We start from the raw sequence: 72,089 nt of genomic DNA, 5'->3' as shown, positions 1-72,089 counted from the left end.
AATTCAATAAACTATCATCTTGTCTTTATTTTTAGTTAGCACATACCTTAAACACTTAAAGCTGTAAGCTAATGATAGTTATATATGAGCAGATGCATGCTGGTGCAATAAGCTGTACGTTGTACATCCAATGGATGCATGATGTGATTAGTCGACTAATCACAAAAATAATCGGTGACTAGTCGACTATCAAAATAATCGTTAGTGGCAGCCCTACAGGCAATTGCAAATGACAAATAAAGGCTTCATCAATCAATTAATCAAGCTTATCTCTACACCGTGACAATGGTATTAATATACTGCATGTGGGAAATAAGTGCAGCAGTTGTTTGAAATATACAAACATACATGGAATTACAAAAAAAAAAGTTGGTGTAATTCTAATGAGCTTCCGAGTCAATATTTGGTATAACCACCTTTTAGACAAGCTCTCTTTTAATTTCAAGTACTCTTCTGGAATATTTCTCCAAGCTTCTTGATCTGCCAGTGCATGAAATTAATTTTGTAGTTTTTCTTTACCAAATTCTATAAAATAATGACCATGAAGATCACAGAAATACCTTATTTATCTGTGTACAGTATCATTGGGTGAATTATTATTTCCTGTCTTTTCACTAGCAAGAAAATATGCCACTACTACTATTCACCACTTCATGTTAATCTGATAATTACTTAGTCTTTTTGCAGTCCCTAAGCATCATCATTTAAAAAAATTAATTAATTAAATAAAAATAACAAGCACATGCAGGACTTTAACCGAATACTTTACAATCAGCCAAGCAAAAAGGTGTAATTATGAAAATGATCATTATTACTTATGAATAAAGTGATTGTTATTCTGTTTCATGGATACTGAAGAACTAATTATAACTTCATGAGTCATTAAAAGAGCTTCTCCAAGTCAACTCCAGTAACTCATCGTTGTTTATTATATAGTCCTTGATTCAGACGAATAAGATTAATAGATTTATTCCTGACCATCATAGTTACTCACTGTGTAACATATTGTAAAGTGGTATCTGAAACTTGTTTCTTATTAGAACAAAAGTACAAAACCACAGATACACACAGACACACTTCTATTTAACTCCAGGGGGTAAAATCGGCCTATAAGACAGCTGAGGTAAGGTGCCACTAGGGGGGTGAGGAATATAAATGGGACTCCCAGCTCCCCATTAGTCTGTCTGAGAGGATGATGTAGGGGGTGGACACATAGGGTGGGGTCAGGCTCAGGTGCTGAGCAGACAGGAGAAAAAACATCCCCTCATCCTCCTCCCGTTTCCTCTTATCTAAGTTGTTGTACCTTTTAGGCAAACTGCCTCCATCCATCTTAAGTCTGCTAAAGCTCTAAGCTACCTGGAGGCTAACTCGCTAATTCTATTACAGGCATCCCAGAAGAGGGTGGAGTATATATCATTGGTCATACAGGCTAATATGGTGTTGTAAAAATCAGCTGACTTTCCACTGTATATTATCATTTGTGTTTCTGACTTACTTTCCTTTGTGAAATGTCTGCTTCATGAGGGACCTTAATGAATCAAGTGAACCAGGACATAAGGGATATTTTTAGTCACTGGAAAAAATAGATTTGCAGTCTGCACCTCTTATAAACTCTTCAATTATTGTCAAGAGGAAGTGTTTGGGGAACACACACAGATGTGTGCATTCACTTGCCATCTTGTTGTTTGTATGTGTGTGAAGTAGAGCCAGAAGCGGCTGGGTTTTCTTGCTTATCCCCGTGGCAGCAGGTGTGTAAATAACACCCTAATATAAAATGAGGTTGAATCAAAGTGCTGAGGGACCAGAACGCCGCTCATCCACACACACACACCCTCCCCTCTCCTCCTCAGACTCCTGACACTGATCCCAGCTCATCTGCTCATCATCAGTGTCCCCCGGCTGCACTGCACTACCTCCCTTCCTCTCTAGTCTACTGGGGCACTTGTTATAATTCTGGGTCTGTAGGCCGCGAGTGTTGTGGCATAATTTTGCCAAGTGTTCTGCTTCTGGGCCGACAGCTGAACCCAAATCCACTGCTTCACTAAGCCGAATTATAGGCCAGTTTGCCTCGTTTCCCTCACTGTTGTTACCTGGTATTGAAATGTGCACGGGAACTGGTGGGGACGGTGGGATAAAATGGCCTCGAGCTAAAAGTAATCTGAATTAGAAAATCGCATCAATAAGAGCAAGGAGGGACGCACTGTGTACAAAGTGATTAGCAATTAAGGTAAATGAAAATGTAGGCAAAGCATCAGGGAATGTCTGTCTTTTCTGCAAATGTTAAAATATTATAGAAACTAATTAGCTCAGTATCAGCATCTCACATTAAGTGAACATATATATATATATATATATATATATATATATATATATATATATATATATATATATATATATATATATATATATATATATATACACACACACAATCTGATGAAGATGGTTCATCAGACCAGGCTACCTTCTGCCATTGCTTTGTGGTCCAGTTCTGATGCCGTGCCCATTGGTGGTGCTTTCGGTGGTAGATAAGGGTCAGCATGGGCACCCTGACTGGTCTGTAGCTATGCAGATTCATATGATGCAAATTGCAAAGTACTGTGTGTATTCTGACACTTTCCTATCAGAACCAGCATTAACTTTGTCATAAGTTTGAGCTACAGTAGCTTGTCTGTTGGTTGGTCACTCCGCATGTGCATCAATGAGCCTTAGACTCCCATGACCCTGCCACTGGTTCATCACTGTTCCTTCTTTGGACCACTTTTGATACATGCTGACCACTGCAGTTTTGGAGATGCTCTTACCCAGTCGTCTAGCTATCACAGTTTGGTCCATGTCTAACTCGCTCAAATCCTTACCGTTGTCCTTCGTTCCTGCCTCTAACATCAACTTTGAGAATAAACTGTTCACTTGCTCCTTAACAGGTTCCACAATAAAGATAATCAGTGATACATACTTCACCTGTCAGTTGTCATAATGTTTTGCCTCATCACTGTGTTATGTATGTAATAATCCTATAAGTGGTGTTTCATAATAAACCAAAATTTCTATATGGCTGAAATTTTAAGTGCTGTTAATCCTATGAGTTTAAAAGCTCCCTTGTTTAAGGCAGTTTTTTCTACTCTTGGTACTATATGATGTCAACAAGGGGGTCATCTTAGACAGCACAGACAACCCACTTGCTTTTTAAAGCTTTTTATTCCTACAAGGCACAGCCAATCAGAATAAAGAAAGGCAGGCTCCAAAAGAAAGAAGCTTTGAATAATGCAAAGCTACCACTTGTTAGGTTCTTGCTTGTCAAAGTCTTTTTGCTCTCTCATTTCAAAATATTATGTAAGCTTTAAAGTCATTTTGCTTTATTATGTGCTAATGTGTTTGGGTACATACATAGTGCAAAACATCTGGAAAGAGTACCTTGGTCTTCTTATTGGCAGCCACCCCTCTCACACTGCCTCCTTAATGTTGATTTATTCAGTGTTTTCCGTGTCCAGTATTTAACCTGTCAGGTTAAATATTGGACACCTAATGTATATCTTAGAGATGCCTGATGTTTCCTCAAAGATGCAATTCTTGACACCCTGGGAAAACAGGTTCAAATATGTATAAATTTAGCACATTTTATTCATGGCCATCTGTCTTGTATTCTCTCTTTTAAGTCTGTTCATCAGAACTGGTGGAGCAGCTAACTTACACTAGCGTTTTTCTGCTCTCCTGTTGCTGGGTAGGGTACAGTGGCTTTATCAAAGTCTTTTCAAAGGAAATGCCTGCTCTAGATAAGAGAATTAACCAAAGCCACAGACTATGAGTCAAGGTCACAGTGAATAGTCGGTGCCATCTTTTCAGGCTTGAGGAGAGGCTGAAACTTGATCAGCACATAGGCAAGTGCAAGGTATCATATGTATGTGAGCAAAAGACCAAGGTGCATCGTACATGTCCTACTCAAGTCTCAAAATGTATCTAAAGTGCTTTAAAATTGTACATTTTTTGATTAAAAATAAAGAAACAACTGTCATTGCTCAACTTTATTATACTGCTGTGACTCAAATTGTAAATGGCCCTCCTAGCCTGACTCACTAGAACAGCTTGTTAATCACTCCAGATCAGGAATTGCAATCAAGCCAGACACATACCCAAACATACCTGCCTTTCAGACCTATTAACTACTTGATTGCTATAAGAGTGAATTTGAACAATGGTATCATAAGCAGACAAGGAAAAATGAAATGACTCAGTAGCCCAACACCTACTGGCCATCTCCCCTACTGCTCACTAGTTTACTTCCACTGGTTTAAAGTTCAAGACATGGTACTTTAGGTTAATCAAAACAACGTTCAGAGCCATAAAACCAAAATGACTTTAATTAAATATTACAATAATATAGAAAATAATATTACAAAAATATTACAAAGAGGGAGATGAAAGGATAGTTTTTTGTCAATTTGTCACCATAAATTAACATTTATATGAAGGCTATCCCTTGGCACATCACTGGCAACTAAATGCTCGTGATGTTTTTAGGATTAATGAAGTTTGCTAGTTGACATCTGATAGTCAGCTACCTCATGGCCGACTAATGTAAACACATTAGCACCAAGAAGATGAAGGAGGAAGATTAGAAATATACTGATGTACCCCAATTGCTAGCATATTAGAGTACAAAGAAACAGACAAAACTTGAGAAATCTTCATCCAAGGTCAGTGATTACATGTTATTAAATGGGTAATGTAAAAAATATGAATTGTGCTAAAAAAAAAAACCCACACACAACAATTAAGAGACTAAATAATTTTGCTACGCTCATGTCTGTTGAAAAAACAAGAGATAAAGCTTTGCAGACCATAAAAAAGACAACTTCTTTTACGTACATGCATTGTCATCACTTAACAAGCAACTATTCAATTTTATTTGTAAAGCATCAAATCACAACAGCAGTCTTTATAGGTACTTTATACTGTAAAGTAAAGCCCCAACAATGCAGAGAAAACCCAACAATCAAACGACCCCCTATGACCAAGCACTTGGTGACAGTGGCAAGGAAAAACTCCAGGAAGAAAACAGGAAGAAACCTCCAGCAGAACCACTCAGGGTTGGACAGCCATCTGCCATGACTGGCTGGTGGTGAGGGGAGTGTAGAGTGGTGCAAAAGGCAAAACGTTCAGCAAAAAGGGAATCAAACTGGGACTTCACTGCTGACTGTGTATGTAAGTAATGCTTATCTTATTGCATAATCTGAGTGTTACTTACAAAGTGTCTGAATGAAAGAAAATTGATTGGTGCACCTTTAAATCTGCCACTAATCAAAAATCAGTCTTTCCAGGATTTGTCATCCCACACCTGCTCAGCAGATGCTTTCAGAGTTTCCACTGTTGGCACACTTGGCTCTCATTAACAATTAATAATAAATAATAAATAATAAAACAGCAATTTCGATTCATGCTGTTCTATAAACTGGCTTTCTGCCCTCTGTTGTTTTTAGGGCTTTCCTGCTTAAGTCTTTTGGATTTCTCTGACTGTTTGGCCTTTCCCTCCATTGGCAAATGTAAATCTGTTCATTTACCTTTGACTTCAGTAGCAATTCTAAACTTCTAAACATAAACTCCTCTGCTTTGGTGTCATTTTTAATTCACATTTAAACCATATCATATTTAGAGTCAAAGCAATTTTTAATACTGTTTTTGCTCATTATTAAAATATATTGAGAATTTTCTCCTGGGTTAATAAGTCAGGGACAAAATAATGAAATTAGGGTTCCAATCTCCAAAATCAACCATAAACCAGTGCTCCTCCCTTCCTCTTGCTGAACAATCACTGCAAGTGAACCGGACACTCAGTTACTCAGCTGATTTACATTATAATATTAGTGGAGCTTTTGGTTTGATTACTTTGGTTAGTGTGACTTTGAGGCCACGTGGAGATGAATGTTTCTGTAGCTCATGGTTTTAGTGGTTGTTTAGACCACAAGATTTATTCAAATAGACTTGGAGGCTCCGCTCAGCCTGATGGTATCAATCAGTGGAATAGGCTCCCTCATTTGGGAATGAGCTGATGTTCCCTCTCTGGGCTGGTAGAATCGGCGATTTTAATTGAAAACTCCTTCAACGCTGTGTGAGGGAAAGTTGAAAAGCGATTAATATTACAGCAAAGTGAACGGGAGGTCTGATGTTGTTTTGAGCAGGTTTCAGGTGATTTTAATGTGCGTGGAACTGCGCGCTACTGCATGAGTCAGCAGTGGCTGCTTTTTCTAATGAAATGAGAATTTTGTGACGCTCACTGAGTCTCAAAAGTCCATCTTCTTACATAAGAGATCAGAATTAACGGTAATTACTGAGCCAGTATATTAAGTTAAAGCATTTGCACCAGCATGAAAATGTACCGAGTGTGCTTCTGGTTTTATAATCACTCACCGGAGTAGTGATTATTTAAAAGTAGCGCCAATTAGAGAAAATGTTAAGTGGACTAAAGGAGGAACATCTGTTTGTGCCTAAGTGTTGATGTGTGTGTCTGTGTGGACCTTTTCTCGTTAATGGACCCCCTCCTCTTTCTCTTCTCTCTCTCCTCTCTCTCTCTCTCTTTCCTCCATACATCGGAGGCTGTGAGCTGCAGCGGCAGCAGAACGCGGTGCGGATCCCGGTGTGTGCCGATGTCCGGAGGAGGAGTTGGGGGGGGGAGTCGGATAATCTAGCCAAATCCTTCAGAGGAGTGGATCTCTTCCCTTCACACACACACATGCAGTAGCGTGTTTTTTTTTTTTACACTCCCAGCAGGGATTTTAATTGACTCACCACAGGTAAGATCTTTTCTTGCACAAGTTTCCATCAGTCTGCGGATATCCACACCTCTAATGAGCGTTCTGAAACTGCTCCTCCCTCAAAGACGGCAGGCTGGGACCAGGGGGCTGGGTGGTTCTTATGATTCCAAATCTGATCATTTTGTGTGTTTTCTGAATTACGGAGAGCGAGGATAGGGCGGGAAAGTGCCACAGATTGACTTGGGAATCACGTCCAAGTAAGACACCCTTTCAGTGAGAAGTCTGCGCTTTCGCCATGCACGTGTGCTCCTAGTTCGCGGTGTGTCTGTGCGAACGTGGCCAGAAGTTTTGGTGGGCAAAAGTAAAAAGAGAGAAATTGATGCGCGAGATGCTGCGCGTGGAAGAGACTTTAATTGGCTGCTGACTGAGTGCGTTATTTTCCGGTCGAACGACGTGCGCTGGTCCGACAGGTCCGCGTGCCTCGCTGGCTCTAAATGCTGCCCGTGTATCCGGCTGAAATTAACAACGTGCACAAAATTACTAAGGAATAAACTTGGGAATAAATGACATGTGTATGCGTTCTCCTCGCGCACTCACAGCAGTTCATTCTGTGTCTTTACGCACTTTTTACTCACTTTTCGCAACGCCAGAAAGTTTTATTTGAATTAGCGCCTCTGTGCCAACAGCCACCCCGCAGACAGAGGTCTATACATGAGAGAAACTGCTCTGCTCTGGTCAGAATTTTCCATCTAAAATCATAAAAAAACATTTAAAAAAATAGTTTTTCTATAATGAAAATCTGGCACCATGAAGCACGATTTAATTTATTTGTTTATTTATTGTAGTTTAATTCTTTAAAAATATTGGTTCTTGGTTCTTTTCAGCGAAATCCACCAAAACTGCCTAACTAATAAAATAAAGCAGATCAAATAAATGTTTGCCTAGATCAAATTAAAACTGTAATAATCCTGATGTTTGAACTGTAGTTTGGCACAGTGCTGGAAAAGGAGAGCCTGGGGACTCATTAAAGATAATAGAGTTACAGTATGTGAGCACTTCATTCCTGCCAATGTGTATGTGAGAGAGAGAGAGAGAGAGCAGGGGGTGGGGTGGGGGCTACTTAATTTTTCTTCAGGATGACTCAAACTCATCTGTTTTAATAATAAAATAAGAATAAGGAGCCCAGTGTGTTCCTTAAAAAAAAAAGTTCTCCAGTAAGTCTGATGTGGGACATTTACTCCGTATACACAACACACATAGTTTTTAAAAGCAGCACAAAGGAGGCTTTGCTTGGGTACATGTCTAAGTCCCGTTACACTGCAGGACCCTTGAGCTGTGTGTCCAAATCTGTAGCCCATACAAACGCACCGCAGCACTATACCCTTGCCTCTGGCGACCGGCGATAAGGCTGGCTTCCACGCTGAACCTTCAGAGCACCGTGAAGCTTTTGGGGCAGGCTCTGTGACCACTTTGATTAAGGGATAATAAGTCCATTTATAGAATGCTTTCAGGTGACGTAACTTTCCCGAGCAGAGATAAAAGTGGCGGGGAGGGGAGAGGGTGCCGCTAAGCTGTTATTTCTGGGCAACACTAAATATCCTCACAAACTACAGTGAAGGTGCGGCAGGAAGTTTGTTCTGTGTCAATTTGTATTAATATGAAGGCAAGGTGGGTAAAAAGCAGCATCCGGAGTATGGTTTAGTTTTGTGGAAGACAAGTATCTCAAAAGTTTTCAGCTAGGAAATGAATATGAGGGTGTAGCTCTTTATGTATTTGTCGGTGGGGTCACTATTTTGCTGCCATTTGTTAATGGGTGAATGCATAACACTGGCAGAGCCGGTATTTATGGTTTTAATCTTGATGGTCTTCCTAGCAATCGTTTAAGCAACTTCGCAGCTCTGATGCCAGCCGATGTTTGCCCCAGGTGACATTCCATCTCGCTAGCAGCAAATCTGTCTGCCTCCTTGGACCACGGGGAACACTTTAGATCTGTTGATGTGTTAGTACAGCTCATGCTGATACACAATGAGCATTTGATATGCTCGTTTTAGGAAATGAGGAGTAAATAAATCTACACCAGTAAAATTGCCTGTCCACATTACTGAAATCAGTTAACTCACACCAGTAACTCCACATTCCAAGCCCAGTAGTACTTTGATCCATCTACAGTGGTGTGAACCTGACCCTGATATGATTGGAAGCCTCTGCTTATTGATTATGCATTGAGCTCCTCTCAAGGATTTATTATTAGCGGTGAGAAAAGCAATGGGAAGGTCCATGCAACCTTCTGAGTCTGCAGTTTGCTTAAAGGACAACTTCATAACTTTAAAATTGGCTCCGTGGTCCTGACAGTTCACCCATGAGGGCATTCACGGAACCGCAGTTTTATATGTAAACACTAGCACCTATACAAAAGCAGTTTTTTGTGCACACATCACTGAAGCATCTTTCTTACCAGCAAAACCTGGAATCAGAAACGGATCCACCTAAGCGCCGGGATATACTCAGTCAGAGTTAGTTTGTACAGCATGTTGCCTGGACACAGTGGAAATCAAATGTGTTCACAGCTGGCTCAAATCACCCTCAAAAAGAAGGAATAGACACTTAAAACAGACCTATTATGCTCGATTTAAACACCATGGTTTTATTCCTGGACTGTTAGAATTGCAAGATTCTGTCCTTTCTTATAAAAGACGTGCTTTTTTTTTTTTTTTTTGGCCTTTTTTGGCCCCTCAGTTCCCAGTCAGTTACAGTAGGTCGCTGCCCCACCCTTAGCCTCAAAAAGGGATTTCTTCATCCCCACCACTGCAAAGTGCATGCTTCTAGAGGACAACAAGATAGTTGATGTGCTCTCTTTAATGTATCGTCTTTACTTTATATTATGAAGTGCCTTGGGACGAATGCTGTTACCTAAATGGAACTAGATTGAATTAAAGTTCAGATTAATCTTCAGCAATTTCATACTGGGCCTTGGTACATCCCCACAGTTCATCTACTCTCTGAAACACGCCATTTCTCAGACTGCTGGTTTACTTGTGGTTCCTAAGATATTTAAAAGTAGAATGGGAGGCTGTGATTTGCTGTGATTTGGCTCTTTACAAAAACTGAATTGAATTGAATTTTATCCCCTCTATCTTGAAGCTAAGAGTTGGAAGGAAGGTGGGTGTGACTTCTGTGCTCGTAGTTAGAGCTGTGTGCCTTAGATGGCCATATTAAGAAAAACCTCTCTCTGTGATGTCATAAAGGTCCAAGTGAAGAAAAAACTGTCTGAAATGAGTGTTTTATAGAAAGTTGTAGAAATAGCTGTTTGGCAAATTTTGAAAACTAGAACTATAGTAGTTCTGACAGAATAAGCGTGTGTTAGCTTAATGTCCCCTTAAGTAAGATCCCAGTACTAGAAATGGTACCAGATCACTCTTAGAGAACCACAGCTATCAGAAAACAAAAGGCTATATTTTCCTTATAAGATTTAAGGGAAATATTTGACCAGTGACATGGTGCTATGCATCTGCATGGGTGTGCTTTTGTTACATGGATGGAAAGTGTGTGAGTGAGGAAAAAGAAAGGGTGTGTGTGTGTGTGTGTGTGTGTGTGTGTGTCTGCTGCTGTGTTAGTATACCTCTCAGATATTAGGCCCTGTCATGTTCGATAAATAGCCATTTATCACACATGCCTTTCTCTGCGATGGTACCCGCAAGATCCAATCCATTAGCCATAAGCTGGATGTCCACTCAGTGTGTGATGGTGTGTGTGCACATGTGAGTGTGTGTGTCATAATTTATTATAACGCGTAAGGAATTGTGACACAAAGAAGATGTGTATGTGTGTTCGTGTCTGTAGCTGAAAGAGAGAAGGGGAGAACTTGCAGGAGGAGATTGTGTGGTGTATAATTTTAACAATAATTTGATTTTATTTACATTATAATAAATTATGTGCATGAAGTGCAAGAGGGTAATAGTGATCAGTTACAGTTTTATAGATCCAGCATGTTTATGACAAATCACAAATCTGCTTTGTGTGTGACAAAGCAGAAGGTTGATGGATGATAAGTTACATTGATAGTGACACTGCACAGAGACACACAATACTTGGCTTTCACTTTCACCCTGTTTTTTCTCCTCTTTCAGCTCACTCTAGTTTGTTCACATCTCTGTGCACTGCACTAACCACCTGCCAGCTTTGCGCTGCACTAGAAAGATGTAAAGGCTGAGAGGTTGATGATATCCCCTCCAGCCCCCAGACAAGCTTTAGGGGTCATCTTTACCTTAGTAATATTTTCTGGAAATATTAGATTCAATTTCACTGTTATGCAGATGACACACAGCTCTATTTCTCTTCCCACTTCTGCTCACCCATCCACATCCATTTCTGAACATTTAAATGCAAGTAAAGTTTGGTTTACACACAATTTTCTTAAACTTAATGGTAATAAAACTGAACACCAATTTTGCACCGTCTAAGTCTTATAACTTTTTTAAATGTCTATTGATACCTCTGTTGTCATACCTTCCCCTCGGGTTAAGAGTTTGGGTATCATCCTTGACAGTAGTCTTTCCATCACGGCCCATAAACAATATCACCTGGTCTGCCTACCTTCATCTTCACAATAATAACCCCTTTGTTCCTCACTTATTCTCCACAGCCATACCTGTCAATGCTCTTGTCACATCTCATCCTGGTTACTGTAATTCTCTTCTCCACAGTCTTTCTCATGAATCTCTCCATAAACTGCAGTTGGTTCAGAATTCAGCTGCCCACATTATATCCCGAACCAGAGTCACTGAACACATAACGTCTGTTCTTAAACAGCTCCATTGGCTTCCAGTTCACCTACACATTAACTTCAAGATCCTCCTTCTCACTTTCAAAGCCCTTCATAACCTTACTCCTCTATACTTATCTGATCTTGCTAATACTTGCTCTCTAGCACACTCTGGTCCTCTTCAGCTTCTCTTTTGTCTGTTCCTTCTGCTGCATCTGACTGCCATGAGACTTAGAGCCTTTAGTTGCTCTGCCCCAAGATTTGAAACACACTTCTTCCAGATCTCCAAACCATAAACTGCCTCTATTTTTAAATCTCATCTCAGAACCTGTTCAGACTTGCATAGCCTTCATTGTAGCATGGCCTTTGTTACTGTGATCAGTTTTTTTTTTTTTAATAATTTTGCTTTGTGATTTTATTTATTTGGTTATTATAATTGTATATATGGCTTTAAATGCTGTATGTATACAAGTTTACCTTGAGATGTTTGAAAGGCACGTACACATGAAATGAATCCTAATTATTAAATTGTTAGAAAACCAAAACATTTATGATTTTAAAAAATGTAAAAAAAACATTTATTTACCATCATGCACGTCAGACCAGCCACCAACCTTACATACAAGCTTTCAGAGTCAGGCTGTGCTGCAGGTAAAGCAGTTATAAAATAGGAAGTGTTCACAGCCACACTCAAAGGCAAAAGAAAAACGCTGTCAATCATAACGAGAGATATCATTGGGCGAATGACGCGCAACAACTCTGCTTCATTTTTCACAGCTTTTCAGCATCAATGTGAAGTGGATGTACACTTGTGCAAAAATTGTTAGACAGAAAAATGCTGGACAGGAGGATATTCACCTATTGAACATTTCTGATAAAGTACAATGTCCAATGTCGACTTTAGACCATCCCAGTAAACATTTTTCAAAACAATGTGTAAAACCAATCACAGGCTTTTGTCGTCACCAGTCAGTAGACAGAGGAGTGTAGCCAGATATTTTCCTCATGAGTTGGTACAGAAAAACAATGCTAAAAGAGAGTACTGGACAAAAGTTCCAAAATATGACTCCAAATAAATTAACCCTTAACTCTGGACACTGTGGACACTATGACCACATGTAAGGCTTTGTTTAGTCTTTGCTTTCCATTTTGCTATTTGGTGCTTGCTCCGATATCTTGCTGCTTCCTGCTACTGTCCCAAAGCATGAATCATACCTTTATTTAGAGTTATCCTGAATGCAGGCATAATCAGAAGTTAAGAGTAGATACCCTTCCAATAAAGATGGCTGTATTTGTTCAAACATGCAATTACTGAGACCGAAAGTCCACATCTCTGCAGTGATAGACAATAATGTTATCCCTGCACCGCGCATGCACACTTTCTACAGTATTGGGTTTTTTTTAGGCTGCCCTTTTCCCACTAAAACTCAACATTTGAACCAACTCATCATCCATCTGCCACAGAATGGGGAAAGCTATACACCTGTTTACCTATAAAGTCTTCTTTAGTTTATTTAAAAAATTTTGTCCTTCTTCCTTTTCTTGCTTTTTCTTTTCTTCTTGTCTACATACAGCATTCTTATAAGGAGAGCTGTTTAAAGTAATCAGTGCTGAAGTTTGCTATCCTCAGTGGAGATAACAGGGATCAATATTTACAGATAGCGTTCACAGCTTTCAGCAGGTCCATTGTGCCTAGCCACTAAAAAACAACCTCTGTCTCACTCTCACTCTCTCTCACACACACACACAGACTTGGGCACGCTTACAAGCTCCGATTGGGACACCATCCAAAAAACAATCAGTCAGTGTATCTTTCTAAAGACCGGTGATATAACTTAAAGGCTACATGTAGAACATAGCCAAAAGTGAAAAAGAATACATTTTAATGTGTTACAGAAATGCATGTTAAGAGCTTTATGAGTGTTTGTGTTAAAATTCAAATGCAGCTGCTCATCGTGTGAGAACTTGGTGTTCTTTTAAGTTCTCTGCAAAGGGTCTACCTTTTTTTCATAAACAGGAAGGCAGATTCAACACAAACATATATGATATCTGAAGTGACATTAAGAAAGAAAAAGACCTTAAAAGAAAATACCCTTCACTTTTACTTAGAATGACAAGAAACACTGGTCCACTCTTTGCTGGCGTATTAGCTCGGTCCACAGCAAGTCAGCTTGGCATGTGTGTGTGTCATCAGGTGATCAACTGTCCTTCTGCAGTAATAAATGTTTTGTGTCAAACTGGACTGACTCACCTATCTTTGTCCATCTGATGCTTAAATCTTTGTTCCAAGTCTTCTCCATTGATGTGTCACAAGTCGGTGGGGGGACATAGTTTCCCTGTGCGTTTACCATCACCAATCAATTCAACAACTTCAGCTGAAAAACCGACAGAGACAAAGTGGGGGAAAGTGTTGCGAAGCAGATGCTGTTTCTGTCATTCTCTGCTTTTGTACTTATAGATTCAATTTTCCGTTTTTCTGTCACCTTGTGTTTTACATTAACAAACAGGGAGTTGGCAGGCGTGTAAGTAAAAAAGTGACATGGAAACTGCATTTCTGCAGCTATATTAAGGAGGAAGGCATTTCCAATTCAGTTTTACTTCTTCAAAATGATCAGAAACATTGGTCTGCTCTTGGCAGGTGTATTATGATGGTCCACTCATATACGTTCGGCAAAACAGAGGTAATACATTTTATCTACCCATCTGCAATATAGTAAAATTTTACATCAATTCGGACTGAGATGGGCTACGTTATGGTGATTGCCACACCTATCTTTGCCCAGCTGATGCTCAAGTCTTTGCTCTCACTCGCCATTGATCTGTCCAAAGCCATAATTCAGTTTGGGAGGGGGGGCATCGTCTCCTTGTGGGTTGACTATCACCAATCAATCCAACAGCTTTACCTGACAAACAGACGGGGGGAAATGTGGCAAAACAGATGCTGTTTTGTCATCCTGTGCGGCTGTTATCATGGATTCAATTTCCCATCTTTCTGTCGACTTACAGCCCTGCTCTGTCTCATTTCTTTTTTATTTTTTTATCGACAGGTGACCTGTAACTGGTTGGAGAGAGAGAGAGAGAGAGCGGGGAGAGGAAAACAAATGGAAAGGGAGCAGAGGGGAGGAGAATGAGCGAGAGAGAGCGGGACCCGAGAGATTCCTTGTTAACAATGGAAGTCTCTTGCTCTGCTGGCTTTTGATTTAAAAAGAATAAAGGGGACTTTTCCTAAAGAAGGCCAACAGGATTATTTTGACATCAGTTGAGTGTTTTGCCCCATACAAGGTATTTATGCTTCTGCCTCGGTAGGAGCGGTCATAAAAGTACTCTGAACACAAAAATAACTCCAATTCCATCCCTTCCTCTTTCTCTTTGTTGACTAGAAACTCTACTTTAAGATGGAGAAGACGTACTCACTAACAGCCCACTATGATGAGTTCCAGGAAATTAAATATGGCGGTCGCTACAGCAGTGATATCCTCAGTAATGGTATGACTCTTCATTTGGGGGGCAGCTTGGACCGTCACATGGGACGAAGTCGGGGAGGGACCTGGTCAGGTGGTCGAAACAAAGATCCAGGGAGCACCGGCAACAGTGGGGGCCTCCCTCGATGGAGCCGGAGGGAAATCTGCCTCCTCTCTGCACTGGTCTTTGCTGCAGGCATGTGTGTCATCCTGGGAAGCATGCTGGCACTCAAGTACATTTCACTGGACGTCCACCAGGACATGCAGTGCCGTCAGGACTGCCAGCGGAAACGCTCCCTCCTGCGGGCTGCTCGTTTTGTTCAGGCCAATATCGACCCAACCATCCAGCCATGCCAGGATTTCTATTCCTTCGCCTGTGGTGGTTGGCTGAGGCGCCATGGCATCCCAGAGGACAAGCTCAGCTACGGCATCATTACTGCCATAGGAGAACATAATGAGGAGAAACTACAGCGCCTTCTGCTGGAGCCAATTCGGAGGCGTGGGCCCAACTCAGCAGAGCGTAAAGTCAAGGAGTTCTATCGATCTTGCATCAACATCCAGGAGATTGACAAGCTGGGGTCTGACCCCATGATGGAGGTAATAGACAGCTGTGGAGGGTGGGACCTGGTGGGGGCTCCCCCTGGTGCTGCAGGGTGGGAAAGGGAGGGTGCACCACAGAGACCGGACTTTAATGAGCTGCTCTATAGGACGCAGGGAGAGTACAGCACTGCTGTCTTCTTCTCCCTCACCGTCAATGTGGATGACAAAAACTCCTCAAGGAATGCTATCAGGGTGAGAACTTATGAGAAAACTCAGTCCATTTGAAAATGCTTGTTGTGTGAGTTTTTAATGGTATTAAAAAAATGTGGGGTTTTTTCCAAATACAGTGCAACAATGGCACAAAAGGTCCAATGGAAGTCTAAATTAGAGCTGAACTTGCCTCTTTACAGACATATTATTATCATTAGTGCTGTCGAAACTGGCCAAAGTCATATTAAATTATTTATTTATTAAAAAAAAACTCTCATGGAATAAAACAATTTAATATTACATTATGTACACATGAGGGCAAACTAATAGAGCCAGGGATTAAACTACTCTCTTTCTCACCAATGGTGTGTTTTAAGGTAGCTGGATCTCGGCCCACAGCAAACAGCTGTTTCTACTTTGGCGCCCAGTATGGGGTCGATAGAACAGAAATCCAGTTTTACCTGTCAGACAGAGAGCCTCCAGCAGTGCTGCTTTTTTCTTTTCTTTTCTTTGGTTAATAATATTTTTTTTAGTATAATTTATAATTTTCACTTTCAAATGTCTAATTCTTTATTCTATTTGAAGTTTTTGGAAGCCCCTATTTTGACCCAGGATTCATGCATAGGTCACATGTTTAGATTTTAGTCAGAAGACTATAAGTGTGTGGAGAGTTTTGTTTAGTTTTTTTAAAACCAAAACTTCTGGATAGGATTTTCACAAAACCCAGTAATATTAGATGTCAAACATCTGCAGTTTAATAAAAGATGAATTACTCTGTGTGAATTATTCATTAAATGTTATAAATGATTAATGTTTAGCATACAGTGTGGAGAATAGTTTGTAAATGTTACCATTTTTTCAGAGTATCAAATATTAATCAACCCTTTGAATATGTACCAGTGGGGTGCTTAGTAAAACATATGACTACATGGCAGATAAAAACTCTCCTGAGCTTTTGACTGTATGTGTGCATATGTTGGTGCAGATTGATCAGGAAGGGCTCACACTGCCTGAAAGAAGTCTCTATCTGGGCCAGGATGAAGATAGTACAAAGGTGAGCTTTCTCCCTCTATTACCACCCACCAGTATCCCTCCACTTTTCCTCCTCCATTCCTTCTCCCTTCCTCTCATTACTTCCCTGATTCTTCTTCCTTTCACTGGCCTAAATTTCATCATCATTTCATCCCACCTCCTGTTTGACCCCAACCATTGCCTGCCTTCTCGCTTCTCTCTTCTCTCCTTCCTACATCATCTTTTTCTTTTGCTTTCTTTTCCACTTCTCTTTGCCACCCTCCCTTCCTCTTTCCCCTCTTTCCCCCATCTTCTCTCCCTCAGTCCTTTCCTCCTTCTCTCCTCCTCCCATCTGCCCTATTGACTCTTCATTCGCTCTTCTTCATCCATCCACCTGTTTTCCTCTGTCACCCACTGTGGTGTTGTTGTGCTGTCCACTTTGCCACATGTCACCGCCGTCTCCGGACATTATTGACGATGTCTCAGCAGCACCTCCTGTCTATTAGCGCTGATATCACTCTGCTTCTCAGATCCTGACGGCATACAAGGGTCTGATGGAGCGCTTGCTGAGTATGCTGGGAGCTCACAACGCCACACAGAAGTCCACGGAGATTATACAGCTGGAGACCCGTCTGGCCAATGTAAGCTGATTGTGTGTGTGTGTGTGTGTATGTGTGTGTGTGTGCGTGTGTGTGTGCGTGTGTGCGTGTATGTGTTTCTTTTTTCACATGAGTGTGTGCGCAGTGCTGAGTAAAATTTCCTCTCTTTCCAGATCACTGTGTCAGAATATGACGACCAAAGAAAGGACATCAGCACCATGTATAACCGCATCACCCTTAGGCAGCTGCAGCGTATTGCTCCCAGCGTGAGTAGTGCACGTGCATGTACAACCAGAACACATACATATACATATATATATGTATATATATATATATATATATATATATATATATATATATATATATATATATATATATATATGTGTGTAGATATATGTAGATAGATAGATAGAGAGAGATATCTATCTATCTCTCTCTCTCTATATATGTATATATGTGTATATATGTATATATATGTATATATATATGTGTATATATGTATATATATATGTATATATATATATGTATATATATGTATATATATATATGTATATATATGTATATATATGTATATGTATATATATGTATATATATATATATGTATATATATATATATATATATGTATGTGTATATTCTGGGTCGAAGCAGACGTGATGGATTAAGATTTGAACTCCAACTGTGTCACGGGCTGCGACGGCAGACCGTGGAGTTGTAGTGAAAGTAGGGCCCAAACGCGAGACTTTTAGTGAAGGGCAGTGGATTTATTGACAGGGGGTGGAAAACACACAACTATATACAAAATCCAGGCATTGTGGTCCCGTGGCGATTCTCCCTGAATCCCACACAGTGCAGACGTCCGTGAAAGGTGAAAAGTGGCGACTCCAAAAAACTCCTATTCCCACACCGTGACTTCAGAACACACTCCGCTCCAGATTCCTGGTAACACAAACACATTAAGGTTAGCAGGACATCTATTATCTCGAAGGTTTATACAAAAGTCCACGGCTGAACTGACGAGTTCTGACTCAAGGATCCAGCGTCGGCCTCCGCTCCCTTGACGAGCGTAATCTGCTGCAGCTGGCAGAGGAGGGCGAGCGGCAGGTGTAGCTGTCTCTAGAGCAGAAACACTTCCGGGTTCGCAGTCTCCTCAGCGAACCAAAACATCCAGAAGCTCACACGGAGAAACCAGGAGAAAAAAGGAGAGAAAACCAAAACACCACACAGAAAATATAAACATAAACATACACTAAAATACATGAGCCCTGGGTCCCTAGACCCAGGCCATGACAAACTGAGCATTTTAAGTAGTGTGGCGAGTGTGTGACTGTGCAGCCAGAGTGTGTGTGTGTGCTTGGGGAGGGTCGGTGCAGTGAAGCACTACATACACACAGATGTACACATACACACTTAGACACACACGTACATAGACACACCGAGGCCTAAGTGATTCACAAAAGCTGTCCCCCCTGCAGGGGTAGACGAGCAGATTGAGGGACACAACGAAAGAAGAAGGTAGAAAGAAAAGGAGAAAACCGGGTGGTGTTTTGGGGTTGAAGTGAGGGAGGGAGGTGAGAGGAAAGGGAAAGACACTGGAGACAGCGGGAAAGATGGAGAAAGAGAAGGAGGAAGCTCTTCTGTGAAGCAGCGTGTACAGTGACAGAGAATCCTCACTATGTTTCATGGCTGAGGGATGGCTGAAGGGGGAAGCTGGAGAGATGGAAACTGGACATATACTGAGAGGGAGATGAGCAGTTTGAGTTTTAGTTTCTCAGCCAAAAAAAAGAAAGAAAGAAACTCCACACACAGTTTGAACTTGAATGTGGATAAAAGGGGTGTGAGAGATGCTGAGGAGAAAAAAGAGGGACACATAGGAAGAAGCATATTAGAGGCTTGAGATTCGATCAGAGGCTGCTGCTAAATCACTTCAGTGTTTTGTAAGAAAAAATATTTGCTTTTGACTGGATCTGGAGTCCAGTCTTATGTTTCTTCAGTTTTGCTGCAGACATGCAATGCAACATTACACATTATTCAACAGCTGACAATAGTGATGGCAAGAAAAAAGTGAATGATGGGCGATGGGGATACTGCATTTTATCTTCACAATCTTAAATCCCTGGACCGCCAGAGTGCCCCATGTTTTATGTATGTTTTACATCTGTTGCCACAGTAACCTTTTTGGTTAGTGACCTCATCTGTGATGTTGCAATAGTGAATGGAGTCTAGAATTCCATCCGTCCATTCATTTCACCACTCCAAGAAAGGGTCGCAAAGACAGCCAGGCCTCCCTCTGCCTTACTGCCACCTCTAGCTCCTCTGGGATACCACGGCATTCCTGAGCCAGGCAAGAGAAATAATCTCTCCAGGTGTCTAACTGGGGTCTGCTCCCAGCTGGACATGCCTGAAACACCTTAATTTTCAGAGGTGTCCTAGTCAGATTCCTCACCTCAAGTGGCTCTGTGTGATGCAGAGCAGCAGCAGCTCTTCCTTGAGCCCCTTCCAAGTCACTGAGCTCATCACACCACCTCTAAGGGTTTGCATATATCTGCACTGTTTTTCTTTTAGTCACTACTCGCAGCTTCCAGCCATAGGTGAAGGTAGGTATGTATACCGAGCATTGGACCAGGACTAGGTTTTACTTAGAGAACTGTGTTCAGTGTTGGTGTTTGGTTATGTGCTAGGTATGGGCTTCCCAAACTTACATCCTATTAGTATGAACTAAATAAGGTTTTTTTTTTCATATATTTTATTGCCAAAAGTATTCACTCACCCATCCAAATCATTGAATGTGTTCCAATCACTTCCATGGCCACAGGTGTATAAAGTCAAGCACCTAAGCATGCAGACTGCTTCTGCAAACATTTGTGAAAGACTGGGTCAGTCTCAGGAGATCAGTGAATTCCAGCGTGGTACTCTGATAGGATGCCACCTGTGCAACAAATCTAGTTGTGAAAATCCCTACCACTGTTATTGGTATAAATAGAAGCAACTGGGAATGACAGCAACTCAAAGTGGTAGGCCATGTAAAATTATAGAGTCAATGACTAGAGACCTCCAAACTTAATGTGGCCTTCAGATTCTCTCAAGAACAGTGCATAGAGAACTTCATGGAATGTGGTTCCATAACTATGGATTAAGAAAAGGATGTCACTCAAGTTTATATGTGTATGAATGCAGACAATCGAATACTTTTCATAGGTATAGTTTAGCAGTTAGCCGTTATAAAGTAGTCAAGTGGCCTCTTTTCAATTTGTTTGGTTTGGACATGGTCAGTAATTCCCCAAAACAACACTTAAATTTATTAACAATGTTTCACCATGTTTGAAACATTAGTCAGTGTTTAAAGCACTTGGTTGGAGCAATACTTTATTGCTGTACTTTTACTGTACATTCATGATGGATGCTTGATCGCATTTGACAGTTATACTTCATTTGAAAGAAACTGTTTACAGATAGAGAAGCATTTTCATCTTAGCTTCACTACCTGCACCAGAAGGCCCAGATTCCCTTTGAAATTCCACCTTGTTTGCTTGGTACTGCTCAGTCTGGAGCTTGCTGAACTGGGCGTCAGTTTGGTCAGCTTGGAAATGTTCAGTAACCACCAAAATACATTTCATTGCAATGTTGACCCTGTGCTAACTTGCATATGACAAATAAAACTGAAAACTGAAAACAGTCACCAAGCAACTTCTTTTCTTCTTTTTGCCTAAACCTAAATATTTACCATTAACCATTTACCTACAGCATATATCCAGTTACCAGTATAGGTTCTAAGAATAGGAACAAATTATTTAGATGGTTGTTTAGGTTGACTGGACTGAGTGGCTGACACAGGCCTACTTTGATTTGGAATAGCAATAGTCCCGTAGATCATACTATGTATTTATGCATAGTATGATCCATTTATCCAATTTTTTGTCTCTTAAAAGGTTAAACTGTATGATTACATACAATCTAAACCACCCTCTTGTTATTGCAGCTTCATTGGAAACGTTTGCTGGACAGAATTTTCCATGACAACTTTTCAGAAGATGAAGAGATCGTGGTGCTCGCCACCGATTACATGCAGAAAGTCTCTGAAATCATCAAGACCACTTCGAAGAGGTAAAGAAATCAGAGGCATTGGTGCAGGGTGAAGGTTGAGCGTGTGGAGCAGGTAGAGAAAGATGAAGGTGCTGAAATGTATGGAAAATCAATGAGATTAGACGCATGCATTTTAGAAGTGGTACTTTGAGAGTATGAGTAAGCGTTTTAGTTTGAGGTAGTTCTAAGTGTGTGTGTATATGTGTGTGTGTGTGTGTGTGTGTGTGTGTGTGTGTGTGTGTGTGTGTGTGTGTGTGTGTGTGCGTGTGTGTATCTGTATGTGGGTTGCCTTTATTTGAGTGTTGTCACTATAGTTTGGGCTACAATGCAGTGTCACAAGGTGTATGGATTGGTTTTTGAGTGCTGCTGTGCATGTATTTGTGTACACATTAATGTGTGTGTGTGTGTGTGTGTGTGTGTGTGTGTGTGTGTGTGTGTGTGTGTGGAGAGTCACTGTTGAGTGAACTTCCAGTTCTACTGCAGCTGATTATTATTGATCTACCCCCACACCTTTCTACCTCCTGCAGTCTCAGACAGACGCAGACGCACATGGATGGACACAAACACACATAAGCACACACACACACACATATATATATATATATACAGAAACACACACTCTTTCCTTTCCCTTCTTCTTCCTGACAGACTCCAGGGGAGGCCTTAGAGGGCTGCTGTACGTCAGGATGTGTGTTACAGCCACTGACAGCTCGCCAATAGTCTCTGTGCTCTACACAAATACACAACAGCTCCCAGCCCTCTTGCACAGCTGAATGGCTGGATGACTGGCGGGTGGATTACTTGCTTGTCATTTATGTCTGATACAGGATGCATGTCTGTCTGTCCAGCAACATAAATGTCTGAGTAAGTGGCAACGTAACTTACTCAGACATTTTGGTAATTTAATGACTCACCACTTCATGAAGTTGCGAGGACATTCAGTGCTGCTCCTTTATTACCACTGTTCACTGTTTCAGATTTCCAAACTTTGTGACATTGTATTGTGAAACCTTTGATTGATTTTGTGCAAGTCATGGGCTTCACGCTGGTGTAATATTGATCAGTCTCACACAAGATTTGTAATCAATTGAAAAGTCAGACTGTAACATGTCTACTTTATTAGAGGTCATGGAGTGACATTGAAATAGTAACAAAAGTCAGCATTTCCACAGGGGTTGTGTTGGTCACAATGTCATATTGTCATATTGTCATACTATTCATGAAGCTCACAGATCATAATGTGCAATATTGACACTATGGTGGAAATGACTGATTGCTTTTGTTTTCTCAATTACGTCCCACTCAGTGTAGGTTTATTACCCAATTAATAGATTTTCTTTGCTTGTTAATCGGAATGAGAACAATACAATTCAGCATGAGTGTTTTTCAAAGTGAAGACCAAATTTCCTACAAGCCACACTTTGAATATCTGAGTAATTCCTCTGAATAACAGAGAGCTTGATCTAGTTGACTGTCCAGCTTTACGTAGATCTGAATTTCTCTGTCACACAAAGCTTTTTAGTTCTAGTCTGTATTAAGGCTCATTTGCTAATGATTGTGTGATTTGTCATTAAAAAAAAGAAATGCTGAAATAACTGACTGTGGTACAGTTTCAACCCACCCAGCTTTGTTACCTTCAACAGAAAACTTTTGCCCCCTGGAAGAATTTATAACAGATCTTAGGATATATTACATAAAAAATTCAACACAAAGTGCAACTCTACAAACAAGTAATTAGCTATCTGACATCCTGCAGCTTGGTATAATTATTAAAGTTTGCAATTACAAATCAGAATTGGTATGTATAAGGGGAATTAACCAATGCAAATTTGTCAGAATGTTATATGATGTTATAATGCCTAAAAGAACTGCTAGTGTTAGTATAGTTACTGAATAATAGTTATTCTTCAGTGACTTCAGCTCTTTAAGTGTTTTTAAACAGCAATATATACCAATCACTCATTTTACTGTAATCTGAAAAAATCACATTTTAATATTCAGACTGTACAGAACATTCTGGACACACCCGGCTGAAGGTACAGATGAAGCGCAGATGTTTGACAGATGGCAACTGCCTACATTAAACAGACTGAAAGGAAAGCCTGAGTTTCACTGTGAGCTTTGTATCACTCAGCACTGGTGATTTTTCAGTGGGCTAAAGCAGTCAGTTAGACGAGTGATGAAACATTTCTCCCACTGAAAACGTGACATCCAGATGAACAGAATCAACTTCCTGGGATTTCCTTACTTGGATGATTGAGCACGTATCAAGACATTTTGCTTCACTTTGGCAAGGACTGCCTAAAGCTGGTACATGAGTATGAGCATACGGCATGTAAGACGGCAGACTATAGCTACCACCTGAGATCCAGTCTCAGATGCAGACAGTGTGGGATTGCTCCTAAAAGTCTACACTGAGATCATCTGTCAAGGGCCACCAAGCTAACAAAGTCCTCCAGAAGGCACAGAGTCAGCTGCTAAATGAGCAGGTGAGACTAACTAATTTCTCCATTGATCAGGTGATGTGTTCAATTGAAAGAGGAACAGATCCATCAAAGACTTATATTACTCTTCAACAGGTGCTCAAATTTACCAGGAAGGGTCATTTAGCACAGAAGGAAAAGTGTAAGACCGGGCAGGATCTAGCTGTTGGGCACCAGAAACATCAGCATAGAGTAGAGAGTTTCCTTAACAACAAGCCACAGGGGTAGTGGACAAGTGGGTGAAGAATTTGTCTGACAGCAACTCACTCAGGTAGAGAAAGACATTATTCCTAAGGGGTCGAACTTTGCTCTCATGTAGAGGCAAATATGCTAGTAGAACTGATCACAGCCACAGAATCAAATATAACTGTAAAGTGTAGAAGTAAATTTAAATCTACTTTGATATACAAAGAGGTGTTTACAAAGGTTATAAAGCTAGTTATGTAGCTATTTGGTGGTTACGTGTTTTGATATTTACATGTTTACATGTTTGAATGTTTAGACATGCATGTTCAAACCAGTAATAAGTATGTGTTATATCTACCTGGTTGTTTTCCCTGTTTTGATCTGAGTATAAGATTTCCTGGCTTCTGAGAGGCCAGTGAAGTATTCATGAGGGCGGCACACAGGAAGTGTGGGTTGTTGTTGCAGGGTGCTAAAAGTAAAGAGGCTGCTAAAAAGTTATCCGTCTCCGTCTTGCTGTTCCTAATTATTCAGAGAGATTCCCAACCATCTAGTGAACCCTCACGTTACATCTGGTGGCAGCGGTGGGATTTATTTTCTTGATGGATCTGTGTATTTGGTGAGTTTTACTCCCAAGCTGCGGATAAGATCGTTTTTTTTCCCCGCTGGGATTTATCCCTCTCTGTGAACAGCTGATGAACTGAAAATAATAATAGTAATAATTTTTGGAGATAGGAAGGATTGTTGCAGCTTTTCTCTCTGTTTTTGTGATTTTTTTTTTTTGAGCTGGATATTTGTTGGGAACATGTCGGCTGACGAGAGTGAATCTGTGCATGAGCTGCGCTCTTCTCCTGTGCCACATTCGAGGTCAGTGGATGCAATGCGGACTGTTGCTGCTCCCGCCCACCATACCGTTTCCAGTGCCCTGACAATAGATCTTCCACCTGTTTTTAAAGGAGATGGGACTGAATCTTTTACTAGTTGGTCTCGTCGCTTTGAAGTGGCAGTGCAAGCTATGACTCCACCTGAGGTAGATTTGCCAACTGTGATGTCCTCTGTTCTGCCTACTCGTCTAGCAGATGCTGCATTTTTGTACTGGGACAGTTTGCCTTCATCAGCCCAGAAAGACTATGATCTAGTGAAGGATAAGCTGAAAGAGGTTTTCGGTCCAAAATATTCTCTGCCATTCTTCCAGACACATGTGAATGCTCGCCCCCGGAAACCAGGTGAAAGTTTAGATGTGTACAGCGCGGATATTACCCGTCTTGTGCTTGAAGCTTTCCCTAACTATGACTACAATGCCTTGGAAGGTGAAAAATTTCGCCGTTTTGTTGCTGGGTTGGACCCCACCTTGCAATCTAAGATTCATGAGATGGGTGCAGAGGATCTCGACGGAGCCCTGCGCATTGCCAGCCGTTGTGAGAGAGCACGGGCAGCATTGCAACTTACAGCTGCAGGATCCTCTCATATTCCGTCTTCAGAACAGGTTGCTATGATACGTCCTCAGCCTACTGATGCTAAACTTCTTCAAGCGGTTGAGGAGCTCACGCTTACTGTAACCAGCCTGAAACATGAAGTACAGCAGTTACGGGAGAAACAGAGTTACCTTGCCCAACATTTGGACTCCAGTCGTGATAGATCCTCCTCTTCCAATGTTCAGTACAGCACCCGCAGTGCGTCCCCGTCGCCTTATCATGCCAGACAACATTCCAGAGACTATTGCTCGCCTGAGAGGCGTTATCATCGTGATCCAGAGTCTCACCGTGAACGTCCTTCTTCCCCTGTTCCCCAGAGGTTCAATGAGTGGGACAAATGTGAGAAACACGATCAACGCACATACCCTTCCCAACAGCCCCCCCAGTATTCCAGGTACAATTACCCTGACAATAACAGATACCGACGCAGTCCCAGTCCTGCTCCACGTAGAGTTAGAGATGCTGCGTCCTACAGTAGGACCGGTGTTCGTTTCCAGTCCCCGGAAAGGCCTGCACATTTCACCTCCGGCCCACAGGGAAACTTTCATTAGCTGCTGTTGAGGGGCAAACATCAGCTACAGTATCAGGGCCCCAAAACCACATCCCCCAGTTCCCCTCAGAATCTGATGGATCAGTCTCCTCTAACGTCTTGGCTATTGTCGAGGGCATTGAAGTGTGTGCTCTAATTGACTCTGGTTCCTTTGTCTCCCTTGTGAGTGAAGATTTTCGAAACGCTCATCCAGCTTTGAAAAAACGGCCTATGGTAGCATCCTCTGTGCCAGCTCGTTCGGTCAATGGAGAACGTCTGGAAATCTTAGGCAAGTTAACCGTTGGTATTAGGCTTGGGACTCAGGTATGGCAGCAGGACTTTGAAGTCCTCAGAGGTGCTTACCAGCCAGTCATTCTAGGTTGGGATTTTCTGCAGAGGCACCATGCTCTTCTCGACCTCAAAAACAAAGTGCTGCAACTGTGGGACATGAAAATTCCCCTGTTGCCCAAAGGACATGAGGTGGCTGCCTGCTGTAATGTTTCCGTGTTAGCGCCAACCAAAATTCCAGCTATGAGCGAAACTCTGATCACAGCCTGTGTGTCAGCAGCCACACCGGCTTCTCCTGTTCCAACAGACTACTATGGTGTCTTGATCCCTAATCCAACATGTGACATTGTTGTGGCTCACACTCTCAGTGAAGTTCAGAATGGTACTACAGTGGTTCGAATGCTTAATCCCTCCAGTGATGAAATCGAACTGTACCCTGGACAGCATCTTGGTGAGTTTCATTCAGGCTCATCTGTTGATATCATTCCACTGGAGCAGACATGTTGTGCTACTTCACCTGTGTATGATTCGACTCTGCCGGTAGAAATAGATGAAACAAACTTATCACACTCCCAGGTTCAGTCCCTGAAATCACTTCTCCAGAAGTATTCAGGAATCTTCAGTAAGCACTCAGAGGACAGAGGTCACACAGGCATAATTAAACATCATATTCACACAGGTGATGCTACACCGATTAAACAAAGAGCCTATAGAGTGACACCTGAACAGAGAGCTGAAATACAGACTCAAGTTGACAACCTTTTAAAGGCAGGTGTCATCGAAGAAAGCTACAGCCCATGGGCCGCCCCAGTTGTTCTGGTGCGAAAGAAAAATGGTACGTGGCGTTTCTGTCTCGACTATAGGAAACTCAATGCAGTGACAATCAAAGACTCTCATCCTCTTCCAAGGGTTGATGATGCACTGGATGCGCTGTCAGGTTCTGCCTGGTTCTCCACAATGGACCTTCAACATGGCTATTGGCAGGTTGAACTGGAAGAGAAGGATCGTGAGAAAACTGCTTTCACAACCGGCAGTGGACTTTACCACTTCACTGTTATGCCCATGGGACTCACAAACGCTCCAGCCACATGTCAGCGGTTAATGGAGATGGTACTTCGTGGCCTTCCCTGGAAAACCTGCTTAGTGTATTTGGATGATGTCCTCATTTACAGCCGCTCTTTCGCAGAACATCTCCAGCATCTGGAAGAAATTTTCGGCAGATTCCAGGCAAGTGGCTTGAAGCTAAACCCCTCAAAATGCTGTTTTGCCAAAGATCAGGTACAATTTCTGGGCCACATTGTATCAAAACATGGCATCCAGCCTGACCCCAGAAATGTGAACAGTGTGCAAGCCTGGCCTATTCCACAAACAGCGACAGAAGTAAGGTCATTCCTTGGACTTTGTTCATATTATCGCAAGTTTATTCAAAACTTTGCGCACCACAGTGTCCCCCTACATGCTCTCACTGAGAAGCATGCAACTTTTCAATGGACTTCTCAGTGCCAGGATGCATTCATGTATCTGAAACATGCCCTCTCAAACCCTCCAGTGGTTTCATTCCCTGACTTCACATTGCCATTTTCTCTGTATACTGATGCTTCTAGCACAGCTATTGGCAGTGTACTAGCTCAAAAACAGGGACAGCAAGAGAAAGTCATTGCCTATGCTAGCCATGCGCTTACAAAGGCAGAAAGAAAGTGGTCGACTTATGATCGAGAACTCTGGGCCATTGTTTGGGCAGTTAGACATTTTCGGCACTACCTCTACAAGCAGCCATTTGTTATTGTCACGGATCACAAGCCCCTCCTGGGTCTTCGGAAAATACCCATTGACAGTGATAGAACTGGTCGCCGTGCTCGCTGGGCTCTTGAACTTGATCCTTTTGAGTGGACTGTGATTCATAAAGATGGCCACCGCCACCTCAATGCGGACGCACTGTCACGTCGCCCTGTCACTGGTGAAACCGTAGAGCAGGACACAGTCTGCACTGCTTCTGCTACCTTGAAACCTGAAGAGAGGTGCGTGGGTCCTGCAGGCCCGCCCAACCATAGTCCCTGCAGTACTGACCAAAAACACATTCCATGCAATGACCTTCCTGATCCACGACTGCAGTGTGCAGCGCTATCTGTTTCATCCACATTTGTGCTTGAGCTGCCTGAAGATGATCTCAAAAGTGAACAACAAAAAGATCCTGTACTGTCAGAAGTCATTGGCTGGAAAGCTAAGGGTCAGAAACCACCCTACTGGCGTATGAAAAAATGCCCACCTCAGGAAAAAGTGCTATGGCATGAGTACTCTAGACTTACCTTTCACAATGGCTTACTCTGTCGTAAAGCTTTCAACCCGTCCCAAAAGTCAGTGTTGCATCAGTTGGTTGTTCCTGAATCTTTAAAAGACACTGTCCTACAGCTGCTGCATGGCAACCCAGTGTCCGGTCACCTATCAGCAGATAAGGTCCTGAAACGTGCTCAGCAGCTATATTACTGGCCATTCATGTCACGTGACATCAGAATATGGTGCACACAATGCACTCCATGTGATGCCAGACGGAATCCCACACCTCATCACAGAGCTCCAATGAAAACAATTGTTGCTGCGGAGCCATTTCAAAAGGTGGCAGCTGACATACTTGAACTCCCCATTACGAGTCGTGGCAACAGGTACGTGCTCGTTGTTCAAGACTATTTCTCGAAATATGTCAATCTCTATGCTATCGCAGACCAACGTGCCACAACAGTTGCAAAATGCCTGTTTGACAACTTCATCTGTCAGCACGGCATCCCTGAAATGCTACACACGGACCAAGGACGTCAGTTTGAATCTGACCTGGTGAAACATCTGTGTCAGCTGCTAGGCATCCAGAAGACACGGACCAGCCCATATCACCCTCAATGCGACGGGATGGTCGAGAGGTTCAATCGAACACTTATTGACCAGTTAGCTAAGTTACTCCTTCAGCAGCCTGGCGAATGGGATGACTGCCTCAATCAAGTTGCTTTGGCTTACAACACCAGTCCTCACTCTACCACGGGGTTTACGCCATTTTTTCTCACACATGGACATGAGGCACGGATGCCTGCTAATATGCTGTTGCCTACCAACATGTCAGCATCATCTACTTCTGTTTCTCCTGCTGACTACGTCACCCAGTTGACTCAGAGACTTCAGTCTGCCTTCAGCACTGCTGCATGGAACAGAGATTGTGCCCACAACCAGCAGAAACAATTGTACGATAGGGGCATCAAACACACTCCTTATGTTCCGGGTGACTTGGTGTGGTTAAATGACCCCACTACAGCAAAGCAGAAACTTGCTCCACATTGGAAGGGCCCCTTTGAGATATTGGAGTGCCTTGGAACAGATGGAGAAAACCCTGGTGTCACGTACAGGATTCGCTACCTCCTGGACCAATCAGACAAGACTCAAATTGTTCACTACAATCGTCTCAGGCCGTACAAAGCACCTGTTCCTAAAGGTGGAACCAACTCACCTGCTGGTGACATACCTGTACAGCCCCAGATTCCACAGTTGACTGCATTATCAGGTGCGTTGCCCTTCACAGCTTCAAAATCTGCAGCTGAAGGGAGCTGGAATGTTCAGGGCCGCAGCCCTGCAACCTCATCAGACCCTCAGGTTTGTCAGCCACCACCTCTAAACCAGTCGCGACCCCATTCCCACTCTCCTTTGTCCCCTTCTCCTCGGTCTGAGACTGTAACGACTTCTCCCTCTGGCCATGTGGTGATACACCAATCAGACATTGTCCCTTCAACTCCTCATCGAGTATCTGGTGTTTCACAGCGATGTGGGAGACGTCAAGTTGTGCCTCCCAGATACCTCAAGGACTATGTTTTGAACTGAACTTGTTTTTGGTTTTGCTGTTGTGTTATTGTTGTCCCCTTTGCTTGCAGCATGTTGGGGTTTTTTTTTCTCTTCCTTTTCTGTAGGGAAACGGGGACGTTTCTTATGTGAGGGGGGGAGGAAAATGTAAAGTGTAGAAGTAAATTTAAATCTACTTTGATATACAAAGAGGTGTTTACAAAGGTTATAAAGCTAGTTATGTAGCTATTTGGTGGTTACGTGTTTTGATATTTACATGTTTACATGTTTGAATGTTTAGACATGCATGTTCAAACCAGTAATAAGTATGTGTTATATCTACCTGGTTGTTTTCCCTGTTTTGATCTGAGTATAAGATTTCCTGGCTTCTGAGAGGCCAGTGAAGTATTCATGAGGGCGGCACACAGGAAGTGTGGGTTGTTGTTGCAGGGTGCTAAAAGTAAAGAGGCTGCTAAAAAGTTATCCGTCTCCGTCTTGCTGTTCCTAATTATTCAGAGAGATTCCCAACCATCTAGTGAACCCTCACGTTACATAACAAATAACAACACTGTAGATGCAGATACGAATGTTAAAGTAGAGCGATGGCGACAACTGCAACTGTGGATGAAAGCTTTAGCCTGTCCCAGTTATACAAAGCCTCCAGTGTCCAATATCAGCATCAAGAAGGCACTCACATCACACCAAAACATGGGTGCGCCATGGGTTCCCCAGTATCACACATTGTGGTTAACAGTATATGGAGACAGTGGGGAAAAGGCTCTGTTACCCCACCGAGTGATCGGTTCAGGTATGTTGATGGCACCTGGGTAACAATCAAATCTATGGATTGGGTGTACCACAATTCAAGGTTCACATTAACTTATGAGCAAACACATCAAGTTCACCACAGAAGATATGAAAAATGACAGGCTAGCATTCTTGGACTGTGAAATTTCCATCGGTAATGGGGGACAAACTCAACCTGTAAGATAATGCATTGCATAAACATCAGTATTTACCGTTTAACTCTCACCATCCACTGGAACACAACTGTGTGTCATCAGGACACAAACACCATCCCCACAGACACAGCAGCCATATTAAAAAAGGCCCTGAATTCATGTAGCTAATCCAGCTAAACATTTATCAAAGCTGCGAAGGCACCTAAAGTATGCTCCAGGCAACCCAGAAGAGAATAAGGACAATTGCTGTCTAGGCAAAAACCACTGGTGATCCCTTATGTGTCAGGTGTACAGCTGAGACACTTTTTTTTTTTAAACACTGCATCTCGGTGGCTTTCAAACCCCAAAACACACTGCGCCAAAATTTGGTCCACCTCAAGGATCGAGTCCCCTGGGACAAACAGAGTTGCCTGGAGGATGGCTGTGAATTATACATCAGGGAACCCATACAACCTCTGGGAGCTACAGAAGAGCTACCACAGTGGGCTGGGACTCTGTGGTCTATTTAAACCTCCAGGCCAGTGGCCACTTGTTTAATAATGAGCATGTGCACATCCTGGAGGGGAAGGAACACTGGTTTAAATGAGGAGTCAAGGAGGCCATTTATGTGAAAATAGAATGACCATTCCTGAATCGAAGAAGATCTTACACCATGTTACATTGCTGTGATTGCAGCCATTCCCTAACTCTGTGAGAACAATACTTATGCCCATGGATGGTCGTGACAATTTACATATTAATGATCATGAAGCTGAGCTCACAGCTAATCGTATCCATTATGCAACTGCACCATTTATGAGGCTGGGGAAACCTGCAGCCAGCTGAGGCTGAGTGATGAAATGTTTAACATACCGAAAGCACTACGTCCTGATGAACAGAATCAACTTTCTGGGGTCAGTGTGCTAATGTTTTCCTGTTTTTCACAGCAAAATACAACCATCATTTAAACAAAAATGCAAGTTTGTTTTATTTTGGGGACTTCTTCAATGTAACAGCTACAGAAGAAATCTTCTGATAAGTGATTATCACAGAAGAATTTTACTCAATTCCTAAAGAGTATTTTGGGATCTCCCACTGCATCCAGACATTAGTGTTCTGACATGCACCTAGGTCGGGTGATTTCTAGACAAGTACAAACACCATGATGTATTTTTTGCTAGACTGTGCTGCAAAAGCGTAGTGTAGCTTGAGGTAAGACACAGAGTAGAAAAGATGAATGATTGCTGGGCATTTTTTAAATGCTTTTACTTAAGTTATTGCTGGCTTTTAATTCCCTTTTCATCCATTTTAAAGGATTTAAATAAAGGTGATTGTTCACTTTTGTGTTATCCCTGCTTACTTTCATTAGCTTCTACGAATGACAGGATGTGTTGCTGTGATTTAGTCCAAGTGCCATCAGTGAAAGCATCTCCTCCATATCACATTTTGTCAATTCATCTGTTTTTGCTCCACTTTTTAAACAGGTTCTTTCCTATTATTTCACAAAGTCTTCTCTTTGTGAAATAATCACAAGACTGTAAGCTTTATATCTTTAAGGGATTCCTAACCCTTACCATTACCATTGCCACCATCACATCCATTAGCACCACCAATTCATGTCTCTTCGGGTTGCAGACTCCAGGTTTGATGCTCTGTCTCTTCCCTTGTTGTTTACCAATCTTCTCTTGTAGTGGTACGTCCATCTATCCCCCCGATGGCTTTAGTAACAGATTCTGCACAATGTTTCAATCATCCTCTCCTTCTGTCTTTTGTTCTCTCCACCAGTGACTATCTGACAGCCTGTGTTTTCTCTCTTTTATCACTCATGCACGCAGTCAGCTATAACAATCGGCAGATATAGGCTTTAGTGTGGAGCTGCACACCTTATACTCAATACATGCAGTATTTATCCCGGTAAACCTGCCTGCAGTTCATCCTCTGCTTGTTAAACTGACTGGTGTTTGGGAACACTGTGTGTAAAGGGACCCATTATGCTCATTTCTTACTGTAGCTTTTTTATTCTCGAACCACATTTGAGAAGCATGGTTCACAGTTCAAAAAAATACTATTTTACGTTACACTGGCTTGTATGTGGCCCGTCAGTATACCCGCTGTCTGACAAGAAGTTTTAGCTCCTCTTTTCTTTAAACTCAGCCTAATACCTAAACCTACTCAGTAACACTGATTTTAAAATGGGGGCATCGTGGTGATATAGTGGTAGCACTACTGCCTCAGTGCTAACCACTCTGGCACCTTCTCACAGCAAAAAGGTCCTGGGATCGAAACTACCTACTGGCTGATTGCTTTCTGTGTGGAGTTTGTATGTTCTCCCTGTATGGTAGATGGGATAGGCTCCAGCCATCCAACAACCCTGAACTGGATAAGAAGAAAAAGATAGAATCTGAAATGTTAACTTTTCAGTTCCATTTGTACGCGTGAAAAGAAATTTTGATATGCTGTTCTCACTTTGCCACAAAGGAGAAACAACCTTCGGATTCAAAGCAGTCTGAACTGCTTCCATTTAAAACCAAAGATTAAAACCTCTCACACATGTGGCCTAGCCCTAGATGACACGCTCACTCCAGTCCTCCACCTCACCACAAGTGCCATTTATTAGACTGCATTGAAGTCAAACTAATATTTCTAAACTGTACTAGTGAATTTTGCCCATTTTGCACACTGATGACCTTTAAAACACTGCAGTCTGTTTCTGATAGGGAAATAGATGTTAGATAAGCATAAAACCTATGAAATAAATATGTATCAATGGGAATTATTCAACTAACTTGGGTTTGTTTTTGTTTTTTAGACATTTGACTTACGAAGGTTTTCGGTTTTAAATAAAAAGCAATAGTAAGATTTCCTAAATCAATCAAACTTTATTGTAACTAGGCAGTTTAGCATTGCTCTTTCACTGAGTTTTATGCTTGATTGCAGCCAATATTTAGATTTCATTTGAAAGGTAAAAGCTTCAGTCTCAGATGAAGCAACGTTTTTATCTGTCCAGTAAGTTTAGTGTACCCTATTTAAAAAAACAAATCCTTTTTTTAAATTAATTTCATTAATTTCATTTAATACAATAGCATGGAGCTGCAGATGGACTCAAATATCATAGAGCCATCCTGACGAATTGTCAAAGTTATTGTCACAGATTTTAGAACACCTATTTGAGCATTTATTGACGGGTTTTAACTAAAAGTGTAAAGAGAAGTGTGACGCAATATCCCATATATATATTTCCTTAAACGTAAACGTTTTTCTGTATTTGCGTCATGATACTGGCTTACAAAAGATTTTACTCTTTCCATTCGTAATAGTTATTTCATATATTCTTTTCTTTTCTTGGCAGATATAGCCTTCCTTGCACCAACAGTGGTAAAAATTTGAACTCTTCCGTTTCCCCCTCTCCCTCATTGTGTCAGATATTCTTCTTGTTTCTTCTCCCTCAACAAACTTGTTTCTTTCTCCCAACTCTCGTCATCTTTCTCCATCTCCTCCTCTCTCACTGTATCTGTCTATCCCACAGCTCAGTTTCAATCCATCAACACCTCTCGCTCTCTTTTCTCTCCATCTGCACGTCATCCATGGTCCTCGAATGATCCTACCTGTACCACCAAGTCTCTCACTATCTTTCTTTCTTTCTTGTCATCTTCCTCCCACCTTCAGTCCATCTCAGGTTCTGTCTCACAGGAAATTCATTATTAGGTTTTAAACAAAGGTGGATGGTGAGCTATTCGATTTCTTGAGGGATGTTGCTCATTAGCATAACTTATGAAGACTTGCTTCCACATCAAGAGATCTTTCCAGTTTTGCACACATGCTTCAAAATAAAAATTACCGATAACATGAAGGTGAAGCTAAACTTCCAATAATTCAATTCAATTCAATTGAATTTTATTTATATAACGCCAAATCACAACAAAAGTCGCCTCAAGGCGCTTTATATTGTACAGTAGATACAGAGAAAAACCCAACAATCAGATGACCCCCTATGAGCAAGCACTTTGGCGACAGTGAGAAGGAAAAACTCCCTTTTAACAGGAAGAAACCGCCGGCAGAACCAGGCTCAGGGAGGGGCGGGGCCATCTGCTGCAACCGGTTGGGGTGATACCAGTGATGTCACAATAACCAAAGGTGCCTATTAACCAATTAATATAGGAGTCATCGTCCTTGCTAGCAGAGCTATGTAGGTTTACCTTAAATACGCATATTAGCATGTTTTGCAAAATACTATCATAAGAAAACAGCGCTGCTTGACATTGCAAACTGAATACTTCTAAATGATGGAATTTTAACATAAACTATCATACGGCTAGTTTACAGTGTTCTAGAGGAACTTTGTAATGTAATGTTATTAGCTGACCACTGCTAAGTGCTAAGTAACAGGCTAATAAAATGTCCTAATTTTATTCACCTTTCCCGCACAGTCTGTACCAGACAACATGTAATATTTTTGAGATACTTACATTAAATTTCCCATAAATTGATCCAAAAGGTACCAACTGTACTAAGGCTGTCGAGAGGCCCACTTCACTCTCCAGGAATTAACAGAAGCAAGGCCTCAGCTGTCTGGGTCAGCATGTTCCCAGTCAGAGTGACCCTAAATTAAAGCCTTAATAAAGTTGGATCAGCTGCATCATACAGAAGGGCCAGTCTATTCATTAGTGATGGGTCGGTCGCGAACGAAATGGCTCTTAGAGCCGGATCTTTGACGTGAACTAGGCGAGCCGGCTCCTTATCGCGAGCCGGGGGGTTTTTTTTTTTTTTTTTTTCTTTCTCTCACCCTCTCTCTCTCGCACTTTTTTTCCGCTTCACTCAGCATGCGAGCCTTGTGCTTTACGCTGGGAAGAGGGGGGAGGGGCGGTAGTTACACTCAGTAGCACAGGAACAGAGCAGGAGGGAGAAAGAGAGCCAGGGACAACAGCGTAGAAAGGTATAGTTATCATCCACAACTATTTTCAGTTGCAGATGATAAAGGATGTTCAGTTCATGCTAGAAATGTGTTTTGGAGTTTGTATGTGCTTTTTGGTGTTTGTACGTGTTTTGTCTCTAGGGGCCACCGCATATATTTATATTAGAGATGGCACGATACCACTTTTTTATGTCCGATACCGATACCGATATCACAAATTTGGATATCTGCCGATACCGATATGAATCCGATATAGTGTGTTTTTTAATCAATAAAACGTTTTTTTTAATATGCATTTTGTATAAGTTTATACTCAAGTTTAAATAAATAACAACACTAAAGCTATTCTGTTATACCTGTATGTAAAAAATACACTGCACCCAAAATATTTCATAGTTCAGCAACACTGATCAATCTAATAAACTTAAACCTACTCCATCCTCCCTATTCTGGTATTTTAAAGAGTACTTAGCAGAAATATTAAGCAACCTAACTAATAGGGTTGCAAACTCCCAGCAAAAAAAAATAAGGAACCACCCTCCACCTCCTGATGCTTAATCGATGTAATCAAATTTAATTTGATGCAGGGGGAAAATGCACAGAAATAAATTATTTTTCAAGAATAATTAAATAGATTCAACATCTTTCTTCAACAGAATTGCAGACTGCACAGATGGTACCTTCCCAAAGGAAAAAGTACTATAGCTTACTAGGGTATATTAGACTTAATAGTTACTATGTACAGTAATGGACTTCTATATATCTTACATCAGATTAAAACTTTGGGTGTAAGAGTCAGATAATTATTTATTAAAAGCTCGACATTTTAAATGAGAATAAGAAAGAAAAGTATGTCTTTGTGCCCCCTTTTCCCTGTTCATGCCCTATCGGCCCCCCTGGCTAAACTTTGCTAGATCCGCCCCTGCACAGTTACCAGCCGTCAGCTACGTAGAAAAAGATCCTGGTTTAGAAAGTAATAATAAATAAATTCTAACAACAGCTTATCAAGCTTCAACGTGCTGCTGTTGTTCAGCTGCTGGTTTCCTCTTTCTGGTGAGAAGTGGGCCAAAAACAAAGAAGAGAGACGGACTCGCGACAGAAAAGCCGATCAGCTGATCATTAAGCAGTTTCATGATTGAAGTAGCAGCAAGAAGAGGCAGTCGCTCCATATATCGGTTGTTAAGCTTAACGTGGGAATGCTTTACAAACATTCAGAGATGAACTTACACAGTTGCTTTACTTCTCTCTGGGATAACTTCCTCGGAGATGAAATGCTGGTGAGGCTACAAATACACACAGCCGCTCTATCACGTGATGCATACTGCTGCAATGTGCTACGTTTATGAGCCGAGTTACGCCGTCTAGCAAGTTTTGTGAGGTGCTTTTTTGATATTTAATGGATCGGAATACATTTTTTATTTCTCGCCGATATCCGATCCAGTAATTTGGGTCAGTGTCAGACCGATACCGATACGTAATATCGGATCGGTCCATCTCTAATTTATATATAAACATATATAAATAAAACCACTTTTTTCTTTACATTAGTAATTCCTTTTGTGCATGATTTTATATTATTGTTAATAATAAATTAATTAAAGCAACAAAACAACCTGAAGAGCCGGTTCGTAGCCGAAAGAGCTGGCTCTTTTTAGTGAGCCGAACCGAAAGAGCCAGTTCTCTAAAAAGAGCCGGAAATCCCATCACTACTATTCATAGAGACCAAATAAACATGCTTTTTATTGCTGTTAATTCTGTGATTTTAACATGTCAGTGGTTGGGGATTGACTTGCTTTTGGAGCCAGCCTTAAGTGGCTGCTCCAGACAGAAACTGCAGTTTTTGGCACCTCTTTGTTGGCTGCATTCTCAGGCAAGAGGGGTGCCTTTTATGTACAACACACATTTTCCACCTGCTTTCTGTGTGAAGTGCTTGATGCAAAAAAAAAGAAGAAAAAAGTATAGACTAGTTCTGGATGTGTATTCTTTCTATCAGCATGTATTGACGCTATCCTACAAAATTAAGGTTAAGGTTTGCATGAACAGGGTGATTCCCATTGCAGAATTAGTGTTTCAGTCCATCTCAGAATTCAAATAAGTACCATAATGCATAATGTGGGAAAAGAAAACAGAAATATAACCTTTTTCATCGCAGTTGTAGTAAGAAACTTCTCCCTCCAAACATGTGTTTCCTGTCAACTACCACAGAGTGAAATAGGTTAGCTCCACACAGCAGGAGTAAGAGGTCATGGCGGAGGTGCTGGGCAGTTGTTATCATCCTGTAGAGCAGATGGAGGGCAGGTTTGGTTTCTCGCAAGGCCACTAATGGATCACTTAAAAAAACAGAAACTATTTTGTTCTCTACTGGATTCTATCACTTACTAACACACAGACACACACACAAAGGAAGAGCACAGGCTGACATTCATACAAATACAAAAAAAACCCAAGCAGGATAGTTTGGATTCTTGTTAAAGTCAAGGAACTGAAAAAAATACATTGAGAGGTGAAAAGGTCACAGGCGAAGAAGGAGATGGCACAGACAGGTGCTTGAGCCGCCTGTAGGATGACAGGATGGCTGGTTAAAAATTAATGAGTCACCCTTTCTTCGTTTTAACACCCTGCTTTCTTTTTGTTCCTCGCTCTCTTCCTTCCATTTTATTCCTACTTTCTGTTTCCACCACTGCTTCTTTCCTTCATCAATTATTTTTTATCTCTGACTTTGATTCCTTTTCTTTTGCTTCATTTACTTCCAGACAGTTTCCTTTTTTATACTGTCTCCAAAGTTGTTGTTTTTTTAAGTTGCATCTGCCTGTCACTCTTTACCTTCCTTCCCAGGTGTTTCCATCTTGCATACTTCCTTTATTGCTCTTTTTCCCTTCCTCCTCTTTCACCTTAGTGGTTTCAGGTTGCTACTGACAGCTCTCACTCTCTCTTTTTTTTGTCCACTGCCAGTTTTGCAAGCCCTCCATCTTTACAGGCAGCTACAGCCAAGGTCCTTCTCTTTATTCTTCTTCTCTTTCATGTTCTCACATTCAAGTCTTTCTCATCATACAAATCTACTGACAAGAGCAATCACACTTGCATGTCTCCTCATCCTTCATCCACCCTTCTCTTCTTCTTCATACTCCCTCCATTGCATGTGTGTATGTGGTCCCCACGCACAGTGGCAACTGCAGCCAATCCCATTAGCCAGATGAGCAGGCCTCCAATGAAGGGGAAAGCATAATGACAACACCAGCGTCTCTCTCTCTCACACACACACACACACACTCCTCCCTTGCGGCTCCCTCTGTCTGCTCCGTCTGTTCATCTGTCACTCTTGAGGGCGTGTGTGTGGGAATCCGGTTTTGTTTGGGATGTGCAATTCGAAGGCGAGCGGGAGAATCTGTCATTTTTTTGTGCGTTTCAGCACACAGAAGTGGGGCAGCAGCAGTGGAGGGTTTACTTCCTGCTGGGTGGGATGCCATTAAAAATGTACAGTACGCTCAGTGTAGCCGTAAAGCATTTTGCGAATAAGTGGTTTACCAAACAGTAGATTTTATGGCGCTATAGCTTTCAGCAGGCATGATTTGAGTCCTAGCTTAGCTGAAATTTATGTGCAGTTAGGCTACACTCAGGTAATTTGGGTAAGTCCCCACTAAAAGGTATAAATATATGTGATTTGTTGTCTCTGTTGTGCTTTGGTTTTGCAACCTAAAGCCTTGTGCCCGAATCCCATTATTCCACTTTAATTTTATGATTTAACAAAATAATCAAACGCAAGACGTTTCTCCTGTCAGGCCAAAATTATAGTTTACCTCTAGTGAAGCCTGGAAGAGAGGTGGCCCTCCCTCCTCCATTACCGTCAGGGTCATTACCTGCAGTAATGCGCTGATGCAGTGCAAGGGGACAGTGTCTTTTCATCTCCCTAACTAGCCCCATTAAAATCCATTCAGCTAATGAGCCTTCACTCAGTCCTCTGGTGATTAAGACTTGATCTGTGCAGCGCTCTCACTGACACTGCTTTCATTTAACTCTGTGCAGTAATGGAATCGCAGCAAAGTACACACACATGTGCCTGTCAGTATGGATGAGGGTGCCGAAAACACTCTTATCAAGTGTTACATTTTACGTGTTTGAAAGAGTTTATTAATCATGTGATGCAATGTTTATAAAGTCTGAAGTTTTTATCTCGGGGGGGAAAGTTTGCTGATTTATGCTAAACATTTAATTCAACTTTAACCTTTAAAGTTTCTAAATGTGTTATTTTATGTCCCTGTCTTAATGTGAGAAAGACAGACATGATGTCCATTTTTTATACACAGCCTATGGCTACAATACTAAAATGTTGCTTAGCGCAGTAATATCAGTATTAGTATTTAGTATTTATTTATTTATTGTCATTGTCAAGAACAATGAAATTGCGTTTGGGGCTTCCATACAACCCAAAAAAAAAAAAAAAAAAAAGAAGAAAATAATAAATACCCCTTAAAACCCAAGTGTACATATTTAACCCAGTGTGACTCCAATGCAATAAGACAATCCTTAGCAATAATGTTCGTAGAAATTCAGACAAAGACCTGAGAAACATGACAAAATACAACAATGCAACCCATTCAATATTATTGTACTGTGAGATATGATATCAGATATGATAGTTATCTATTTAAGAAAGGGGGGGGGGGGCGGCAGGAGGGGGAAGAGAATAAAGATATGATGCACCAATGCAGACCAGTTCATTGCTATTAAGAAGTTGGATATGGTTATTGTCCGTGAGAGGGGGGCAGAGAGTTCAGGAGCCTCACAGCCTGTGGATACAGGCTGTTGGCCAGTCTGGATGTTCTAATAATCTAATACTGATATTACTCATATAACCAATCTATGATTAGATTGGTTATAGAACCAACTGCTGTTACTTATGATAAAATAAAGTAATTTTTCTGATTAAAAAAAGTACTTTTACTTCAGTGCATTAAAGCAGACTTTCATTTTTAGGCACAGAGTAGGTGGTGTGGATAACAAACAACCTGCTAAGCTAACTAAGACGTTAAAATAAATGGTACTGACAGCATCTAATAGTTTCACACAACATGTAGTGAAGTAGAGGTAAAATTGGCACAACAGAAACACAAGTATAAGAAGTACAAGAACATTAAAACTTTATTTTAATAAAGTACTTGAATAAAGTACCAAGGTACATTACATGTCCTCACCTGATGGTCATGTAAGAGACAATGTAATTAACAGTACTCTAAACCAGTGGTGCCGGGTGGTGCATGTGTTATCCCATTCCTGCAACCTGAACATTCCCCTGGAAAGCAAACAGATACAACTGATATCTACACTAGCACATTAATTAAACTGTACCCTAAAAGTGTCTGTTCTTGTAAATATATGTTTTAGATTCTTTGAGAATTTAAAAAGTTTTTGTGTGATGGATGTGCCTCCCTTTGTTGTTTTTGTTTTGTTACCTACAAAACCTTTTCCAGAAGCCTCCTAAAACAAAATTATGAGCCTGTAAATGAGCAAACTTTAGATGCGAGTTTGGGTTTCAGTAACCGCACTTACTCTTAGAGATTACAGTCATTACTGTTCCTCAAAGATGCCTCGAGTAAAACAGCTCACGCATCGCTCCCACACAAACAGCAGAGACGCTGTACTTTTACTATTATCATATAGATGACTTCCACACATGTGGCTGCCCTGCTGGGCACCCTGTGCCAAACGCACACATACACACACACATACACACACATACACAGATACTCAAATGCATTTAAAAAAATAAACTCACACCTGTCCATGTTCAGTAATGTGGAACAAATATTTGACAACAAAATCAGCTAATGAAACAAAGAAGCCCCACTTGTAACTCGTGCTGATTAGATGATACCACCTAAGTCTCTCCTTTTTTGTTTTTTTTACCCTCCCTCCCTCCACTTCCTGCCTTCCTCTTCCTTTTCCCGTCAATTAAATTCACTTCAGAAGTGCTTTGCTGGCAAGACCTCAGGGTGCTGTTGCCAAGGCGCTTTTGATTTAATATCTGTCACGCAAAGGGAATTTTTTTTTTATGTATAAAAATGAGGAAAACAACAACAATATGCCTCGAGGTTTGCATGGAGCTTCACAGTAGGAGGAGGGGGCATTTGTCCCCGCAGGGCAGAGTAGATGCTTGCTCCCAGTGGGGGCACGAGGACACACCAGCACTTCATCGAAGAAGACACAGCTTGAATACATAAATGAATGATCCATTTTCTTTCCTCCCGCTCGACATTTTCGTCACCCCTCTGCTGTGAGTCAGTCTGGATTGGAGGGAGTTGTTCTTTAACTGTTGGGCCCTCTTGACTCCTCACTATTCACTGCTCACTATTCTCTTCGATCACTGTCTCCCTCTTGTTTTCTCTCTGACTTTTCTGACTCTTAAATGGCTTTGAGGGCAGATGGAAAAACAGCAGTTTGGGCCAGATGGGACTAGATTACTGTTAGATATAGTGGATGTCACTTTACAAAGAGAACACAGGCGTAACTGTGCTAGAAAGCAATGCTATTTAGGTTTTGAAAGTAACACAGCCTTGTTCTTAGAAGTAAAAATCAATATTCAAAAGGAATATGAATACACTCTGGTATAGTTCAGGATTTTCACTGCTACCCGTTAACTAGCAGTTTTTAGTTAAAATTAGCTAATGTTAGGTAATTTGCTTAAAACTGACACAAGGGAGTATTTGACTTTTCTCTTTTTATGCTTTTGTTTTAGTATTTACCAGTATCCTATAAAATACAGTTCAGCTTGTTTGTGTTTGTCATTAAAAGTGTGTCATAGCAACAGGACTGAATTTGGTGGTAGTTATGTGACTGTAATGCTCTTTGGTATTTAAATGTTGTTTTAATAATGTCTCATTAGATCAGAATCAGAATCGTGTTTATTGGCCAAGTATATGTGCAGACACATACAGGGAATTTGGTTCCGGTAGATGGCGGCTCTCAAGCACAGCAATATAAACCACACACACACACACACACACACACACACACACACACACACACACACACACACACACACACACACACACACACACACACACGTGTCTATATACACACATTACACATGCATACACAAAGCTGTGTAAACCAACTATAAATAACTAATCTAAACTTGTATACATAAAATACAGAAATGAATGAGGTAGAATGAATACTACAGAATGTACATAAGGTGCAGCTGCAGTCTGGCAGTGGGAGCAGTGTGACAGGTCAACTGTTAAGAAGGGAGATGGCAAGGGGAAAGAAACTGTTCCTGTGTCGGGTGGTCCTGGTCTGCAGGCTTCTGTACCGTCTGCCAGAGGGCAGCAGATCAAAAAGTCTGTGTCCAGGGTGTGAGGGGTCTGTGATGATTTTCCCTGCCCGTTTCCTGGTTCTTGAGAGGTACAGATCCTGGATGGAGGGCAGGGGGGCGCCGATGATCCTTTCTGCTGCCCGTACAAGTCCGCTGCAGTCTGCTCCTGTCCTGTTTAGTGGCTGCTCCATACCAGACTGTGATGGAGGAGCACAGGACAGACTCAATGACTGCAGTGTAGAACTGGATCAGCAGCTCCTGTAGAAGACTGTACTTCCCCAGTTGTCTCAGGAAGTACATCCTCTGCTGGGTCTTTTTGAGGATGGAGTTGATGTTGGTCTCCCACTTCAGGTCCTGGGAGATGGTTATACCCATGAACTTGAAGGTCTTCACAGTTGACACAGGGCTGTCTGATATGGTGAGGGGGAGCAGAGTTGAGGGATGTCTCCTGAAGTCCACTGTCATCTCTACAGTTTTAAGAGTGTTCAGCTCCAGATTGTGCTGACTGCACCAGAGTACCAGCCGCTCAACTTCCTGCCGGTATGCAGACTCATCACCATCCTGAATGAGGCCAATGACAGTGGTGTCATCTGCAAACTTTAGGAGTTTAACAGCCGAGTTCTTGGAGGTGCAGTCGTTAGTGTAGAGGGAGAACAGTAGTGGTGAGAGGACACATCCTTGAGGGGCACCAATACTGAGGGACCGAGTTTCAGAGGTGATCTCCCCCAGCCTCACTTGCTGCTCTCTGTCTGTCAGGAAGCTGGTAATCCACTGACAGGTAGCTGGTGACACGCTGAGCTGGGAGAGTTTGGAGGAGAGAAGTTCAGGCACAATGGTGTTAAAAGCCGAACTAAAGTCCACAAACAGGACCCTGGCATACGTTCCCGGGCGGTCAAGGTGTTGCAGGATGTAATGCAGCCGATGGATGGACACCATACTAGTGATTCGCACTTCCTGCTTGTAATGTCAGCTCCACAAACCATCAGTCTGTTATACTGACACTAAAAACATGGTACAACTTTGCTAGATGTCATGACGGTATGATTCTGTCATTTTTGAGATTTAAAATCTCATCCTTGGCAACAACTTCTAATTACCAGGGGCCACTTGAAGTATTTTATCCTTTTCCTGTAATGTTAAACACAATCACATGACGCTGGAGTCTTATTTATAGAAGTCTGCACTGTTTTCCTTGAGGTCATTTTATATCTAATCTAAGTAAGGTTCTCTGCTAGAAACGTATGTCTCAAAAACATTTTTGCAAAGTATATTTTTTCCTTAAACTACATAATGTAACTAGCTACTTCTTGTGCCCTCTGTCTTAGGGTTCTTCATAACTACATGCTGTGGCGTATTGTGGCAGCACTGAGTGAACATCTGTCCACGGCCTTCCGCAGCACCATCCATGAGTTTTCCCGAGAGATTGACGGCACTGAGCAGCAGCTGGAACTAGGCAGGCTCTGCCTCACCCAGACAAACAAACACTTCGGCATGGCCCTGGGAGCCCTGTTCGTCCAGCAACACTTCTCCTCAGAGAGCCGGGCTAAGGTCTGGAATCTGGGTGGACTGGTGGTAGGGGGCGCTGTAGTGGTAAAGATGGTAAAGTAGTAAAGAGGCTGTTTTCAAAGGAAATCAGCCTCAGACTTGAATCCACTTTTTTAACATTAGAAACTCGACAGATATTACATCAGTTTGAATGTATTAGCAGTTTAGGCTCTTAACAGAGACCCAGCCTTGCTGAACTACGTTTATAAGTTTATTAATTCATACACCCAAAACTGTAATGTTTTAACCAAACTTGGGGTCATTATTTTTCAAGAAAAGAAGTCATAAAATAATCTGGGTGACTCACAAGTGATTGTGAAAAATTACAAAGTTTAATTTTTGCATTCTACTAGAGCCACTGTGCATGATCTTATACAGGGTCAAGGTGCAGCACCTCAGTTCATACACTGTCTGAAATAAACTTCCCAACCCCGTGAACCACGGTCACCCCACTGTGTAGCTATGAGTTTCACCATTGCACCATTTACTCCATGATGCATTATTAGCACAAAACATGAAACCCCTGTTTCTGTTCCTACATGCAATTCCAGTGTTTCCAAATCGCTGTGCTGTGGCACAGAGGTGTGCTGTGGAAGAATGTCTGGTTTCACCTGATTGGTACTCTAAGCAACCGGCAGTGAGTAACGGACAGAACAATTACATTCTCTTCCACTAGAGGGCAGTACAACTTCTTGCTCCAATTAAATGTATTGCTAACTGCTGGTGAAACAGAAGATGAAGAAGAAATTATATAGTCATGCGCGAGTGAGACAACGCAGTGCAAAATAGCAATAGATTAAAAAAAGAATTTTAAAGTAGTCATTCTAACCTGGGTGCTGGAGAAAATTTCGAGCCAGATTGTTGTTTGATGGTGTGCCATGTGATTTGACATTGTTTTATGGTGTGGGATCTGAAAATCCTGGATTCTAGTCTCTACTTCTCATGCGCTATTTTGCTTTCTGCCTAGGTCAGTCATTACTAAACCCCTCACCTCTGCCCTCTGGTCCCGTTCGCTTTCAGCTTAATCTTTCCCCATACATAGTCTCATCTCAGTCCCATGTCTACTCTGGGACATGGGGATATGGTTCCCAATGGGATTTCTAACCTCTGTAACCCTATGCTCTATCTTTAAGCTCTCCATCATCTCCCTTTCATCATCTTCTTATACTCTCACTGTCCACTGTACATGCTTCATCCCTCATCAGCTATCTGTCTTGCAACCTTTTAAAACTCTACCAAAGCTCTATAACACATAAAGAAAGTTGGCCCAACTGGATAAGTTATGGGTGCTGAATACTTTCTTTACACTTTGCAATTAATTGAAATTTAAATTCCATTCAAGATTCTAATAAGATACTAAGTGTAAATCTCAAAAATGCTTCAAGCTAGTGGAGCCTTTCTGATTAATAAAAGACCAGAGAGGAAGGATTTATATGATCAAGCATACAGTAGGGAAAGTTCTCATCAGATGAAGTGGTGCTAATCCCATGAGCATCTCTAAGTCATTTAAAAAAATCACTCAAAACATCATCTTCCTCTTTCTTGCAGATGTGGAGGGAAGCCTTGAGCGAGGTTATTGCCTTTTGGGGTTTTTTAACCTCACTCTTTTCCACACCGGTCATATCTCACGCTGCTCACAGACGTCGCTGTGTATGATCATGCCACGTCCACACAGGTTGGAGCCCTCATTATCAACACAAGAGCATTACCGGATGCAAAGCCGGTGGCGATGTGCGATGCCTTGACTGACTCACCAATCCTGCTTATCTCAGCACCAACAAGAATTAATGAGTCTCGGGAGCTGACGCTGAAAGACAGGGTAGCGGTCATGTCCGGTTAGGGGCTCTGTTGGCTCTCAGGTGACTGTTTCCTCGCGGCTGCGTGCAGCGGGGCTAGGGGAGGGTCTGTGCTGACGGACGTGGGTTACTGACCTGGTAGCCTGGCTGCCCCTGGGTGGGTCCGGGATGGGCGTGAGGTTCTGGGGGCGCTCCGTCTCTGGGCTGGGACCCGGACCGGGCCTCGGGGGCTTGGGTCCTGGTTGGTGTGTTGCCGGGGTTGTGGGCGGGTGGGTGCATGGGGGCCCAGCCCTGGAGCAGGGTGCCGCCGGTGCGTCGAGCCACCTGGGGGGCTCTTCAACTGGTGGGGGAGATTGTCACATCTTGCAGGAGCTTTCCTCTCCTCAGGAGCTCCCTCTGCAGGAGGGGGAGATACAGGAGAGGTGGAGGAAGATCTCAGCCTGGGTGTTTATTGTCTTATGTAGTCTGGAAGATGAGTGGATGGTGGGGTGGGTGCAGTTTTCTCTGTGGTGGGGTTGGGTGGACTGTCCCGGGCTCTGTGGGGCCGGGCGGCGCTGCTGCACTGGGCCCGGTCTGGATGGGCCTGGGCCCCCTTTCCCTGGCGGGTCGCGGAGTATGGGGGTGCCTACTGGGGTCAGCGGGGGAGCTGGCCCCAGGGAGGGGTCACTTGCCCCTCCCTTCCTTCCCTCCCCATCTCCAGCTGCCTCCCTCTTCCCGCTCCACCACAACCACCCACACATGCAGGGCCTTGGAGTAGGGGTATGTCACCAGGGTGCAGAGGAGGCTACCCCCCCCCCCCCCCCCCCTGTCCCCTTCTGGCTGCCTCTGCCTCAATTTTATCCCACAACTTAGACATTCACATTACTCACACTCTCATTACACATACATATAGGATCTTGGGGGTGGGCACGATACACGGAGTCCAAAGTACCATCAGGGTGTACACCCCACCCCTGGCATCGTTGCCCACCTCTCAATTTTAAATACACGTAGACATTGAGGGCTAGCAGGAGGGACTATGCGCTTACCTGCTGCTCTCTGGCAGGTAGCTCCAAGCCCTCCTGGGTTTTAAATGCACCTTAGAACACACATGCATCAACATTACAATGAGCGGGTGGAGGGAGGTTTGGAGTCTTCTCTCACCCCCATTCTCTGCGACCTGCTGGAGCAGGGGGGCTAGGACTAGGAGGAGGAGTTGGCCGTCCGACTGCGGTCTGGAGTGTGGAGCCTTCCTGCTGCTGCGGAGTCGGGGCGGTCTGCCTCCCCCCACCGCAGGGAAAAGGGAAACACCACCTGGGTCTGGGTGCAGTTCCCCCCTCCAGGGGCGGGGGCACCTAGACCCGGTTTGTAGAGTACGCTTGGGGAGTGTGATCGTGTGTACAACGTCTCTTTATGTCTGTCTCCACGTTGGTTGAGTGTGGAGTAAGTGCATATGAGAGCATGAGGGTGGGAATGGATGTTTGTATCTGTGTGTGCCTGTATGTCTGTGTCTATATGTCAGGTTGGGTGTCAGGCGCCACCTCTCTGGGGACATCTCAGGCCCTCCAAGGTTTGGAGGCCTATCTCCCCCCACCACCACTTCCCCTGCCAGTGGTGGACTCCCTCAGACATCGGTGCGTTGGTGGTTCTTTGTGTCTGGGGATGGGCGTCCAGGTACACACCGGCTCACTCCTTGGCGGCCGCTTATCGGGGCCTGGAGCCTGGGGCTCGCTCGGGCCACTTCGGAGGTGGGGTGCCCCCGGCCTCTCGGCCTGGGGCTCGGTCACTCAGGCGCAGCTGGCTGCCGGCGGAGCTCACGGGCGCGTCACTGCAGCTCCCCCTGGCTTCTGATCCGCGGCTGCTGAGTGAGCCCTCATCTGGGACTCTCCTCAGCTCTTTCCGGGACAGTGGCGCAGCTGCCCCTCTGTTGGTCTTCCTTGGTCTCTTGTGTTCTGGGGGCCTCTGGATGTCTGGAGTTTTGATCTCCTCCACACCTGCTTCACGCCCTGGAGGACGGGGCTGTGGCCCCCCCACACCCTCTAGCAGATTATTACATGAAGGAACCTTTTAAAAAACAAAAAACAAGCGCGTCCATGCTCACAGGTGTACACACGGGTGATCACACCCACAAACTACACCCTTTTTGGCTCCTACCTCAAAGCACACTGTGTTCTGTTGATCTTATGTGCTGCACAATAATGTTTAACATTTAGTATTTACTGTCATATTCCCATATATCATTGTGATGTTGTTTATTCTATTACTCTTGTTCTCTTCTGCTTGCTTTCTTTTTTCTTTCTCAGCAGGTGATCCAGGTGATTGATATATGCATTTTTTTTTTCTCTGCCCGTTCTGTTGGTTTTTGTCTTTTGCCCTTCTCCCCCGTCCCTCTTCTCAGCTGTTTCTCTTTCCCTCTTTCTTTCTCCCCTTCTTTCCCCCAGTCAAGTCTGTCCCGTATTCAGTAATTGAAAATAAAATAAACAACAAAAAAAAAAAAAGACGGAAGACAGAGGGGGAAAGACGAGCCTCCTTGTTATCCTGAATCACCAATGTGGAGCGAACTGAAGGACACAATATGTCCCGGTGTCGTCTAGGAATAGCATTTCTGCTTAGAGCAGTTCCAGAAAGCACAAGTTGTAATCCGGAGAAGTTTTGGACAGTCGATGCCAAAAACGTCAAGATTAGTGTTATATTAGTGGCACTAAGTAGGTACTTGATCTTCAATTACAGGTTAAGATGAAAATGTTTTAGAAGGTTTCTTCTGCGGTATGAAATTTAAAAATAAAAACAAAAGTCTGCAAGTTTTATCACCCTGCGTGCAGAGCTGGGGCTTAAAAGTGTCCAATTTCAGTTGCTTGAGCTGGAAAACGGAGAAAGCGATGTAAGCGCTTGAGTGCTGGTTTGAACACTTTTCAGCAACACAGTTTAGGTAATTACATATCAGACAATAAAGTTTGCTTTCCACTCTTGTGACATTAAAAACTGCACTAATGGAGCTACAAAAACTTGCAGCCTAACGTAATCAAAATCTAATTAGTTATAGACACACCAGCACAAACAACACTACATCTGCAGTTTGTAGCTTGACCTTCCATTTATTTAATTATTTGGATTTGTTGCGTTCTAAATACAAGCCCTTGAAAACAGTTTATCTAACAGAGGTTTAGACACTGGTAGAAGATGGAGGAGGAGGTATGGAAAGAAACACCTGAGGCATGAGAATCTGCATCAGAAATTGCGTCTCTTTTTGGAGTCACAACCCAGTCAACATGGTTGAATCAGCACTGGTATACTATGAATCTGTCAATTATGGCATTTCCATACATCTATATGGTAGTTCAGGCAGTAGGGAGTAAAGACGTTACTGTCACCTCACAGCAAGCAAGTGTAGGTTCAAATCTCGGGTTGGCGTCCCCACTGTAGAGGTTTTTACAGTGTTCTCTTACCTTATAGCAGCTGGGGTAGGCTGGTCTAACCCCGAATTGGATAAGAAAGAAAATGGAAGGATGAATGGACACATTTAAATTTCATCTCATTTGTCACATGGTAAACTTCCTTGTCTGGGCTGGTCACAGCTGTTGTTTCTCTGCCTGCTAATATCAGCACTATAAACCTGCAGTTCAAGTCCCTTTGGCTTGATCAGTTTGCCCAGTGGGATAAAAAAAACAGCCATTAAATCGAAAGGTCACCAGTCACCAAAAGTACTCCAACCTTTTAGAGTTGTTTTAGATTCTTTCTTAATTTAGGACCTTGTAGATCATGTTTATTAGCAGCCTCGCCATGACCAAACAAGTTTTTCACGGCTCGTTTTAGTATTATTTAATTTTTTCATTTGTGTGAAAGACCAAGACATTTTGTAATCAGTTTAGTAGTGGACAGTCCCCTCACAGTTCAGTTGTTTACCTTGCTTCTCCAAGTAGTTTGTCAAACTGTAGTCAGTAACTACAATCCAGCGTGCTACAGATGGAGCACAGGATGACAGGCTCACTGCAGATGCAGCTATTACTTATTTGCCACAAAGTATTTGACAGTGGAAATATATTTAAAGGGAGTGGAGCTAAAACAGTTTATTTCAGATAGGATGACTAAAGGAGCTGCACCAACACCCAGTTGTAAATAAGGATTATTTTTAAATGTGAATCATGCAAAGCTACTCTAGAATAGAGTACAAGAACACTTATGTGGGGCTTAAAATGAACACGTAATGAATTGCGGGATGATCTCTCTACAGGTACAGGAGCTGGTAGAGGACATAAAGCACTCTCTGGACCTCCGGCTGCAGGAACTTGACTGGATGGATGAAGCCACCAAGGATGCTGCTAGAGCAAAGGTTTGGAGCACTAACTGAGCCTCTGCATCACAAACACGACTTCTGCTAGATCCAATTAGTTTTTGAAAAGGATTCAATTATTTCTTTGCGATTCTTTTCTTTCCGGGACTTTGACTGATTGCTTGTTAGATAGAAGTGTGTGATAGAATACATCTAGGGCTTGACATTGAGAAGTGAGGATTGCCTAATCCGGATCTCTCTGTAGTGCTGATTTAGGGTCTGCACTGGAAGATATCCCTTCTAATACTTTTACAATCTGAAGTTATAATCCTTTTAGAGGGCCATGCTGAATATAAAGAGCTTCCCTGTAATCCTATTACATTGGGTTTGCTTGATTAGCAGATGCTTTTGTGTGTGTGTGTGTGTGTGTGTGTGTGTGTGTGTGCGTGCGTGCGTGCGTGCGTGCGTGCGTGTAGATGTGTGTGTGTGTGCTTGCGTGCTCTGTCAGGGCCTGTGTCCTAAACTAAGTGTGTATGGGTGCTTATTAGTTGCTGTGGGGTGTTTGGTTGTTTGCTCCCCACTTTTTCTTCCCTTCAGCTGTCATTTTCTTTCTCTTCTCACCCAGCTGAAGCACATGATAGTGATGACAGGATACCCAGACTTCCTGCTCGAACCTGAGCTCATTGATCAAGAATATGAAGTGAGTCATCATCATCATCTTTTTCACTCTGCAGCATGCGGTCATCCTTACCACACTTATGCTAATCCAGTTGCCCAGCAGCCTGCTCTACCTCACTCTGTCTTTGTCTTTACAGTTGTTTTTCTATGACACATTATTATGGTATAATTTAGCATAGTAAAGTGCATGTTTATCTTTTTATTTAACATGCAAAATTTCGGTTATTTACTAAATAACAACATAATTTTTAGTTTCAAACAAGTTTTTGACAGGATTCTAAAATATTAACCCTTCTTTTTTTATAACATGCGGTCTGATAAATTTGTTAAGCACTTTGTTAAGCATTATTTTTTATACCAGACTGTAATTATGGATTGTATTGTTGTTTATTTAGATACTTTAACACGGGAGTCTATGGGGACTCGCTCCGTTGAAGTGTCTTTTTAGAGAAACTGCAGTTTTTGGCTTCAGTGTTGGCTTCATTTTTCAGCCCCAGAGTTTTTGAGTTCCTCATCACTTCACATGTGTGAAAGACTTTGTCCACACTATTGTGTGTTCACTTAAAGTAACATCGCTAATGCAAAAATAAAAATAAAAATTAAGCTTTTGAAGAATTCCTTCCTTAAGTAATGTGTTACAATTTAGGATGTCATCAGCAGATAGTGAGCTTAGCATAGGCAACAGCAAGGGGAATAGGAAAGAGCTAGCCTGCTTAATCCAAAGGTAACCAAACTGATTGTCTCCTTTAACGCTCATTAGTATGGTTTATCTTTGTTTTTGTATAGACTAAAACACCAAAATATATGTCAACAATTTCATCCATTATTGAAGTAAGTGAAAGTTCTGTTCCTCAGTCTGCTACCATCATTTTCAACAGATGTGCATTTTTGTCACAAACTCACAGAAGCTCATCTAGCCCTGTGAGACTCAACAAGCAAAAAAAGCAAGCATGAGCAATGGTGTGTTTATTGCCAGTGTAAAGGATGGAGATGTTACAAAGCAAGATACATTACATTTTTTTGCCAAGCGAACAGAATCGGTCTGTGTACAATAAACTACTGCAAGTGCATTTTAATGTCAGGACTGAGGCGCCACTGCAGGAGGAGCAGTACTGCCATGTACTGGAACAAAAATAAGATCCTCCTAGTCAACGCAGACTACCACTATTTATTCATTTTATTTGCCACTATTCGTACAACTTAATTACCCCACAGCATGGCAGACTTTCACAAACAATATAGAAATATTTTACAAATGAAGTTCGGCACAAAGACTGGACTCAGGAAGGAAGAGCACATCTGAAGCTTTAATTAGCAAGTTGCAGTTGAAATGTTTAATCTTTAGAAAACAGCCATTTCCTGGCATCTGGGACATAAAATGGGACTGTGTAATTTTTACGTTTTTGTTGTTGTTTTTTGCCAAATTCAATAATGTAAAACATTTTTATTGACTGAGGTGTTATAGTGTTCGTAGAAAAGCTTGACCTGTTGCATAAAGCTATAGACAGGTGACAAAGGACACGAAGGAAACTGGCCCACAAAATGCTGCCATGTTGGTTCTTTAGAGCTAGAATTGACCATATTTGTGTGCGTATGTGTATGCAAGCTACAACCATAAACTGAATCACAAAAACAAATAAACAAATAGAATTTTATTCACCACAGTGAGAGAACTAATTAATCCCATTAAAATGTTACTAAAGTCTTCAACAGCTTAAAGTGGAGAGGTTTGGGTTTGCAACTGAATAGTTAAATTTGCATGGGACACTTCCTACATAATAATAATAATAACAATAATAATAAAAATAAATAAATAAATAATACATCTTATTCATAGGCACATTTCGGGACACTCAACGACACTTTATAAGTAATGAAATACCAAAAACCAAAATGACAGCTAGAAAACACCTTAGAAATAAAAGTTGATACATCTCAGAATTGAATAGTCAATAATTCATTAAAAAATAGAATACGCAAACTTAAAATGATGTGTTTTAGGAGTGGCTTTAAAGTTAAGGAGAGAATCAATATTGCAAATGTGAGTTCCAAAGACGAGAGGCCACTCGGCTGAAATCTGTTTGGCCCATGGAAGTCAGAAGGAGTCAGGTGGCATAATGAGAGGTTATATAACAGAGGGGGAGGATATCAGAAACATAAAGGAGTGGTGATGATTAGGTCAGATCAGCGAGATACAGAAGTGCAAGATTATGGAAAAACGTGAAGGTAAGGCATGGAATCGCAGCATTAATTTCGGTATTTTATAGGTGAAGCTGTTGGAGGACAGAGGTAATAATGGTCTGTGGAATTGGTTCTGGTAATGACAAAAGCAGCTGAACCAATGTTCATCCTGTTAAAGTATATGTAGAAGTTTGTGTGGCAAACTAGAGAGGATACAATTACAGTAATCAATACAAGATGTAACCAGCACATATACGAAAATAGCAGTACTGTTAGCTATAAGGGATGATACTTGATTAATATTATGCATGTGCTATTGAAAACAACACCTAAACTCTTAACCGATTGAAGAATTTGAACATTTTATTGTCAGTGCTCAACCGGTCCTTCTCTGGATGCACAGCATCTGGACATTTATATGATTTTCAGATCTGTCTCATACTTTTTTGAGCTTGTTATCAGCTGCTAACTCACAAATTTTCCCCTTCTAACGGTACGTTTTGATTGCCACTGGTGAACAGCTGCACAGTCATGACTGTGTTTGATAGACCCTGTATTTCATCATAGAAATACAAGTGATCAGTGGCCATTTTCTCTAAAGAGACGAGATTTCAGCTTTCTTCTTCAGCTATTTGTCTAAAAAGGGCTTAATAGACTAGTGGTTTACACATTCACCTAACACTGCCTGATTCAACCGTGGGAAGAGACACAAATTCTTTAGGGTTTGCATCAGAAAGGGCACCTGGCATTATAGTCAAACCTGTAGCACTGCCCACTGTGGAAACCCAAAAGTAGCTTTTGTGTCTTATGTCACAAATGGTAAAAGATGGAAGAATCTGATGGGCATGTTTCCAAAAATGTGATTTTATTATTGATTCATAATGTAATGAAAGTGTTCTCATTCTGACTCATTTCATATGTTTGCTGTGCAGTTCGACGTGGACGAGAAGGCCTACTTCAAGAACATCCTCAACAGCATCAAGTTCAACATCAAGCTGTCTGTCAGGAAAATTCACGAAAAAGTGGACAAAACAGCGTGAGTGTCACAATTTCACTAGCACAGACACTGAGCTGCACCGGTTCACTGACAAGCACTGCGAGCAATTAAACAAGGCTCTCAGTGGATGCTGCAGTTCACCGACTGAGAGTGTGTTTCCGACATGGCAGACATCCTGTACATGTGTCCCCATGAATCCCTTTCTAGTTGGACACATTTGTTGACGTGCCTGTAAATTAAAGCAACAGATACCAGTCGACGCACACAGCTGCAGAAAATCCATTTGATTTACTTATCTGCAGCAGCCAGGCAGGAGAAAAGTGCTGTGGGACATGCAACTCATTTTTCTAAAATACAGCCCCGTATGCCTGAATTGAATGCCTCTCTGCTATGACAACACATTACAGTCACATTAGTATTCCAAGGTGCTCAAAACAACTGTATCATTAGCCAACACTCAACGCCCTGAAGAGTTAAATCACACACTCCCTCCTCGCCTTATCATCCAAAAAGTGAACCTTTCATCACTCACTCGGTCTTGTCGCGGTGAAATAAAAAAGGAAGAAAGAAAGAAATACTACTTATTTTCATTGTGTTTGTCTCCCCTCAATCTCTGTGCAGTCCACACGCAGCCATCATTCTCTCACTCCTAGAACAAGGGCATCTCACACTTTCAGCGTTAGTCATTTGTGGGATTTCGTGACAATCGATTGGACTGGCTTTAAGTGGATTACCATAAAGGAACTGTCCGTGTTTTCATATGCAGAAAGGAGCTTTAGCCGTGGGACCCCACACACTGAATACTTCTCACCAGGGGGTTTAGAGAGAGACACACACACACAGAGGTGTTTTTGGATTCTGTTCCAGATCTGGGTGTGTTTTCAGTGGTGATTTCAGTGTGTGTGTGTGTGTGTGTGTGTGTGTGTGTGTGTGTGTGTGTGTGAGAGAGAGAGAGAGAGGAATCCCTTCTGTAAAACCCTGTTTGTTTGACTGTTTTTTTTCTCCTCAGGTGGCTTCTCCCCCCACAGGCGCTTAATGCCTACTACCTCCCTAACAAGAACCAAATGGGTGAGTGTGTGCCTTAACAGTGTATGTGCTGATATTTCTGTATTCTCTGTCATCTGTTTCCTCACACACACACACACACAGACAAACGCAATCCTTCCTCCATTTCCATTCTGCACCACGACGTGGACTGCGCATTAGTTACACACAATTACACCATGTTGCCGTCTGTTTCCAACAAGCCAAATACGATGGCCGCGAGAAGAAGGGAGGGGGGAAAAAATCCACCTCCTCATATCATATTCCCTCTCATCGCTCACTTTCTACTTCGATCTCCACCTCACATACCTAATACCCCCCTGGAGGAAAAACAAGCAGTAACACCTTCCCGAGTTTTAACAAATCTAGCCTTGCCGTGTCACCCCTCCCTCCCCCTCATTTTCTCCCAAGATTGGCCCGCTGCTGGCGTCTGCCTGCCTGCTGGATTAAATCTCTTGCAGAAAAATCAATGGCCCGCTCGCAAGCTGATGCTGGAGGACAGGAGGATTCAGACAAACACAGTCATCAGGACCTAGACAAATTTTTGATTTCTCTTTCTTATTGCTCCGCTTAATCCAGTCCGCCGTCAGCTCTTCCTCTTCTTCCCCAGTATTTCTTTTCATCCAGTTTGCTCTTCTATCAAAAATAACGTTGGCCTTTTTAATTGCACGTGTGACTCTTTGGCTTCCTTTACGCCGCATGGAGACAGATCAGCGGTTTAATTAAAAGTTCCTATTTAACACTCGTATATACACTGGTGTTCAAAGAAAATTGTAATTGCCATCCTAAGTGTATGCTAATGTTTCTCACAGATTGCATCAGATAAGATTGACATACGTAGGTGATGATGTAATATTGCATCAGCTGCTTCTTTGAGCCACATAAGCTCACAAAGGGTTGCAGTCATCGGCAGTGAACTTTTCATTTTGTTTTCCATTAACCACAGCAGTTTGGGAGCTTCTGACACCACTTCAGTTGTATTGACGTGGAAATGTTATGCTTAGCAAAACTGTTGTGTAAAGGTTGTAAAACTGATTAATTGCAAGATATATTTAAGAACACTGTTTATAGGGCCTGTTATTGAATTCAATAAGTCTTTTGTTTAAAGTACTATTTTGGTGCTAGTCAAAAACGTATAACTTACTCTCCAGAAAGGTGGTGATAGTGTTCCACGCAATCAAGGTTGACTGACCATCGTTTCTTGGTTGATCGAAAGGTCCAAAATGAAAGTTATGCTCATGTACCACCAGCACCTGCTTGATGTCTTTCTTGAACTTTCTGAGCAAAGGATTTTTTTTGATGCAAGAATTGCACATCTTTTTAATGTTTGAACAAAATAAATCAAACAAATGTTATTGCTTAAGAAAAGATTCCACAGCCTACCAGTCTCTACTAGGTCATAAGGATGGCAGTTACTGGATGTAATCATGATAAATAAGATACCAAAAAATTATTCAAATAATGATGATAAACTACATGAAGACTGCTCTGTCTGCACACTGCTGAGAAAGGATATGCAGAGTTGTTTGAATCTGATCCTCATGCGGAAATGTGCCTAAAAACCTGAAAGTTCCATTCTGCCTGGTTTTAATTAAATACTAGATTATTATTGAAGAGCAGGGACTAATCCAACCACATCCAACCACCAGCTGAAGAGTTTCAGGACGGACCCAAAGTTTTGGCACAGTTTTGGCTCATCCACCCATCTCAATGACACATTCTTTCAATCCAAATAAATAAATGTTCCAACAATCACAAATCCCACAGCCAAAACACGTTTTTCAGCATTAAATTTAGCATTCAACTTCATAATGCAAACCTTAGCATTTGTAGGACTTTTTTAAATATTCTCCAAAATTTTGTGCTGTGAAAGAGGAACAATACACATCCAATAAGGCCAGCCACAAAAAACATTAATGTCCCCAGCTTTCAGTCTCAAAACTCACACTTTGCCTCTTCATTAAATGCTGACAGTGGCCTTTTGACACTAAAAGAGATTCTGGTTCTGGTGTAGAGCGTTAGTAAATCTGGCCCGTGAACTTTTTTTTCAGTTGACTTCTTTAAATATTTGTAGGGAGCCACCCATGCAGCCAAGACACATGCAGCCAATCAAGATATTTTTAAAGTGAGCCAATAGATTAGCAGCATTTAAGAGTGTTAGCCAAATTATAGAATTGAACACAAGCTGTGGAGCTCCACAAATCACTTTGATGTAGTTTTGCTTTTCCTCTCACAGATTTGTACTGTAAAAAATCCAATCTCTGGCAAAATGCAGCAATTAAACTTTGTAAGTGTGTAAAATTAATGTCTGGCTCTTAAACTGCTATTTATTAATGTTGACTTTAATAAATAGCAAGCAATACATGGTATACAGAAACCTTTAAACATGTGACACAGTTATTAAGTTCAATACGCAGATAGGTCGGGCTCTCATGGTAAATAATGTTTTGTGTTATTCTGCTCATAGTACAAGTCAACTGTAACACAGATTTCAGGTTTACACAGTGGAGTAGTTTATAATAACGCAGCCCACCTCGGGAGGAATCCTGCACTCATCCTGAGCTGTCAGATAGATTTGTAGCTCTGACGTTAACTCTGTGAAAAGCTGTAGGAGTCCAGACCAGTGAGTGTGTAAGGGAGAGAGATGGCATCAAAGTTAAAGAAAGAGCAGGAAACTATAGGAAACTATCCTACAGGAAAAAATGAGAAAGAGAGAGAAGACAGTGCCAGGGAGGAGAGAGGTGTAAGCAGTATGTAACTGATGAAGATGGTAAATCGCATTACTTCATGTTCTCAACTAAGTCTGTAATTAAACAAATAGCACTACACCTGTGGCTGTGATATATTAACTGGCATCTGCAGACTACTTGTTTATCTAGGAGAGACAGTTGTCTTTATGCACAAAATAACAATATTGTTGTCGAGAGTAATACTAAAAATAAAATGTTTTGGAATCCAGGGTTCCTGCTGCTTTGTGGGGATTTTGAACAATAAAATTGAGAAAGATATTGTTTATTAGGTGGGCAAACCTAACCTTAAAGTAACCTTGTTAACAAAACAACTTTTCTTAATAGGTTTATATTTAGAAAGGGATCTATTTTTAGCTTATCCTTCTAAAGGACCAATAGCTTATGGTGATTGTGCACCCATCAATAGTTCACAAGAATCGTTACTCCTCCTACAGTATTGGTCAGATTTGCACACAGTGATCACCTGGTCATCACCCAAATTGTCCTCAATGCCAGGGACATATTTTCTCTTCTACAGGTGCTTTTTCATTTTCACAAGAATCAATACTCTTCATACAGTATTGGTCAGATTTTTGTAAAGTCAGATGAAGTAGTCCTGGATATGATTGTTTGCGAGCCTTTGACCACTCAGTGGATTAACGCTCTCTCCAGCCAATGACAACAACGCTTATCACTTTCTTTTTGTACTTTCAGGACCTTTAGAGAACACAGACAACATGATGCTTAACATCCTGTAAACAGCCTGTCAAACACAATCTGATACATCAAGATTTAAGGCTGGATTAAATTCAAAGATTGACAGCTCCAAAGGGCGCCAGGAGCTGCCATTTGAAATCTCTTTTGGACTTCTAGAGATGACAGTGTTTTTAACAAACTGAATGTTTTTTGAAGAGTGTATGAAAATGTGGAAAAGTTCAAGAGATTAGAGACTTTGGTGAATCCAGTTTATTTTCTGGTAGAGGCAACAACTTGCTTCTAATGAGACTGGTTTCTACATTGCTTCTGCGGGTTTGCTCAGATTTTACAGCTGTGGTCAGATGTTTACATGCATTCATCACAGGCATAAATATCCTGTGTCCTCTGTGGATTAGAGAAAATCCTAAATAAATGCAAACTTGTGCATCCAAATCTTGTTTTTTGAAGCCATCTGTGTTCTACAGTTAATAATGATTTTATGCAAACTTATTATCACAGCTGTACATTTGGGCAAATAGAGGTAGTTTCTGTAACTGTCCTCTGCAGCAACTGTATTATTAGGTTCTAGATCAGGGCTGTCAAACTCACTTTACATCGTGAGCAACATCTACCTCACTTTGATCTTTAACGGGGCAGATCCATGAAATTGCCCTTTCTGTCAGCGTAAAGAAGTTTAACCACACACTTGGGCCCTGGGATATTTTAATGTAAGAACAAGAAAAAGGCACAAGTCTTTGGGTTTAAATTGTAGAAATAAAGGTGTAAAATTACAAAAAAAATCAGATAATTATTGTACACAGTAATTGTTATTGAATTACAATAATAATTTTTTAATTCACAGAAAATATCTTGTTTGTTTTGTTTTATTTTTTTTTACTGTCGACACATTGTTAAAAATAGACATTTCAATAGCAAATTGTGAAAAAAGGAACTCTCAATTGTTCATTTTTTACTCAGTTACTTTAGTGTTGTATGAATGTTCACGGAGGACAAATCAGTATGAAAAGTTGTAAAACTTATGGACATGTATGACTGTCGAGGAAGCTGTTGAGAGTGGCAAATTAGAGTTTCTGCTGTTCTAGATAGTTCTGTGTATTGACATATTTATATTAATACCCTGGGCATGGCAGGTATAAAGGTTCAGTGTTTTCCATTTCCTTCAAACAGTTTTTCTTTCTAAACGAGTCTCTATTCTATCAAGTGGCTAATTAGCACATTTTAGGGTTTAGCTTTTGGTTTTAGCATATCAGAATTTTAAATGACTGCCTTCGTGTTGCTTTTTTTTTATCTCTTACAGTCTTTCCTGCTGGAATCCTTCAACCCACTCTTTACAACCCAGAGTTTCCACAGTAAGTAGCTCTCTTATGCTTTCTGCCTTTTCCCTGCTGCTGTCTGCAGGGAGCCAACAACATCCCCACGGCCACAACAAGGTCATTGAAGCCTGCGTTACTCCGGGAAGCCTCTGCTTCCCCTCCAGTCCCACCACACCTGATTAAACCAATTTAACTACCCACCAAGAGCTCAATTACTGAACAAGGTCCCGCTAATGGAACAGGTGTCATTTAGAGGTCACCTAAATTTGAGCCCATTGAGTAATATGATGGTGCATGAAAGCAGACAGCCTCCCCGTCTCTCTCTATAAGTCCTTTTTTCTCAGTTGTTTTTAAAATTATGAAGTTGCATTTTTCTTAAAGGATCAGGCAGTTTTGTATGTTTTAGACAGTTAAAAATTAATACTGTATATTTAATGATTTTCGGCTTTTCAAATGTATCTTGCTGCAGATAGTTTATCAGAACATACCAAGAGTTCATGGAATACCTCACTTCCTTTCGAGCCACCACTTTTTTTCTACTTTAGTCACACAGATGTTAACAGATCGTTCGAAACATAATGAGTTGTTATGGCCACAAGGTAAAGCAGGTTTTCGTGATTTATAGCAGAAATGTTAAGCTTTATTTCCCGTGTACCCTTATACTGTGACACATACTTTTGACCATGCAGGGAATCAAGAAAATCCAAAATAAATTCAGATTTGGTTTCGAAGTTTTATTTTTTGAAGTCACTAAATATGTGTGCTGCATAATAATCATTCCACCTCCACCAAAGAGATCAAAGAAATCATTAAAATCCCCAAATTACATTGATGTCCATGATGAATTTAAATATGTGACCACAACTGTTCTGACCACAATTCTGCGCATATTAAACATGGCCAAAGTATGAAAAAGTAATGTGTGTTTAGGCGTCATACTGCTCTAAATAGTAAGTTTTCGCCCTTTCTTCTATTCTTGGCTCTGTATGATGTCAGACAAAGCAGCTATCATTGACTGTGGTCAGACACACAACTCCTTCTATGAGCATTTAAGCCCCAGCCACCTCCTGGTCTGTCTTTTGTTCAGCCAATCAGAAGAAAATCTATTTTAAAGTTGGAGACACTACAATAGCTTATTACAGTCAGTGGATGGTGTAAAGGCCTGTGGCGGTTTTGAGACAAACAGGAATTACTTTGAACTGCTATTTTAAGCTATTTTACAGACCAAGAATAAAAGCTGAAATGAACATAACAGAATCTAAGTTTGATTTGTTTGGATTAACTAACCAATTAGAAAAAGTTTTGGAATTAAAGAAATATAATTGTTCACGGTGGTGGCAAAGCAGTCAAAAGTAAGCTTTAACTCTCCACAAGTAGTTTTTCATACAGTACTCATGTGAATTAGAACTAAACTATTGCCTGGAAGGAGGGAAATCAATCCAGAGAGTTTCAGTGTGGTCATAAAGAAAGCATTGCAGTGCGGCACTGAGGCAAGAGTGGGTAAACAGCTATTTTTCCACTCAACACTCAACTCTCTTTGTTAACCAAAGCAGCAACTCACTGCCGCCACTACTGAGCAGCATTTCGAGCAGATACATACAATACAGTCCAAGTAGCTACACCTGCTGCATTCATACAGCTCCTCTGAATAAACACACACACACACTCACAAATATGGGCTAATTGGACCTAACGGTTGGTGTGCCCAACATTAGCTAACATTTCTATGTCTTCATTAGGGGTGATCACTACTACTTCCACTACCTGCTCCCATGCATGCTAATCAATATTAATTAATGATTGTAGGAGAGCGAGCGTGTGAGTGTGTGTGCACCTGTCGCCGTGAAGTTATTACTGCAGTAGCCCTAACCTCCCATAAACTCTCCCTATTTCTCTCACACACACACTTACACACACACACACACCGCTCTCCACTATCACGTCAAGTATAATGAAGCTTCAATCAGCCAGTTAGTTTAGCGAGGGAGTTGAGCCCAGTGTGAGGCAGCGTATCGACTAGCTGTCAGAAAGTCATTTTCAGATGTAGCCATGTGAATAGCCCCGAGTCTGCCCTCTCATCGCTCTCCATTTCTGCATGTGCTGCAAAGACACCTCACCCCAGCCAAGGGTGAGGGTGAAGGAGAGGTGAAGCGACCTGCTGCCTTCTGGGAGCAGGGGGCGACAAGAGAGAAATGTATACGAGTTGTGGGCATGTCCCTGTTTTACTTGGTGCTGAATTTTTAAAAATGATGATTTACGTTCACAGTGCAGCTAAAGGTCCCAGCGCTTATTGTTTCCTCACGTCAAGCTAAAATTTGATGTTTTCTAATCAATTGAGCAAGGCAAATGTGATAGATAGCAATCTGAACCAAATTAGATCTCAAGTGCATCTGTTTTTCTTTTTTTACCTAGCTTGGCTGAGCAGATTTCCTAAGGAGGACAACGGGACAAGGGAACAGAGAGAAAGGGCTAAATAGCTGACTTTAATGAGACTTTAAATCAATCAAAAGGCACAAAGCCTTGTTCTAAAGTCGCGGGAATGTACATACTGTCCAGACTTTGGACATCTGTAATACCAAGTTCAAACTAGAACATTTTCACCTGAACAGATTTCCAGTTGCACGGAGTTCCATGGGTTGTAAATAAATGGATACAGTGGCACAACCCAGCCTTGGTGCCTGTAGTCTAGAAAGGTTTCTCTAGTGACTGAGCTAAGCGGGAACATGGGGTCAGGGCCAGTGAGCAGTGGACTGCACAACCCAACTGTGTCAAATTCAATTTCCAAATGATACAAAATGGTTATAGCATAACAGTAACACTAGTACTTGACCATTAACATATCCAGTCTCCCCCCCCCCCCCCCAAGATTTAGCTTCCAGTAGCTTCACACTAAGCTAGGTTTTTCAGGTTTACCACTTATTTAAAAAACAGATATAAAACTACCATCTTCAGCCAAAACAGTATACTTTCCAAAGGACCCACCAACTTTGGTGAGCACCGTTCTCACAATTCAGCTGGAGAACAATAGTGACTACAAAAACAGTGGATGAAGTCAGCAAAATGACAGCAAATCTTAAGTTTTCTACCATTTATCAGTTTGGATTGTGTTCAGTTGCAAACAGTCCGATAAAGAATGTTTATACATATACAGTGTACAGTGTAATATCCAGGGAGCTGTCAATATCAAGAAAGTTTGAGTTTGTGTAAGGTTCATCTTTCTCCTTCCAACTCAGGTCTCTGAATTATGGAGGAATAGGAGCAATTATCGGTCATGAGCTGACACATGGATACGATGACTGGGGTAAGAATCACAAACCTTTCACCCATTACCCACTGCAATAAGATCTGAACATCTATAGTTTTTTTCCCCATTTGTGTTACCATCATTGCATTGATAAGTTCAGTTTTACTGAAAAAGGTTCTGTGATTTATTTTTATATATATAATTTATTACATTTCTATTGGGAAGATGTGCAGCAAAGACTATTTTGAGGCACAATCTTTAACTTTGGTTTCCAGTCAAATGCGCTGCCCTGTGAGATCCACAGAAAAAAAAAGCAAAGCTCCTCTTCCAGATTGTCCACCATCAATTGTAAAAGTACAAATGTAATTTGGCAGGACCGTTTGTTCTGTTGGCTCATGAACAGGATACATCAACCACTATCAACTCCACATCTTTCAGTGTTTTGCCACTAATGGCTTGGGCATGCTGGGCAGATCTTTGGACTGTGAAGGAAAGTTGCAGGTTGTGTTGTCTTCATGCTAACACTCGCCCTTTTGCCCCTCATCTTAGTGATGCAATGGTTCATGTCCCTAGGGGGCCAGTACGACCGCCATGGTAACCTCAAACAGTGGTGGACCGAAGAGTCCTACAAAAAGTTCCAGAAGAAGGCCGAATGTATTGTCAAGCTCTACGATAACTTCACTGTTTATAGTCAGAGGGTGGGCTTTCACACACACACTTTTTGAGTCGCTACTTGTGCATACAATTTTTACAGTAGTACGACATATGTGTTTTTGATTTTAGGTTTATATAGAAAGTTAGTGTCCTTCTGTGATTTGATGCACCTTGATTTGTTAACTCTGATCAATGCTACTTTTGTTGTCTGAGCAGAGCTATGATTACTGTATCTAAAGAAGTGCTCTGCCAATTTTAGAGACAGTATGAATCTGTAACTGACCTAAGTCAGGTCTAAGAAAATAATCTAGAGCCAGTGTATAAGGATTTACAAGTTTTGAATAAAAAAACATCACTAACTATTGAAATGGTAGCAAGACAGTTGACATAAGATTAATGATATCTCAGATGTCAAAAAGTCAAAAACTTGGTTTCTGCTACTTCACTTTTGACCATTTTATTTTTAATCCATGTCTCTCCAGCCTATCAGCTTTAAAGAATACGAACTTTAATGGTCTCGTAACATGTTACTAGGTATATTGCCTTGTGAAACACCTAATATTAATAGCACTTTATTTATGTACTTTTTTCAAATGTAAAGAATCAGACTGACATTTTGAAAACTGCATTTATCCATTTTAACGCGAAGAGTTAAAGATTGATACCACTTTAACATCTGTAATTTAAATATGAAGTTTGGCCTAGCGGATGATTAGCTTACAGTATGTGGCTTAGTTCAAGCTAAGCAAAGGGAAAGAACTGGGTTCATGACTCTCCACACATGTAGGCCACGTAGGAACCAAACAATTATAAAATTATAAAATTAGTGCTCTTTAGAGCTCCTGCATGGGTATTTTTTTTAGTTAGGGATAGCATGACGCTAGCTGCTACCCCACCTTTTTCCAGACATTTGGCTAAGCTTAGCTCAGTTTCCTGGGTTCCTGGAGCCTATAGATACATGCAAAGATATGACAGATAAGATTTATTTTTAATCTCAAGTGATGTAATTGGAACAAAAAATTTACTTCCTAAAAGCAAATATGTTTCTGTGAAATGGTACAAGCTGTAAAAACAAAACCAAAAAAATAAAAAAAAAGAAAAAACTGTATTTCTACAGCTGAATAACTGCATCCCTTATGTACATGACATACTGTAAAGTGTTTTACGACTTACCTTTGTGTGTAGGTGAACGGCCGTCTGACACTGGGAGAAAACATAGCAGATATGGGAGGGCTGAAACTGTCATACTATGTAAGTTCCGACTGATACGATCATTCTTCAAATTTGGTCACTGTGTGGCTCCGAGAACTCTAGAAATTAGAATTCACTCTTTTAGTAGGCAACCCATGAGTCTCTGCTCTGTCTCAAAATCCGCCTCTCTTTATTCTTCATAACCACTGTGCTTTGTTTGCATTAAAATAAAGAGCAGAAGTGCCCCTGAATCACGATAAAAGACAAACAATTTGATTTGAATTCATTTTTACTTGAATACTTGCATGTGTGTTTTCTCAGATAGTGGAAAATCCAGGGTGCGGCATAATTAATTTTCATTTTGAGCAGCCCACATTGAAATAAGGAGTGTTTTGTGCACACAGATACAAAAGTTAAAAGGAAGCACATGAAGGCTTTTAAAATAAGTAAATGGTGATACTGAATGCACCAGTAGGGTCATAATTCCTGTTAGTTGAGTCAGCTGGTTAGACTGATGGAAGTAAACATAATGACTGTTTTATTAGAGGTCCTGTTTGGTTTTGGTTCATATTTAAACTTAAAAATATATACTGTTTAAGACACAAGTTGAGCAGCTACCATCACACTCTCCTTCTCTCTCTGCCCAGGCATATCAGAAGTGGGTGAGGGAACATGGTCCAGAGAGACCCCTGCCTGGCCTCAAATACACCCATGAACAGCTGCTCTTTATTGCCTTTGCACAGGTACACCAAAGTCCTCTCCACAGAATTCACACCAGCGTATTTCATTACATTTACATATTAAATCCTTCCGCTGCCCTCCTCAGCTGGAGCTGCAGATCACAGAGGGCAGGTAGGAGCTAATGCTTCTAACATTAGCTGATGGCAGCATTAACTTTTGGAGGGATCCAAAACAGCAAAAGTGTTGACGACAGTACAGTGTCTCTGAGCGCCATACCACCCATGTTCCTCGTAACTGTTATGACTCATCGTTGAAATTCATGGATTAATGTAACAGAGGCAAAATCTAGACACGCTTAATAACGCAACATGCAGTGTTTTAGGACATTTTTCAAAAGCTCTTGCCACAGGGAAGTGATTTGAAAGTCGTGTTATGGGTTTAGATTTGTTTGAAATGTCGTGTGTGTGTGTGTGTGTGTGTCTGTGTGTGTGTGTGTCTGTGTGTGTGTCTGGAGTGAATAACAGGCATAATTTTTCGCCTGAGGCAATTCAACCACCTCAACCAAAATGAATGTGGTCAAGTTTTTGAATCTGCACAGCAGGCCAACAAACAAGCTTTTTCACTTATCAAAGAACTTGTAGCAAATATCAGGCTGCATATAATGTATTTTTAAGGGTTGCTTCTACTTTTTGGTAAACAAAATGACAAAATTATGTTTGTTTCACTCAAAGTGATGTCCTTAAATTGAGTTGCTTAAAAAATTGGATTTGTTTAATTTCATGTGTGTTTAAATAGGACATATAGACCTCACCTCTATACTATCCAGTATTGTCTGATCAGTTCAAATTTTGGCAAGGATTCATTTTATTACCAGTTCTTTGCCAGAAATTGTTAATATTTGACATTACAATATGCTGCCAGATCCCTATAGTAAGTAAAGGATGAATGTAGAACTTCAGTAACCTATTTCATTTAAAGTAAGTATTATAAAATTAACTTGAATTATTGAAAGTTGCTTAGCAGGGTAACGATTCCTCAAGAATCCCACAGGGCCAAATATTTAAAAACATTTCCATGACTATATATTCATTGTATACATTTACGTTTGTATGCATTGCAAAAGCATGAAGATTTGTTAATTTGGGATTCTAAATTGCGATAGGTCTAGTGATGAGTGTTAATCTTTTGTCTGTTTAGCTGTGTTGTCTAACACATGGACTGGCAAGTTGCTCAGGATAGACTAGAGGAAGAAGAGAAGTATTTATGCAGTCGAGCTGGAACTGACTTTAACCACAATGGATACAGCTGAGACATTTAATTTAGAGTTCATAACTTGACACGGAGCTCTGGGTAATTTTACCTCATCTGGGTATTTTAATAAAACTGTCTAAGATGCAATGCTCCCTCTAATTTTTCATGTGTCTGAGTGAACACACAAACTCCCTGAGCGGTCCCTTGGACCACTGTGAGCAACATTAGACGTGTGCACTGTGGTCACGCCAGCATCGAATCCATCCAAGTTACATCGTTTATTTAAATAATCAAATTACAGCATTTATGTTAGACTACTTTTAATTAACTGCTTTAGCCCACTTACAATGAAAATTGAAAAAAAATCCTGTTCATGACCTGTGTAGTATGTTAACACTATTGGAAGTAAAATTAACTTGAACTCCAAATTTGAAAACACAACTTTCTTTCTTTTTTCTTTTTTTTTTTATAAAGCTCTGACTTGTATTATGAGTATGAGTCTGTGGTCTGGGAGAGAGTCCTGTAACTCTGTCTGCAAAATACATTATATAATGACCAATGTTGTGCAATTACTTATATATTTACTTCTTCAAAAAAGTAACTGAGTTATGCTAACAACAAAAAAGTAACTGCTTTATGCTAACAACAAAGTATTTTGCAGCTGTTTACCTAAAAATGCAGCCAAGGCGTTTTCTTTTTTGTTTGTTTTTTAAATAAACATTTCAAACTATTTACAGAACAACCAGGTGTTCTGCATCAAATTTGATGCCACACAAATCATTTGTGCCACTCCAAAAATAATTTCTGTCCACTATGAGATAAAGGAGAACATCACAAGCCTGATACCTGCAGGCCTGACAACAGGAGATGTATCACTGCTGTAGCACCTGTAACATTCATTGTTCTGACACACACAACAAAACTATTGACTACACTGCACACTAACTACACAAGATTTGCGCTAAACATCACAAATCCCTCACATCTCAAAACACCACCGTCACTCCTAAAACTTCCCCCTTTCCTAAACAGCTAAATGCCATGTTGCCATATAATTTTTTGATTGGTCGACATGGTACTTTTTTCGACGAATAGGAAAGGGTGGGGTTTTTTGGTTTTGTTAACATAACTCTGGTTTTACGTATAAAGTCCACACTTTTTCTGTCAATTGTTCCGTCTGTCCTGTTCACATCTCCAATGGTTGTACACGCTGTCGTTAACGTGGCTTCGCTCCACATCAGCCACGCCGCTTTGCTAGCTAAAACACCAGCACATAAAGACGCTGTCATAGCCTGTCAGCCCGTTAGCTGCGTATATACGAATGTGAATCGCATTATTGGCTGGACTATGGGATAAGGTGGCATCGTTCTAATCCCATATGGGAGCAGCCAGTCACTTAATGACTAACACTGCAAAACAGAATTGTTAAAGTTTTAATTTTAATTTCATTTCAGATTTTTTTTTTGAGCGCAACACAGATTTTCTGTGCGCAGAGACCGTGCCAGCAGTGCACAGTTGCGCGCGCAGCTTAGAGGGAACATTGCTCAGATGTGTTGAAGGGAATTATTCTCGTAAAACTGCTAACAGCTCCAATTAACTACAGGGAGCTCCAGCTGCTTTTTATAAGGGCTCCTGAAAAGATCAGGAAGTAGACGTTCATCTGAAAAGTACCTGCTTTAGCTCTTAAAACAAAAAGCACTGCACTTCCCTCTGAAACGTTTTGTGGTAGAAGTATTTAGTATTTTTTAAAAAAAAGAAATAATAGGTAACTCAAAATAGTATTTAATGCAAGTCACTTCCTCAAATGGGAGAAAGAGAATATATTCAGCACAGGCTGTCCCACTTCAACTAAAGTGCAATGTTCTCTTTTCAGAATTGGTGTATGAAGAGAAGATCTCAGTCCATCTACTTGCAACTGCTAACTGACAAACATGCACCAGAGCACTACAGGTACTGTGAAACACACCTGGATGCTGGGGTGGTGGAGGGGCCACTGACATACCAGAGGGAGAGATGGGGAATGTTGGTGTGGGTAATGTGGGTACGATGCAGTGCAGCTCAACTTGCCAGTTTGAACTACCTCAGAATAGGCACAATGAGGCTGGTTACATTACCTTTCTTAAGCTTTTCTTCATTTTTTTTATTCTCTGCATCACTACTAGCGCTTCCTGTGTTTCCTCCTTCTGTAGAGTGATCGGCAGCGTCTCTCAGTTTGATGAGTTTGCCCGTGTTTTCCACTGTCCGAAGAGTTCCCCGATGAATCCCACACACAAATGCTCCGTTTGGTGACCTCTCCATCTGGCATGGGATGACCTTCATGTTTAAACTCCAATCCAAACACCCACTCCCCTCCTACATCACCAGATCCAAAAGGATGGTACAGCGTTCAGCCCTTTCATGACTATGAAAGACACAGGAAGGAAATATATATTTTCAACATTATCATCATATATGTTGAGTTCTTATATTGATTGTCCATTAATAACTGTACTAATCGAACAAAGCATGGGTCACGTGACCATTTATTGTGTATGTGCGTGCGTGTGTGTGTGAGTGTGCGTGTGAGTGTGTGTATTATATGATTATGTATGTATACACTGTATCATTTGATTACATATATTTTTCTATGTTTACATTTATTTTCAAATCATCTATTTTTGTATTTAGCTCACACACAAAGATCTCCCAGTTATTAGATTTTTAATCAAGCAACATGTTTTCTCACTTGTTTCTCTCCTTTGTAGCATCAACTAGAAAAATTAATGCTCAGTGAAGATTAAAAATTCACAACTCATGTGATTTCAGTCCAGAATGTAAACTGACCGATTTACAAGAAAGCTGAGATGAGTAGCATCCTCGTGCCTGTCAGATCATCAGTGTTCTCTCTGTTTGGTATTGGATTTGTGTCATACTGCTGCACTCTTGTGGCTGCAGAGAGCAATGGTCAGTGTTCAATCGTCATGACTGTATCGTCTGGCATGCATTGGTCTCTTGTTATTGTGAGCGTTTGTAAAGTTTTTTAAATTTGTTGATTTTTTTTTCTTTTTAAAAAAAAAAACCACACAAAAAGAAGAAAGTAGACTCGTGTTTTTCTCAGGATGTGTAGCAAAGTGAAACGCCAGATGGATCTCTCCATTCAGCCTACATCTCAAAGGAGCCAGTATATCAATCAGTCAAACATCAGACAAAAGAAAAAAAAGATTGAGTTCCGTCACCAGAATTGAAAGCACATGGAACAACATGAGCTCTTTCTTTTCTCCTGGAGAACTTCTGCTATTGGACACTTCACATTTCCCATGTTTCCTCATGAACTCTGAGCAATTTCACACAACCTGGGACTCATCATACATTCACAGTAACTGAATGTATAATGAGTACATATAACGCAAGCCAACATACTGTACATTAAAGTGCAGCAATGATAGATGGAGAATCGTGCGTTTGTACAGTGTTACTTTAAAAAAACAACAAAAAAAACTTTTTGTATAAGGAATCTGTTGGTACAAAAAATTGAGACTTTTTGTACAGTAGAGGATTAAATAAGATGTTATGGGTGTACAGTTTGTTTTGAAGAGAGTGCATGTTTCCATACTGATCGACATTCTAACTCTGATCTATAAACATGGAGGACATCGCCCACACACTTCTGACTCTACAGCTGCTAGTTCACACGTGGCTGCTGTCTCTTCCTCTCTGTTGGTTGCTGTTTAATGTCTGAATAAACACAAAGGATCGGTGTGAGGCTGTCTGTGTGGGTCTGTGTGTGTGAGAGAGAAACATTACTCCTCTGTGTGTCAGGCTTTAGCACTGTGAGTGTGTTACCTTGCGGGCTTGTGTCCTCCTAAGATGAGAGCCAGCTCGCTTGGCCTCCCAGCACTGGCTAGTAGAAGTCCACCTCTGCCACTCTGCCTGCTGTTTGATTAGAATCTGCACAGCCTGGCTGGATTTATGGAAGCATGTGCACAGCAGAGGATAAACAAGCTGAGCAAACCACAAGGCTGTTTCAAGTGAGGAGGTTATCAGAGAAACCTGTGTTTCAATCAGTCTGGCACACTCAAATACCCAGTGCTCTTTCCAGAGTTCCTCCTTTAAGATTTCTCTTTACTGCTGCACTGTAAACAAGAAACTGTGTGCAGCATGGGCTCCACTTTTCGTGCATTTAAGATGTGTGCCCATAAAAAGGACCGGTTAAAGGTTTTTCACTCAATATGAGCAATAAGACTTTTATTAAGAGAATTTCTCTTGCTTCCAACCACTGAGGTGAAAACACCACCTATCACCCATACTGTCCAGTTTTTTGTTCAAATCTTTGCAATTTATCCTACTTAGATGTCATTGTCAATTAAATCTATTTTGTTTGTGTGACATCTCCACATGGGGTTAAATGCACTCAATATTCTTTCCAGCATTGGCTTGTGCACCTTGAATTTGTACCCCAAGCTGATTGTGAGCAGGGAGTACGAGTTTAAA

General features: G+C 41.4%; 1 protein-coding gene across 3 annotated transcripts; it reads left to right on the top strand.

Annotated features, from left to right (window-relative positions):
• The first annotated feature begins 14,903 nt into the window (after positions 1 to 14,903).
• ecel1 (endothelin converting enzyme-like 1) lies at positions 14,904 to 70,030 on the top strand. Of its 3 annotated transcripts, XM_085370528.1 has the most exons (18): positions 14,904 to 14,976; positions 15,052 to 15,761; positions 16,705 to 16,773; positions 17,261 to 17,371; positions 17,503 to 17,595; positions 21,307 to 21,431; positions 44,675 to 44,897; positions 50,901 to 50,999; positions 51,565 to 51,639; positions 54,731 to 54,834; positions 55,805 to 55,863; positions 60,583 to 60,634; positions 63,832 to 63,899; positions 64,416 to 64,540; positions 65,682 to 65,747; positions 66,335 to 66,430; positions 69,493 to 69,569; positions 69,809 to 70,030. In XM_085370528.1, the coding sequence occupies exons 1-18, from the start codon at positions 14,904 to 14,906 to the stop codon at positions 69,906 to 69,908; spliced, it is 2,325 nt and encodes a 774-aa protein (XP_085226654.1). In that variant the 3' UTR covers positions 69,909 to 70,030. The 3 variants fall into 3 exon arrangements, with proteins under 3 accessions (XP_085226654.1, XP_085226653.1, XP_085226652.1); XM_085370527.1 differs by having other exon boundaries at positions 14,904 to 15,761; XM_085370526.1 differs by having other exon boundaries at positions 14,904 to 15,761; positions 64,392 to 64,540.
• The last annotated feature ends 2,059 nt before the right edge of the window (positions 70,031 to 72,089 follow it).

Source organism: Diplotaxodon limnothrissa, linkage group LG14 (genome assembly GCF_057381915.1).
Source record: "Diplotaxodon limnothrissa isolate DT_005_m linkage group LG14, D_limnothrissa_male_GT1.1, whole genome shotgun sequence".
In the NCBI taxonomy this organism is placed as follows: domain Eukaryota; kingdom Metazoa; phylum Chordata; class Actinopteri; order Cichliformes; family Cichlidae; genus Diplotaxodon; species Diplotaxodon limnothrissa.
Note: the sequence above shows the minus strand (reverse complement) of the source record. Positions and strands in the feature narration are given on the sequence as shown.

Coding starts and splice junctions, on each gene's coding strand:
- ecel1 (XM_085370526.1), top strand. CDS start 14,904: ATGGAGAAGACGTACTCACTAACAGCCCACTATGATGAGTTCCAGGAA. Junction 51,000..51,564: donor AGGATGCTGCTAGAGCAAAG/GTTTGGAGCACT, acceptor CTTCTCACCCAG/CTGAAGCACATGATAGTGAT. Junction 64,541..65,681: donor TCACTGTTTATAGTCAGAGG/GTGGGCTTTCAC, acceptor CTTTGTGTGTAG/GTGAACGGCCGTCTGACACT.